The 72,089-nt window shown below is 36.7% G+C and overlaps 2 protein-coding genes across 3 annotated transcripts; both read right to left on the bottom strand.

Annotated features, from left to right (window-relative positions):
- Positions 1-19,385: 19,385 nt before the first annotated feature.
- Positions 19,386-30,378, bottom strand: LOC131147293 (GDSL esterase/lipase 7-like). Its single transcript, XM_058097051.1, has 5 exons — positions 30,093-30,378; positions 29,105-29,226; positions 21,223-21,471; positions 19,837-20,095; positions 19,386-19,754 (listed from the first exon to the last, which is right to left on the bottom strand). Exons 1-5 carry the CDS (start codon positions 30,376-30,378, stop codon positions 19,540-19,542), a joined length of 1,131 nt encoding a protein of 376 aa, XP_057953034.1. The 3' UTR covers positions 19,386-19,539.
- Positions 30,379-57,437: 27,059 nt separating this feature from the next.
- Positions 57,438-66,695, bottom strand: LOC131167274 (protein SRG1-like). Of its 2 annotated transcripts, none has more exons than XM_058126012.1 (4): positions 66,309-66,695; positions 65,362-65,609; positions 64,905-65,229; positions 57,438-57,793 (listed from the first exon to the last, which is right to left on the bottom strand). In XM_058126012.1, the coding sequence occupies exons 1-4, from the start codon at positions 66,558-66,560 to the stop codon at positions 57,530-57,532; spliced, it is 1,089 nt and encodes a 362-aa protein (XP_057981995.1). In that variant the 5' UTR covers positions 66,561-66,695; the 3' UTR covers positions 57,438-57,529. The 2 variants fall into 2 exon arrangements, with proteins under 2 accessions (XP_057981995.1, XP_057982003.1); XM_058126020.1 differs by lacking the exon at positions 66,309-66,695 and adding an exon at positions 65,887-65,995.
- Positions 66,696-72,089: the final 5,394 nt, after the last annotated feature.

The following is a 72,089-nucleotide window of genomic DNA, read 5'->3' on the forward strand; positions in this document are numbered from 1 at the left end:
CTATTAAATACTCTGTAGGCTTTACTATTCATTGCATACCCTAGACAGATCCCTTCATCGGATTTTGAGTCAAATTTGGCTAAGTGATCTCTATCATTTAGAATGAAGCATTTGCATCCAAAAACCTTGAAGTGTGAGATGTTAGGTTTTCTACCCTTCCAAATCTGATATAGAGTTTTGCATATTTTGGATCTAATAAAGACACGGTTACTAACATTGCATGATGTACTAACGGCTTCTGCCCAAAAATATTTTGGAAGTTTATGTTCATTGACCATTGTCCTGGCCATTTCTTAGAGTGTTCAGTTCTTTCTTTCAACTACTCCATTTTCCTGTGGAGTTTTAGGGGCAGAGAAATTGTGTGAATAACCATTTTCTTTACAAAAATCTTCTAGTTCTTGGTTTCTAAATTCTCTTTCCCTATCACTCCTAATATGAACAATGGGCATACCTTTTTCATTTTGTACTTTACAACAAATGAAAGCCCGCATGTGTCCCTTTTGTTAGCTAAAATGATAACCCAGGAAAATCTAGAGAAGTCATCAACAATAACAAATGCATACAATTTTCCAGATATGCTTGCAACATCATTTTTCCCAAAATAGATCAAGTTGAATTAGCTCTAATGGTCTTGATGTGGAAATTACTTTCTTAGTTTTAAACGATTATTTATTTTGTTTTCCATATTGGCAAGGGTCACATACTTTGTCTTTGACATAGTTATCCTTAGGTAAGCCACTTACTAACTCTTTAGAAGATAGATTATGCAAAACGTCCATGCTAGCGTGACCTGACCTCCTATGCCATAGCCAATTAAACTCACTTGTTATCACCAGACATTTTACATCATAGGAATCTATATCATTAAACTCAATGGTGTATACGTTTGATTCCCGCTTGCCCACCAATATAGTATTTCGATGTACATTAGTTATTGAACATTGTGAGGATTGAAATAAAACATTTAGTCCTTTATCACATAACAGACTAATACTTAACAAATTATGCTTAAGTGTATCTACAAGAGCAACATTTTCAATAAAGAGAGAGGAGATACCTATTTTACCTTTACCTATGATTCTTCCCTTGGCGTTGTCTCTGAATGTCACAAGCCCTTCTTTCTTGTAGATAAGTGAGAGAAATTTGCTGGCGACCCCCGTCATATGCCTTAAGCACCCGCTATCAAGAATCTACTTGTTTTTCATCATGGAGGTCTTCAAGCAAACTTGTAGAGAGAATTAGGTGATTCGTCTTGGTACCCAATTTACCTTGGGTCTTATGGGGTTAGTGTTCTTGACCACCCATACATATTTCTTTCCTTTTCCTATGTTTCCTCTAAAAGGACAAGTGAAGCATACATGACCCTTCCTCTCACAATATAGGAAAGTTTCATTTGCATGAAAAAGGTTTGGTTTGGGTGCTGGGTTTTTGCTTGGTAATGAATTTCTTTTGGCATAGAGGTTTGTAAAACCGATAGATTTGGATGATGAAAAGCCATAGCCTAAACCTTTTTTAAAAATCCCAAATCTTCGAGCCCCAAGTAATTTGTCAAAATTTTCTTTTCCATTTGTAAACTTGTAAATGATATTGCTCTGGTCTTCAATTTTCTTTTCAAAGACAAGTTTTTCTCAACACTTTCTTCAATTTGGTTTTTCAAACTTTCAATTTTCATTTGGAAAAGCTCATGATCAATCCATGAACTTTTATTGAGTTCTTCAAATTTTTTTTAATTAGAGATGCATTTTCTTCCTTTAAAGTAGAGCAAAAACATACTTCCTTTCTCTTGCATTTTGAATGAGTTTCTTCAAGATGTTTATTTCATCTTTTAGTGACAATTAATTCATTATAGACTTTTCTACAAGTATCTTCTAATTCATCATATGAGGAAGTATATTCATCGTTGAAAATTACCTCATCTTTCTCTTCCACCATGAAGCAAAAGTTGGCGACTTCTTCTTCGTTTTCTTCATCAGTAGAAAGTCCATCAAGCTCGTCCCATTTGGTTGCATTCATGGATTTGAATTCATTCTTATCTCCTTGACGATTCTTCCCTTTTTTTTTGAATAGGGGGCATTCGGCCATCCGATGACTGGGCTTCTTACAGTTATAGCACGTTATACTCGATTCTCCCTTATTCTTTTGTTTACCCTTCTTGTTTAGCAAGAAACTTCTGATTCTCTTCGTGACGAGGGTAACTTCTTCCTCATTGTCACACTCTTCTTCTTCTTCGATAATTTCCTTCTTGCTTGTTGTCTTTAGAGCTATGTCCATTGTATTTTTGGGCTTTTCTACTTTAGTTGAGGCGTCCTTCTTCTTGATCTCATAGGTCGTGAGAGACCCAATGAGCTCATCAAGAGTGACCTTAGAAAGGTCTTTTTCTTCTTAAATCACTGTAGACTTTGCATGCCACGAATTTGGTAATGAACGAAGAACTTTCTGCACATTATCTTCCATAGAATATTCTCTACCAAGTGTTTTTAATCCATTCGTTATACGTGTAAAACATGTAAACATGGAAGTGATCGACTCACCTTCCTCCATTTTAAACATTTCATATTCTTTGACTAACATATAATTTTTTGATTTCTTCACCTAAGTTGTACCTTCATATGTTATCTAGAGCTTTTCTCATATTTCCTTTGTCATGTTGCATCCACACATTCGGTTGTATTCTTCATTATTCACAGCACAATAAAGAAAGTTTTTCGTTGTGAAATTTAGTTGTGCTAGCTTCCCATCGGCTTCTAGGAGTTTCCCAATTGGTATGTCCTGACCTTGGTCGTGCTTGGATATGTAGTCTCCTTCGGTGATTACGTTCCACATTCTGTAGTCGTATGATGAAGATAGACATACACTCTTTCCATGCCAGATAGTTGACAACACAGAACTTGGGTGGATAGTCAACGGATTGTCCTTGGGCAATCATATCCGCCATTTAATCTTTGCACTTGAATGTTACTCCAAAGGTCTAGGACTGACGCTTTAATACCAATTGTAGGCCTGGATGTGCATCTAGAAGGGGTGAATAGACATTCTTCACACTTTTCACGGATATGAAAATTTTCTACAATCACAAAATTTTCTTGGTAAAATGCAAGAGTATTATACCACAGTTTATATTTAAGGAAAATAATAACAAGCAAGCAATATGAAAGAGGCAGCATAAGAAAAGCTTAACATGGCAATATTAATGTGGTTCGGCACCAAGCCTACGTTCACACCTTGAGACCAACTCAAGGAATCCTCAAATCCACTAAGCAACCCTCCTTCACTGGCGAAGAAGCCTTTACAATCTAGCTACTCACCAAGAGCTACAACAAAGTACTCCCCAAGAGTCACCTTACAAAGATTCACAAAAAACCCTTCAACACAATGAGTTTAATGCAATGAGATACAATCACAAAATGGCCCTTCTTGAGAAGATAGTACAAACCAACATCTCACACTACTCTCTCTTTGCAAATGATGTGTAAACAAAAGTAAGGAGCAAGAGAGCTTGAGAGCACAAATGAAACCCTAGAATGAATGCTCAATGGATGTTCTCAACAATCAAAGTTCTTAACTAGTTTGAAATAAATGCACAATACTCATTTTAAAGGCCAACGAGACGAGCAATGCACCGGAGATCCATTGGGCATTAATGGACACAAGACAATTTCAAAACTAGCCATTAATATGCATTTAATGTTGTCTGTGGCCTGACATTCGTCGACGAGTTCATACCTTCATCAACGAGTCTTATGCATTCCTTCATCGACGAGATTATGTGTTCATCAACAAAACCTCTGTTCTGAATTTAGGTAGGCCTTGGTTTCTTATTGTCGACGAGTCCCCTGTGTACGTCGACGAACCACCTTTACATCTTTGTCACCGAATCCCCTGTATTCGTCGACAAACTTGGTCTAAAATTTTAGGTGGTCTTGATATCTTTTTGTTGACGAGTCCCCTGTGTACGTCGACGAAATCCCTTCTTACGTTCGTTGACGAATCCCCTATATTCGTCGACGAACCCTTTACTTGTATTGATTTGAATACATTCAGAAGTTGGTTTTCATTCCAGTAAAGGTTCCATCTCGTCCAAAATTAAGTTTTACCAATTTTAAGATGTCTTGGTTTGATAAAACATGTTTGAAAGTCATTTTGTCATTTTATGAAGTTTAAGTTACTTGACATGCATGTGTGAACTCGAAGTCATGTTTTAACATGCTATGAACTATATGCATGTATTATTTTCTCATATCTTGCAAGATACTCTTGAAACATATCATATGCACAAGAGTTACAATATTAATCTCATATGCACAACCCAACACATATATGTAGAAACTATAAATGCTTTCCTTGAATAGTTGAGTTCTGGATAAGCCATATATTGGACTCTGCTGATGGTCATTTGCCTGTTTGATTCATATTTGACCCTTATGCTTTTCATGGAATTTTCCTATATATTTGAACTGAGATTGAGGAAAAATGTTAGTGAACTCAAAGAACTACTAATGGGTTATTGTCCTCAAAACAAGCTGGAATGAAAGCCCTTAGCCACAAGGGCTAACAGTTCATTTTAAGAACTTAGGTATCCAATTTAGGCATACAAGGTCTGAACTGAGTGGGGTCAATCCAGACATGTATGTCACATTGAGTTGGACATTTTGGAGCTAACGGTGCCTAAAAAGACCTCCTTGGTTGAAAATTATACACTTAGAGCCAAACTCAGTAAACTTAGTTCATTTTAAGCACCAAAGTGTCCAATTCGGGCACACGATGCCCAAACTGAGTGGGGTCAATCCTAACATTTCTGTCACATTAACGTGGAGGTGTCAAAGCTGATAGTGCCCAAAAGTTCCTCCTTGGAAAATTTTTCCCACTTAGAAGTAAAGTTAGAATACACACTTAGTAAACTTAATTCATTTTAAGCACGCAAGTGTCCAATTTCAAGCATACAAGGTCCAAATTGAATGGGGTCAGTTTTGACACGTCCGTCACATTGACTTGGACGTGCTAAAGTTGATGGTGCCTAAAAACTCCTCAATTTTTTATCTTTCAATCTAGAAAACCTATTAAGCTTCATTAGCAGGTTTATTGTTGAGAGTATCCTAGTGATTTTAACTTGTATAAATCTTCTCTTTGTGAAAGTTTCATTATTGTATGAAAATCTACAATGTTTTGTTTGTAAACGATCGATTCGGGTGTGAATCAGTTACAAGCAAGAGGGTGTTATTGCTTGGGAAGTGCTCCACCTACTAAAAAGAGAGAGGTGTTCCACCTACTGAAAGGAGAGAGGTGCTTCACCTATTAAATAGAGAGAGTTAGTAAAATCCTCATTGCGGGTTGCTTGATGCAAGGATGTAGGCACGTTGCTGAACCCTGTAAAATATCTCAATGTCATTCTTATCCATTATCTCTTTATTTTTTTCACAAATATATATTGATCTTTATATGTTCTGAATGATTTAGTTTGATTTGGGAATGCTGTGAATGAGTTAGTTTGATTTGGGAATGTTGTGAATGAATTAATTTGATTTGTGCATGTCTTGGATATTTTAAATTGTAATAACCCAGGCTATTAATCAAGTGCTCATCGACGAACACAGGGGATTTGTCAATGAGAATACAAGAGGGTCTCGTCGATGAGAAGATATCGAGAGGGGGTTTTTAGATGTTTGAAATTCATCGATGAGGGGTTTATGTTCGTCGACGAACTTTCTTTATGGACTCGTTGACGAGATGACGTGTCTCGTCGACGAATCGGGGTTATAAATAGCTAAAACTTGGATTTTTCAGCAGAAAATTTGCGCAAGAAGATCCTCTCTCTCTCTCTAAAATGACCCTCTCCCCTTCTCTCTTTGATCTCGGCTTTGTTTCTCACCGAATCGATGATCTGAGGTCACCACGATGCTTCGGGGAAAGTTTTCTGCAAATCTACCAGAGTGGATCATTGGTGGAAGTGGTTTGAAATTCATCCAAATCTCAAGGTAAAACACTTTATTTAGTATTCACCTTCCCTATAGTTATAAGAAATGTAGTATATGAAGAAATACTGATATTTTATTCCGTGAGATGTTGTTTTCAGGGCGTTGAGTGGGGAACCCTGCGGGTGTGGGACCAGATACAAAAAAGGGGACTTTTTAGAAATTAGGTAAGGGAAATATGCTATGCTAGAAGTTTAGCAAAGTTATCAGACACTATATGCATATATATATATATATATATATATATATATCAGTTTATTACCCAGTTTTACAAAATATGAGTTTTAATGTTTGTGTGGCCTGAGTATATATATCAGTTTATTACCCACTTTTACAGAATATGAGTTTTAATGTTTGTGTGGACTGAGTAGATACTTACTTAATATAGAAATTATATAACTTTTTCCCAACATATCATGATTTACAGTATATACAGATATAAACAGATATACAAAGATATTTATCAGACAAGTATTAATGATTTTATTCAGATTAGTATATTATAGTTTCTATTCAGATCAGTATAGTACATTTTTATTTAGATCAGTATATTATAGTAATTACAGAATGTCATGTTTCTTAATACCATAACACTCAGATTATATAGATTGTACAGACGAATTATACAGTCAGATTATGCAAACAGATTATATAGTTAGATATACAGTTATAGCAATCAGACGCTACAGTTATGATATTCAGATATATAGTATTTCCAGTACAGAATTATAGTGTTGTGGTTATTTTGGAAACATGATGAAAACAATAAGATAATTAATGTAGCATATATATACAATATAAGATCCCTAGGAAAATATTATAGACAGATACAGATATTAGAGTACGGTACCATTGCTATTTATAGAATAGAGTGCAACCACATATCTCAGATACTATGTGGGTACCGTCAACCACGCCCGGAGTGGATGCAACTGCCCAAAATCTGGGTTGAGGGGGCCTAGTTTGACGAGGTAGCAGTCTAGTTGCGTGCCTAGGAGAGGATGCAATTTGGCCAGACTGAGGAAGGGTAGAGTACAGTGACTTACCTAGTGGGCCAACCCGATTTAAGTCGTACCTATGGGCCGCACAACCCTGTTATGAGGGGTCAAATCATTACATACTGATTTTCAGGGAAAAAGCACAGTTTTGTATACATATATAGTTTTTTACAGCATTTGATAATATAGTATGATATTAGAAGTATGAAAAGTAGAAATATTCAGATGATCAAATATATTTTAAACTCCGACAAATGTAAGATATATTTTTACTAATTTATCAACTTATACGGTTTCAGATGTTATTATAATAGTTATGCTGCTTGGTCACCACACACTAGTAATAACATATTTCCACTTAATAAGCATCGTCTCGTCTCACCCCATTACTTTAACATTTTTTAGGTGATTCAGCTAAGCAAGCTTATCAGGCTCGCAGATAGAGTGACCCCTTGGTTGCCCTACCTATAGGGTAAGTGTGTATAGAGCATTGTGTTTTGGGGTGGATGGTACTAGTGAGACATTTAAAAATGTAATTATGGTTTGATAACACTAGATTTTTGTATTGTATGTATATATATGGTTGTATGACTTATGTTTCCACTACATAGGTGTGTCTATAATGTACAGGAATACCTTAGTGCCCATCCAAGGCCTGAGATGTTATAGCAGGAATATCATAATAGTTTATGTGTTTTATTTAAGAAAAAAAAATGGTGTAATTTTTGGGTCATTACAGTTTGGTATCAGCGCCTAAGTTGCTAGGTTCTATAGACTCTAGAGTACAATGGAAAACAATACCAAGACTTAGAAATGGAGTCTTATGAAAAGTGGCATAGGGTATAAGTGGAAGTAATGTTGGGAAATTAGGATTAGAATTTAGGGTTTTATTCTGTGGTTTGGGAGTAGAGTTTCGGGGTGGTTTCTGTGATTTTCCTAGAGTGACGATTCCAGGAAAACCATAGTAAACTATCGATGATTTCTATTTTCATACGGTAGGACTCGGCCTTAAATTAGTAATGAGAGATTAGGGGGATTTTAGTTAGTATAGTATTGTAGGATTCAGATACTTAAAATAAGTTGGCAATATTGCAGGATGGACCCAGGAGGTAGTAGCGCGCACGCTAGTAGTGATGATGAAGCTGGGCCTTCTAGTGCAGGCGGCGGGGATTTAGATGCTGTGGTATGCAACATGGATTAGCAAGTTATGGTTGACATTGCTCAAAGCTCCAGGGAGCAAGGAGGTCCATCTCCAGTTCAGGGGTGTATGATAGAGAAATTTATGTAGATGAACCCGCTTATACATAGGAACGGCTGATCCTGCAGTTGCAGAAAGTTGGATGTAGGAGGTAGAGAATATTTTGGCGGTGCTTCACTGCACCGATGAACAGAGGGTCCTTTACGCTACGTATAGGCTGATAGGGGAGACCGAGAGATGGTGAACAGCCACCAGACTATTGGAGGAGGAGAGAATAATTCCAGTGTCAATGACCTGAGAGCGATTCAGGGATGCATTCTTTGATAGATATTATCCCACCTCAGTCAGAGAGGCTCGGGTACACGAGTTTCTGAGCTTGTCCCGGATCGTTAACAGTCCAGAAGTCCACGGCGAATTTATTAAACTATCGCGTTTCTATCCTTATATTGTTCCAAATGAAGTTAAGAAAGCTAGAATGTTCGAGGGAAATTTGAGGCGTGATATTTACAGACAGGTGGTAGTATTGAGGATACAGGATTTTTCAAAATTGGTTGATCTGGCCATAATAGTAGAGGAGAGTTTGTTGAGAGAGACTAAGATACAAAGCCAGAAGAAGAGGACCGCAACCTCGAGCTTTTAGGTGGGGTCCAGTCGAGGACTGTGGAAAGGAGGTAGATCTGGTGGGGGACAGAGGCAGATGGTAGAGCACGGTGGATTTCAAGGTAGATCTAGGGGAGTGCCGACTGGGGGATAATGTTTTCTATAATTATGGGAGACCCGGCCATATGGCTCAATCATGCCAGATGCCATCAAATTATGCATCAGCTCCTAGACCATTTTAGGGTGGATACTAGGCGCCCCGAGGAAGTCAGCAGAGGAACACTGCATCGGAGAGGGTCTATGCATTGATGCTGGGTGACGTTGAGACGGCCGGAGATGTGGTCACAGGTACTCTTATTGCTTTACCATATAAAGTTATTGTTTTGTTTGGTACAGGTGCCAACCATTCTTTTATATCGGTGAGGTATGTCAGGGTAACTGGGGTATAGAACGGCTATTAGATGTAGAGCTGTCTGTGGATACACCGACAAGATGTGTGGTAAGATGTAAGAAGGTGCTTCAGAATTTCCCAATAAGTATTTAGGAGATACTACTACCAGCTGATTTCGTGATCCTAGACATGCAGGGGTTTGATATAATACTGGGTATGGATTGGCTAGCAATTAACCACGCCAGCATAGATTGCCATAAAAAAAAAAAAAAAAAAAGTTGCTTTTAGACCCTCGGGTGAGCAAGAATATAGATTTGTGGGTTCACACGTACGTGCCTCGCCATAGTCTGTGTCAGCTATTCAGGTGAGGAGACTGCTATAGGATGATTGCCAGGGGTGTGTTGCATACATAAAGGAAATGCCAAAAGAAGAACTAAAACAAACTGATATACCAGCAGTGAGAGAATTTCCAGATATTTTTTCGGAGGAATTGCCTAGTTTACCACCAAACTTAGAGATTGAGTTTATTGTAGATCTATTGTCGGGGTCAGCACTAGTATCTAAAGCACCAAACCTTATGGCTCCAGCCGAATTGAATGATATGAAAGACCAGTTACAGGAATTATTGGACAATGGATTTATTAGACCCAGCATTTCGCCCTGGGGTGCACCAGTTCTACTTGTGAAGAAGAAAGACGGGACCATGAGATTGTGTATCGATTATAGGGAGATAAACAAATTAATAGTATAGAATAATACCCTCTTCCTAGGATCGATGATTTGTTTGATCAGATCCAGGGGACATAGGTTTATTCTAAAATTGATATGCGGTTGGGTTATCATCGGGTGAAATTTTGAGCAGAAGATATTTCGAAAACATCATTCTGAACCAAATATGGGCATTACGAGTTTTGGTGATGCCATTCCGGTTGACTAACGCACCAGCAGTATTTATGGATTTAATAAATCGGGTATTCCATCAGTATTTGGACCAATTTGTAGTGGTATTCATTGATGATATACTGGTCTACTCGAGAAGTTTTAAAGAGCACGAGCATCATTTGAGGCTGGTGTTGCAGATATTGAGGGAAAGAAAACTATACGCAAAATTCAAGAAATGTGAGTTCACGTTAAGGCAGGTATCTTTTCTCGGCCATATAATCTTTGAGGCGGGTGTATCATTTGATCCGAGTAAAATAAAGGCAGTGGTGATTTAGGAAAGGCCAGGAAATGTCCAAGAGGTCATAAGTTTTCTGGGGTTGGTAGGCTACTACTGACGCTTTGTAAATGGTTTCTCCAGATTATCGAGTCCATTAACACGATTTATGAGAAAAAATGTGAAGTTTGATTAAACCGATGATTTTGAGCAGAGTTTTCAGGAGTTAAAGCGGCGGTTGGTTTCAGCTTTGCTACTAGCTATTCCGTCAGGGGAGGATGAATTTGTGATATATAGTGAAGCATCATTGAAGGGTCTTGGATGTGTGTTCATGCAGCATAGTAGGGTTATTGCATATGCTTCTAGATAGCTTAAGGAATATGAGAAAAACTATCTTGTGCATGATTTGGAATTAGCTGCAGTGGTGTACACTCTCAAGATCTTGAAGCATTATCTATATGGAGGGTGGTACGAAATCCTCACTGATCACAAAAGTTTAAAGTATTTCTTTACCCATAAAGAGCTAAAAATGAGGCAAAGAAAGTGGTTGGAACTCATTAAAGACTATGACTGCACTATTAGTTACCACCCAAGGAAGGCGAATATGGTAGCAGATGCTCTGAGCAAGAAATTAGTGGGACCAGCACTGGTAGCTATGGAAGTTCAACATCCGATCCAGATGGATCTAAAGAGACTTGGCATAGAGTTGGTAAAGGGTAATCCTCAGACTTTGATCGCCATTTTGGTTGTGCAGCTAACACTATATGAAAAGATTAAGGTCGCCGAGGGTGATGACGCAGAATTAGCAGAGGTTATGGCTAGAGTGCGGGAAGGTCAGGGAGAGGAGTTCAATATCTCTGATGATGGAGTTCTGAGGTTTCGCACCAGATTATGTGTACCTATAGGTGGTGATATTAGAAGAATGATTTTAGAAGAGGCTCACAAATCACTATACACTATCCATCCTGGCAATACTAAAATGTATATGGATTTGCGAGAATATTTTTGGTGGAGTGGAATGAAAAGGGAAATTGCCGAATTTGTACAGCAGTGTTTGACGTGCCAGAAGGTTAAGGCTGAGCACCAGAGACCAGTAGGGTAACTTCAACCATTGTTCATTTCAGAGTGGAAATGGGATTACGTCTCTATGGATTTCATTATTGGGTTTCCACTAGTGCGACAGGGACTAAATGCAATTTGGGTGGTTGTTGATTGTCCGATGAAGACAATTTATTTCATCCCTATTAAGGTTGGTTATTCTATGGACAGATTGGAAAAAATATATGTTTAGGAAATAGTTCGCGTTCATGGGGTACCAGTATCTATAGTCTCAAATTGAGATCCCCGGTTTACCTCACGATTTTAGAAAAGTTTTCAGGAGGCTATGGGTACATAGTTAGCTTTCAGCACTACTTTTCACCCCCCAAACGGATGGTCAGACTGAGAGGACAATCCAGACATTGGAAGATATGCTTCGGGCGTGCATGTTAGATTTTGGGGGTAGTTGGACCCACTTTATACCGCTAGTTGAGTTTGCTTACAATAACAGTTATCAGGCTAGCATCGGCATGGCACCTTATGAAGCACTATATGGTAGAAGGTATTGTTCTCCTCTTTTCTGGGATGAAGTAGGCGCAGCAAGCGTATGATAAAGTCTGATTGATTAAATAAAAAATCAGTACCGTGCAGAGTTGGCAGAAAAGCTACGTAGACACACGCCGTCGGGGATTAGAGTTTGATATGAACGATTGGGTATTCTTGAAGGTAGCTCCTCTGAGAGGGGTTATGAGATTTGGGAAGAAGGCCAAGCTAAGCCTTAGGTTTATTAGCCCTTTTGAGATACTAGAAAAGGTGGGTTTAGTTGCCTATAAGCTAGCTTTGCTGCTAGCTTTGTTTAGAATTCATGATGTGTTTCATATTGCTATGCTAAGGAAATACGTCTCAGACCCATCCCACATTATCAGCTATGCAGAAATAGAACTTAAAGATTTATTAGCTTATGAAGAAGCACCCGTACATATCTTGGACAGGAAGACACAAAAATTGTGCACCAAAGAAATTCAGCTAGTAAAAGTCTTGTGGAAAAATCATACAATAGAAGAAGCTTCGTGGGACCTTGAAGAAGAAATTAAGCAAAAATACCCACACTTGTTTAATGAATTATAGTGTTGTTCAGTGTGATGCCCCGAACTCACCAAGTGGGGCCCGTGTGCCACGTGTTCCAATCACCTGTATCTGATACCATAATTAACATGCACGCAGCGGAACATAAATAAATAACCTCAAATAAATACTAGAGTTCTATATAACAACCCAAAAACGAACAATACAACATCTAGATATCCATATCCATAACTAGTATTTAAAACATAACCAGTACAAATATATCTGTATATATATAGACCAGTATCTCACAATACCCCAAAAAGAGACCACCAATAATAATCCCAGCCTAGACCTTCAAACCCTATCTTCAGAAGAACCTGAAAAGTTGTTAATCCACTAGGGCGAGACACTTCTCAGTAAGGGTAGAATAAATTATAGTAATGTGTGATAAATGAGTTTTAATATTTATATATCAAAATAAACTGCTTCTCAAATAACATTAATAACAACTGAGAAAACATATCAATAATAACATCACTGACATCTAATACATACATCCAATATGCACAAGTGCATAATTTTATGTAGGCGAAAGTTCCCGACGATAGGGAAGATTACCCGCTCATACAAGTAGCTTCCCTCTACTCTGGTACTAAAAACTACCTACCAGAGCACTCACCTTACTCAGTAAGCCCTTAGGTGGAAAATTACCTCGTTCTCAGTATACACATGTTTATTATTTTAAAGGCGAAGGTTTCTGAGGATTGGGATGTCTACCCGCCCATACAAGTAGCATCCGTTTGCACTGATACCAAGAAATTACCTAACAGAGCACTCGCCTTTCTCAGCAAGCCTCCGGTGGTATGTTTACCTCGTCGCATGCACACACATGCATTCACAATATGCTATATCATTATTATTATGTTTTAATTAAAATCACATGCATAACACATCCACATAGGAATCATACAACTTATACTTCGTCTTCTAATGTCCTTAGTACATGGCCCACACAGAGCAACTAATACATATCAGTACATGACCCGCAAGCACCTACGTACTTCTTATCTACACGTGGACCACACAGGCACCACTACCCACACAGGTTACATAACATGGCCCATACAGGCGCCACCATCCACACAGGATACATAACATAGCCCACACAAGCGCCATTATCCACACAGGATATAACATAGCCCACATAGGCACCACTCCAACTTCCGCGACATGTGGCCCACACAAGCACCACTATTCACTAGTATCCAATCCCCATGACCTACCCTTCGTACATCAATAGAACAAGCTCCTCAACCTACCAATGTCCTACCCCATGTAAATGACAATATAATGAACTCCTCGACATGCCAACGTCATGTCATGATTTATATCTAGGCAATATAACAGCCTCCTCATACCAACATTATATTGAGATACATACGAATAACCACATCAGTTAGTTCACACAAACGCACCAAGGCATTACCACACAGGTATCCAACAGATCAATACATTCCCACACAGTAGTCCAACAGATTAATACATTTCCACATGTAAATCCAAATACTACAGTAATTCATATTCAATTTATTAGGAAAAATTATTCTCATGTCACATGAATTTAATATCATATGCAATTATCTCAAATATAAACCTTAAACAAAATCATCATTTTCTAGTACTCAGACGATTCTAAAAATCATACAGATAAATAATAAATTTCATATGCTCGTAAATGACATGGTTCGCCTTAATAAAATACTGATATAATTTTATTCCACCTTACCTGATTTCCTGAACCACGCTTGCAGGGTTCCTATAATTATACCCGCAGCGCTCACCAGAACCCTAATTCAATCAAATCAACTCCTATAAAATATTATTTTAACCTTTCCTAATTTACAATAATTAAGTAACAATTAATTTCTAAATAACCCATTTATCCTAGTTTTGGGGCTACGCCTACAACGATCCCACGAGAAATCCGCTCTGCTAGCCTTGTAGAAAATCATTCTTGGATTCTCGTGGTGGTGTCTGATCGCCCATTTGGCTTAAAATTTCAGAAAAATTGAGGCAAGAATGAGAATTTGCCTTACCCCATGAGATATGCCTACGTTGCTCTTACGACAAATCCACTTCAGTAGATATGTCAGTAGCAGAGAATGGAGTCCAGTGTTATTTTCGGATTTTCAATTGGGCGAGAATCCGCTGCGAAATCGTAGAGAGAGGAATGGAGAGCGTGAGGGGTTTTTTTTTTTTTTTTTCTTTCCCTTTCCTTGCTGTTCTGCGCGTGAAGCTTTTTTTTTTTTTTCCTTCTTTTCCACTTCCTGTTTGCTCCAGGAAGCGTAAGCACTAAGTTTTTTATTTTTATTTTATTTTATTTTTTGGTCGTTACAGTCAGTGTGCTTAGATGGTCATTTGCCTGTTTGATTCATATTTGACCCTTATGCCTTTCTTGGAATTTTCCTATATATTTGAACTAAGATTGAGGAAAAATGTTAGTAAACTTAAAGAACTACTAATGGGTTATTGTCCTCAAAACAAGTTGGAATGAAAGCCCTTTGCTAGTAAGGCTAACATTTCATCTTAAGCACTTAGGTATCCAATTTAGGCATATGAGGTCTGAACTGAGTGGGTAAGTCTAGACACATCCGTCACATTGAGATGGACGTATTGGAGCTAACAGTGCCTAAAGACACCTCTTTGGTTGAAAATTATATGCTTAGAGGCAAACTTAGTAAACTTAGTCCATTTTAAGCACCAAAGTGTTCAATTCAGGCATACGAGGCTCAAACTGAGTGGGGTCAATCCCGACATGTCCATCACATTGACCTAGACGTGCCAAAGTCGACAGTGCCCAAAAATTCCTCCTTGGGAGATTTTTCCCTCTTAGAAGTAAAGTTAGAATACAAACTTAGTACACTTAGTTCATTTTAAGCACGCAAGTGTCCAATTCAGGCATACAAGGTCCAAACTGAGTGGGATTAGTCTCAACACGTTCGTCACATTGACCTGGACGTTCTAAAGCTGATGGTGCTAAAAAACTCCTCGATTTTTTATCTTTCAATCCAGAAAACCTATTAAGCTTAATTAGCAGGTTTATTGTTGAGAGTATCCTAGTGATTTTAACTTGTATAAGTCTGCTCTTTGTGAGAGTTTCTATATTGTATGAAATATGCAGTGTTTTGTTTGTAAACGACCGATTCGGGTGTGAATCGGTTACAAGCAAGAGGGTGTTCTTGCTTGAGAGGTGCTCCACCTACTAAAAGGAAATAGGTGTTCCACCTACAGAAAAGAGAGAGGTACTTCACCTATTGAATAGAGAGAGTTAGTAAAATCCTCATAGTGGGTTGCTTGATGCAAGGATATAGGAACGTTGCCGAACCTTGTAAAAATTTTCAGTGTCATTTTTATCCCTTATCTCTTTATTTTTTTTTTCACAAATATATATTGATCTTTATCTGTTGTGAATGATTTAGTTTGATTTGGGAATGCTGTGAATGAATTAATTTGATTTGTGCATGTCTTGGATGATTTAAATTGTAATAACCTAGGAAATTAATTAGGGCCTCGTCGACGACTACAGGGGATTCATCGACGAGAATACAAGAGGGTCTCATCGACAAAAAACCGTCTTGTCAACGAGAAGATATCAAAAGGGGGTTTTTAGTAGTCTGAAATTCTTCAACGAGGGGTTTATGTTCGTCGACGAACTTTCTTCATGGACTCGTCGACGAGATGACGTGTCTTGTCAACGAATTCGGGGGTATAAATATCTAAAACCCAGATTTTTTAGCAGAAAATTTGGGCAATAAGATCCTCTCTCTCTCTCTCTCTCTCTAAAATGACCTTCTCCCTTTCTATCTTCGATCCCGACTCCAATTCTCACCAGATCGACAATCTGACATCACCACGACGCTCTTGGGAAAGTTCTCTGCAAATCTACTACAGTGGATCGTTGGTGGAAGTGGTTTGAAATTCATCCCAATCTAAGGGTAAGGCATTTTATTTAGTATTTGTTTTTCCCATAGTTATAAGAAATGTAGTATACGAAGAAATACTAATGTTTTATTCTGAGAGATGTTATTTTCAGGGTGTTAAGTGGGGAACACTGCGGGTGTGGGACCAAATACAGAAAAGGGGGCTTTTCAGAAATTAGGCAAAGGAAGTATGTTATGCTAGGAGTTTTGGAAAAGTTATCAGAAATTCTATGCATATCTATATATATCAGTTTATTACCCAGTTTTACAAAATATGAGTTTTAATATTTGTGTGACCTGAGTAGATACTTACCTGATATAGAAATTATATAGCTTTTTCCCAGCATATCATGATTTACAATATAGACAGATATAGACAGATATACAAAGATATTTATCAGACAAGTATTACAGATTTTATTCAAATTAGTATATTACAGTTTCTATTCAGATCAGTATAGTACATTTTTATTTAGATGAGTATATTACAGTAATTACAGAATGTCATATTTCCTAGTATCATAACACTCAGATTTTACAGATTATAGAGACAGATTATGCAGTCAGATATACAATTATAGCAATTAGAGGCTACGGTTATGATATTCAGATATACATTATTTCCAATGTAGAATTATAGTGTTATGGTTATTTTGGAAACATGATGAAAATAATAAGATAATTATAGTAGCATATATATATATATATATATATATATATATATATATAGTATCAGATCTCTGAGAAAATATTACGGACAGATACAGATATCAGAGCACGGTACGGTTGCTATTTATATAACAGAGAGCAACCGCATATCTCAGATATTGTGTGGATACCGTCAACCGCACCCAGAGTAGATGCAGCTCCCCAGTTTCTGGGTTGAGGGGGCCTGGTTTGATGAGGTAGTAGTCCATTTCCGTGCCTAGGAGAGGATGCAGTTTGACCGGACTGAGGAAGGGTAGAGTACAATGACTTACCTGGTGGGCTAACCAGAGTTAAGTCCTGCCTATGGGCTGCACAATCCTGTCATGAGGGTCAAATCATGATGTACAGATTTCTAGGGAAAAAGCACAGGTATGTATACGTATACAGTTTTACAACATTTGATAATATAGTATGATATTAGAAGTATGAAAAGTAGAAAAATTCATATGATACAATATATTTTAAACTGCAACGAATGTAAGATATATTTTTACTGATTTATCAGCTTATACAGTTTTAGATGTTATTATAATAGTTATGCTTCATGGTCGCCACACACTAGTAACAACATATTTTCACTTACTGAGCGTCATCTCACCTCATTACTTTAACATTTTTTAGGTGAGCCAGTTAGGCGAGCAAATCGGGCTCACAGATAGAGTGACCCATTGGTTGCCCTGCCTATAGGGTAAGTGTGTATAAAGCGTTGTGTTTTGGGATGGATGGTACTAGTGAGAGATGTAAAAATGTAATTATGGTTTGATAACACTGGATTCTTCTATTGTATGTATACATATGGTTGTATGACTTATTTTTCCGCTGCATAGGTGTGTCTATTATGTACCTCAGTGCCCATCCGAGGCCTGAGATGTTATAGCAGAAATATCAGAATAGTTTATGTGTTTTATTTAAGAAAAAAAAAATGTTGTAATTTTTGGGTCGTTACATAAATAGTATTGTGATCAAACTCTACTGTAGCTACACATTCAAACTTGATTTAATTTACTGGGATTGCTTGGTATGGTTGATTAATTATTTAAATACAAGAATAAATATTTGTGTGATTGAACATATTGTTAGTGACATTAAGCTGCCAATAGTATTGTTAATATTTAAATTTGGTTTCATACTTGGGATTGCTGATTGGTATAGTTGTCCACTGAATAGATTTTCGTTGTGATAAAAATATTTAGAGTACGTGGTAAATAAGTTTTTAAAATTAATTAAGTTTTCACACAAACATTATAAAATACCCAAGTCAGCTCCCCCCTTTTGGGATTACACCTTCACTTTCACACTCTTCAGGAACTCCACCCAAGCCTTTTCTAGATGGCTTGATAGAAAAATTCTAAAGTGGAAATTTTACTGAGCTACCCCACCAACAAACCTTTCTGTGACTTACTATTCGACAGACATGTCAAGGCCAAGGAGTTCAATAAAGTCAGGGAATTGTTCAAATTGACATATAATGTCAATATCAGGAGGGGGAGAAAATATTTGTGTTGCTATACTCTCAATACATCTCAGAACTTCATGGTGTACGTCAAGGCTCTACAATCGTCTTGCTAGCACGAATAATTGTAATTACGTTAAAATCCCATACATCCAGTTGTGGAATTCTTTTATTCTATCAAAGGCAACCATTTTCTGCAAGCTAGCAACAAATAATAAAATTCTTCCATTGAATAATCTGCAAAAAAAAAAAAAAAAAAAGTGGTTTGATGTTGGCCCCTAGGTGTGTTAACTTCTTTGCAAGAAGGAAAGTGAAACGTGGATCACATTTTCCTGCACTATCATTTTAGCAAGCAGATTTGGGCTTTTGTGTGGCAAGGAACGTGTAATCACATGGTTATGGTGAATACGTTGAAATCAATGTTCTTGGCATGGAATTGTTCAAAGCTCAAAGGGCTTTTTAGAAAGATGAAAGCAGCTATTTCGACAGCCATTTGTTGGGAAATTTGGAAGGAAAGGAACGGAATAATCTTTAAGGAAGCTACTCCACTACTACAAAGGTGTAAGATAAGTGTTTATCAAATTTTTATCTTTGGACTAGACCCAATTCAGTGTTGTGTCACCGGGACTAGGATGAGTTTTTCTCCATTTTCCAAAATTTTGGAGGGTGATTAAATTCATCCCTTTCCTGTTCTACTGTAATTTTCCTTCGAGGGGGAAGATCAAAGCCTCCTGCTTCTTGCTCCCTTAATATAAATTTATCTTCTTTATTTCTTAAAAAAAATAATAATAATAATAATACAAGCGGGAGAGGACATGATCCACCCTTGATCAAGATAATTAATTAAATTTCATAAATAAATAAAAAAAATAGACGCTTAATTATATCAACAAATGGAACAGAACTTCGAGGGGATGTAATTGAAGTAAACGGTCTCACGCATGTATGCATGCGTGCATGCACAGATTGATTTCAAATATCTAAAGGCGAACGAGGTTGTGAAGGTTCATGGGACGGCAGACTGAGTCATTGGTGATGCACTGGGCGGCGAGCAGGGAATAGGCAGCCTCCGTAAGATGAAAAGCATCCCAAAAGAAGTGTTGGCCTGCGTCTGGACACGGCGGTAGCTCCGGAATGCACGAAGCTGTCCCATTCAACCACGTCGTGCAGCATGCGTTCTCCGCATCTGCTAACCCTACATCCAGATCCAAACGTACAGCACTGGAAATTAATTCCAACAAACATACATGAACAGAGATTATAAAGAAGGAAATTACCGTAAAGGGAAGGATTTTGGATGGCATGGTGGGCGAGGGCATTGACGCGGCCCAGAACGAAGGTGGAGGGCTTGAAGGAGGAGGTGAAGTTTTGGAGCATGGGAGAAAGCATGGCGTTGAAATATGAAACCAGCTGGTTGGATTTAGCCACGCATTCACGGTTAGCATCGTATCTTATGTCCTTTCTGATGGATGGGATGCACCCGATTGGCCCAATCTCAAACATTACTATCTTTCTCGCTCCTAACGTCAGTAACTTCTGCTCCATGCATGAGGATAATTAAACAAATAAATAAAGAATAAGCATTGGCAGTACTTGAAGGGCTAATTAAATTAGGTGGGTGCCTGCACTTGACTACCTTCCTCCAATGCAACAGTGTGTGTAGATATGGAGTCCATCCCCGCAAAACCCTTTTGTCTTCTCTTTATTGTTGAAGTGACTGATAGTTAATGATGGGTACTAATAACTACTACTTAAAAGTTTATATTGAGTCCAAATTACTCTACGTAAGGTAATCTATTTCTCATCTTATATTCTTTCTGATCATATAGTTCAAAAATAAGACCTCCAAAAATCCCAAACTTTAATTAATTTTGGGATGACCCCAAAAAAGCATCGATAGATTTGTATTCTAAACTCTTAATATTAATAGAACTTTGATTAATTAGTCAATTTGATTTAGATTTTGTTTAAATTTTTATGAAAAAGCTAAAGTTTGTTTTGTTGTGGAAGACAAGTTTCATTTTTTATTTAATTTTTTCAAAAAAATTTACAAAAACACAGTTAGTCAAATTTTAATTTTTAAAACATTTGTATAAAACAAATGAACTAAAAGAAAAAAACAATTTTGACACTATTTTCTTTCAGAAACTACTTAATTTTTCATTTGAATTTTTCGAATAATTACAGAAAATGCTGGCTTATTTTATAATTTTCTAAATTTATATAGATAAGTTAGAAAACATCCTTTCATTATTATTCGAGATTTCTTCCTCTAACTTTACTTGTGTGAGCGTGGAATTCGAATTTTGAACTTTAATTTTTTGTGCATTTATGTATAGAGCTTGCTATAAATCGACTCAACCCCAAATTCAAGTCCCAAAATATATATTCTAAACATTACCTTATATAAATTTTGTAGAATTAGAAAAGAAATTGTGTTTTTGTGATTATTTTGAACTATAGGAATGTAAAATGATTTAAACATTTTAATAAACTCTTTATTTTGTATCTTTTTAATTCGAATTTTAATTTTTTTTAAATAATTTTTAAAAATAAATATATTTTTCACAACTAAACGGAGGACGATTAGTGCTCGAGTGTGAAGATACGAAACAAATAACACAAATTTTTAAACGGGGGGAGAGATTACTCATTAGTATTACCTCAAAAGACTGAGCGAGTTTATCAATGAGGAGTCGAGCAAATGCCTGAGGAGAGTACCGCTTACTTGTGTCATAAAAATAAGGCTTGAGATAATTGTTCAAATAGTCATTACTGCCCACCAAGACTACAAATATAGACTTTGACAAATATGTTGCGAGCGCTTGTGGGCTTTTAAATTTAATAGGCAATTCCATTTCAGCTGTCATTTGAAACAATTTAATTTGTTCCTTCAAATTTAAACATTTACCCTGCAAAATTTAACACATCGCATTACAGTATGAAGTAAGATGGCGTTTGGTAATTACAATTAAGTTTAGGAATCGAAATTAAAATGGTTCATTCTCATTCTTAACATAATATTATTTTGATTCTCACTCCGTATAAGAATTGGATTCTCCCTTTTAGTTACATTTTAATTCTTGGCTCTTACCCTGAAATTAAATTCTAATTCCTAGAAACACAATTATATGTACGGTAGCTTATATTAATATAATGTATTATATATTACATAAATTTTAGAAATAATATTGATATTATGATATCATTATTAATATTTAAAATATCATAATATATTTTAATATAAATATTAAGTCATCATTATTTATATTTTTACTATGCATAATAATGTTACAACTTGTGACGTGACTATTGATTTATTATATTATAATTTTTAATATTAAAAATTAATAAATAAAATAAAATGTTTGTTATCACCAATTATAAATGTATAATAATACAATTTAATAATGATATAGAATAGAAAAATATATTATACTATTGTATATTATGTATACGCAGGCACATATATATTATAATATTATATTATGTACAATATACATGGTATATACTCCATAAATATAAAAAATAAAATTAATGTAATACTATATGTAACATGATAAAAGATAATAGAATGGTATTATATTATAAGATAAATCTTTCATATTGTTAAAATTATCAACTGATCAAAGAAGTTAAACTAATCTATTTTTTTAAGTGATTTAATTGACAATGAATCGCACTAAAAACATACAAAAGGGTACTACTTAAATATTGTTTGTATTATATGTGTTTCAATATAATGTTTAGCTCCATGCTAAAATGATATATTGTTAAAACTTTGTATTTTACAAAATATTCTATTGACCGAGGAACTTGTTATAACCGGAGGAGTCCGTAGATGTCCTTCATATATATAGGTGAACACCAACTTGACCCAAAAGTTGATAAAAAACACCACTAAGAGTCAATCCTAAATCTTAAAAACACGGCCTCATTATTATCCTACTCAAATATAATATATATTATGCAAATTTTAAAAGTATATTAATATTATGATTTCATCAAAAATAAAATATATAATAATGTATTTTAATATTTATTATAACTTATAAAAATTAAGAAAATAGTGGTACGATTATTGATTTATTATATTATCATTTATAATATTAAAATAAAATAAAATATTTATTATTGTCATTGATTATAATATATAATAATAAAATTTAGAATGATATAATATTAAAAAATATATACTACTAACGTAGCAAATATGCAAGAGGAATCAGACATTTTCTTTCTGATTCTAGTGAATTTCAATTTTAGTTTTAATTTTGATTCAAGCTTTTAACCAAATGTTACCTAGATTATTGATTAAAAATTTTTAATTTTTAATTTCTATTGGCTGTTACATTTAATTTGAAAATAATATTAATTATATAATTTGATAGTATTACATGTATGAAAATCAAGTTTATAAAATTATTATTTATTTAAATTTAATGATTTAACACATAAGAGCATATGTAACACGGTTCTCTATTTGTATCTATATATACACAAAGTCCCGCTAGCCGTTGGATCAAGCCCCTCCCCATCTTCAATGTAGAGGGTCAGCCCAATCACGAGTCAGCAGGGCTCTCTCTCTCTCTCTCTCTCTCTCTGTCTCTCTCTCTCTCACGCACACACATTTAAGTTAAAATATACAAGTTATGAATATTTATGCTTCCATTGATATGTTTTTTAAAAAATATATATATATTTTAAATTTAAAATTTATTTACTAAACTTTAGAATAAATTCAATATGTTGTGCTTTAAAATTAGAATTCAAAGTATTAAATGGCATTTAGTTTACAATGTTAGTTCGTCACAATTTTATTTTTATTATAAAGATGCAAATTTTAGAACTGTTTTATATTACATATCCAAATTCTGTTGAAATAGTAAACTTGATGGTGGACGGTGGCAGCAATGGTTGACGATGGCTGCCGACCAGCCGCTTCTGTTGAACGACGGTCACCATCCTCACCTACCAGCAGCTTATGTTAATTATTGTGTTTTAGTATCTACTATAAATAGTTGTGTGTGTGCAATGTAAAGTGTGGTGTGTTGAGAGTATAAAACCAGTGAGCGTGAAAGAGAGTTCTGATTTGAAGTTCTCTATATTTTTTTAGATTGAAATACATTGTTATTGTGCATTTATTGTCATTGAGTTTCAGTCACAACTAGTGACTAAGCGTTCCTCTCCACCCATCAGTGGCATCAAAGCATTCAGGTACGCCAAAATTCGCCAAACAAAGGCAAATTAAGAAAAAAAATTCAATTTTCTCCCAGATTTGAATTTGCTCAAAATCCAAAATTGAGCCTACCATTGTGAAATTCGACTCGAGAAGATTCCAACGGTAAAAACCACGTCTCAAACAGACTTCGAGAAACTCCGTACGTGCTCACACGCTCCTCAGACAGTTTCAGCTCCTTTCCCACATGCCAACGAAGACTCCGGCACCGGCGACACGCGCCCCACGCGCTCCGCACGCGTCTTCCTCGCCCACTTGGTGAGATCCAACCCGGCCAACAACCCGCGACCCAGATCCGTGAGCCGCAACCAAGATCCGTTCCTAAGACTCGACCCGCGTCCCAATCGCCGACACGCGACACGCGCAGACGCTGCCACGTGGACTAACGGTAAGCCTTAATGCCGTTAAACAGCCGTTAAGTTAAACCGGCCAATATAAAAAACCACACGAAAATTCCTGTAACAAGTTCAATGACTTTTGGACCGGTTCTTTGCAACCCAAAACCGGTTCCTAAGGTTTTTCGACCTTACGAACACATTGGTAGCATCAGATTTTCCAAAATCAGTCCTCATCTCTCTGTTTTTATATATTAAATTCGATGGCTAACGGTACTACACAAGCAATTATTCCAAAATTGACCTAGGAGAATTATGACAACTGGTCTATTCAAATGAGAACCCTTCTAAGTGCTCAAGATGTCATGGACATATCGTTCAAGATGAGTACAGAGAAAGCCTATCAAAGGAAGTCGAAACAACTATGTCAGATGCTCCAAGAACGACCTTGTGAGCCAATCGAAAGAAGGATTGCAAGGCGAAGTCCATAATCTACCAAGGCCTTGATGAGGCCACATTCGAAATCATCGCCTCTGCCAAGACATCCAAAGAAGTTTGGGACTCTCTCCATCGAACACACAAAGGTGCAGACAAAGTGAAAAAGATTCGTCTTCAAACATTGCGAGGTGAGTTCGAATTCTAAAAATGAAATCTATTGAATCTATTGCTGATTACTATACATGAGTTATGATAGTATCAAATCAATTGAGAAGAAATGGAGAGACTCTCAATGACGAGAGAATTTGTGAGAAAATTTTGTGATCTCTAGATCCAAAATATGATTATATAGTTGTGACCCTAGAAGAAACAAAAGATTTGGAAATAATGTCCGTAGAAGAACTTGTGGGCTCACTCCAAACCCATGAGCAGAAAGTCAACATAAGGAGTGATGATAAAGCACTAGAGCAAGCCCTCCAAACGAAGTTATCTCTCACTACAGATAAATACGACAAAGGGGGGACGTCACAACAAGGAAGAGGACGAGGCTGAGGATCTCGCGGAAGAAATTTTGGAAACTTTGACTCTAGAGGAGATGGCAGAGGGGGAAGAGGTCCCACTAGAGGAGGACAAAATCAACATAACTATGTCCCACGAGGCAGAGGACAAGGAAGAAAAGGAGGATACAATAACTGCTCAAATGTAGACAAAAGAAACATTCAATGCTACAACTGCCACAAGTACGGTAACTACAGCAATGAGTGTTGGGGGCGACAACAAGAAAAGGTAAGCGAGGAGGCCAACCTTGCTGAAAATTGAACATGTAGATGGAGAGTCGTTGATGCTGATGGCACACAATCATATGACTGGCAAAAAGAACCTATTCTTTGAACTTGATGAGAAAGTTCAGGAGGAGATCTCTTTTGGCGATAAATCTAAAATCCCAGTCTGAGGGAGATGAGATTTTTTTTATCAAACAAAAGTCCGAAGATCATGCTTACATCTCCAACGTCTATTACGTGCTAGATATGAAGACTAACATACTTCGTCTCAGATAGCTCATGGAAAGAGGTTACTGAATTAGCCTTAGTTATAAACAGAAGGCGATTATAGACACTTGAGGAAAGCCTGTTACTCGAGTTCAAATGGCAAAGAATCGAATATTTCCGCTTGTTATCCAACATGATAGGCCAAGGTGTTTGAGCACTATCATCAGAGACAAAGACTGGCTATGGCATCTAAGGTATAGGCATCTAAATTTTGAAAGTTTGAAACAATTGAGAAGCAATAAGATAGTGAAAGGCTTACCCAACATCCATCACCCAAATGTGATATGTGAAAGTTGTATTCTGAGCAAGCAACATAGAAACAGCTTTGGAAAACAAGCTGACTGGAGATCTACCATGCCGCTCCAACTAGTACACATAAGACGTGTGTGGTCCACTAAGATCATTTCGAATGAACAGAATCAATACTTCCTAACCTTAATCGATGACTACAGCAGGAAGACCTAGGTCTACTTCCTAAAAAGCAAGTCAGAGGTGTTCGATAAGTTCAAAGAATTCAAAGCTCTTGTGGAGAAACAGAGAGGCTATTGCATCAAGTCACTCTGGTCAAACCAAGGATGAGAGTACAAAGACGAAACTTTCCTGGAATTCCTTAGGCAACAAGGGATTCAAACACAGTTCACACTGACCTACACTCCCCAGTTGAATGGTGTAGCTGAAAGGAAGAACCACACAATCCTTAACATGGCTAGGAGCATGTTAAAGGATAAGAATGTGCCCAAGAGTTTTTGGGCAGAAGCAGTGTCATGTGCAGTTTATCTACTCAATCGGTGTCCTACAAATAGTCTTGATACAAAGACATCATATGAAGCCTGGAGTACTCACAAGCCCATTGTAAGTCATCTTAGGGTGTTTGGCTCCATAGCCTACGCCAAGATCCCAGAAGCAAGAAGGACAAAACTAGATGATAAAGGAGAGAAGTGTATCCTTGTAGGATACGATGATAGCACCATGGGATATTGACTCCATAATCCCATCAACAAGAAACTATTTCACAGTCGGGATGTCATTTTTAAAGAAAATGAATCCTAGAAATGGGACCAGGCTGAATGTTCAAAAGATGCGGAATTGACACTTGAAGGAGAATAACCTACACAGACAAGAGAAGTGGCTATCGAGCCACAAGTTCCCGAGCTGCAGACACCTCCACATGGTTCATCACAAAGGAATGAAGCTCCATCCCATCACCAATAGAGCGTGAAATCTTAGACATGAGACCTAGAGGAGCTCGAACTCTAGCTGACCTGTATGAAACTACAGAACCAATAGAAGAGTATGTTACTTTATATTTTCTATTGTTGACCAGCGACCCGATTAGCTTTGAGGAAGCTAATGAAGAAGAAAAATGGAGAAAAGTGATGGATGATGAGATTCAATCCATCGAGAAGAATAAGACTAAGGAGTTGACAAATCTCTCTAAGGGCCGCAAAACCATTGGTATGAAATGAGTCTACAAGACTAAGAAGAATGCTCAAGGAGAAGTTCAGAGATACAAAGCAAGACTTGTCGCTAAAGGCTACAAGCATAAAGAAGGGATTGATTATGGAGAAATCTTTGCCCCGGTTGCTAGACTTGAAACCATCAGATTACTAATTTCACTTTCAGCACAAAATGGATGAAAGATTTACCAGTTGGATGTGAAATCAACATTTCTGAATGGTTTTCTAGAAGAAGAGATTTATATCGATCAACCACTTGGATATATATAGAAAGGCAAAGAAGATAAAGTGTACAAGTTGAAGAAAGTACTCTATGGCTTGAAGCAGGCACCTCATGTGTAGAACATGAGGATTGATGACTACTTCTAGAAAAATGGATTTGAGAAGTGTCTCTATAAGCATACACTATACATGAAGATGGAGACAGATGGAAGCATGCTAATTGTCTGCCTATATGTTGATGACCTGATCTTCACCGGCAACAATCCAAAGATGTTTGCCGCTTTTAAGAGGAGCATGGTCAAAGAATTCGAAATGACGGATATTGGCCAGATGGCTCATTTCCTTGGCATAGAAGTCGTGCAAATCGAGAAGGGAATCTTCATCTTCCAGAGCCACTATGCAAAAGAAGTACTGAAGAAGTTTGGGATGGACAAATGCAATCCCGTGACAACTCCAGTTGAAACTGGATTGGAATTGAGAAAGAATGAGGAAGGAGATGTTGACCCCACATATTTCAATAGTCTGGTTAGAAGTTTGAGGTATTTGATGTGCACCAGACCAGATATACTCTATGGAGTTGGGCTTGTCAGTAGGTACATGGAGACTCCTGACCAGTCCCACCTGAATGCAGCGAAAAGGATACTTCGATATGTCAAGGGTACCATCACCGATGGTATGTTCTATTCATTAAGAGGTGAATGCAAACTTATCGACTATTCAGATAGCGATTGGGGAAGAGATCTTGATGAAAGAAAAAAGAACGACAAGATTCACATTTTTCATGGGAGATACATCGTTTACATGGTCTTCAAAGAAGCAACTTATCGTAACTTTGTCATCATGTGAAACTGAGTATGTTGCTACCAACTCAGCTGTTTGTCATGGTATATGGATTAGGAATGTACTGAAGTATCTGGGATTTCTTCAAGATAACCCCATAGAAGTCTACATTGACAACCGATCAGCGATTGCACTTGCAAAAAATCTAGTTTACCATGAAAGAAGCAAATATATTGATACTTGATACCATTTTATCATTGAGCATGTCAAGAATAAAGAAGTGAAATTGATATCTTGCAGAACATATGATCAGATTGTTGACATTTTCACGAAACCACTCTGGCATGATATTTTTGCGAGACTGAAGACAATGCTCGGAATGACAAAGTTAGGAGAGTCAAGTTTAAGGGGGGGATGTTGAAATAGTAAACTTGACGATGGATGGTGGCAACAATGGTTGACAACGGTTGCCGACCAACCGCTTCTGTTGAACGTCGATCACCAACCTCACCTGCCAGCAGCTTAGGTTGATTATTTTGTTTTAGTATCTACTATAAATAGTTGTGTGTGTGCAATGTAAAATGTAGTGTGTTGAGAGTGTAAAACCAGTGAGCGTGAGAGAGAGTTCTAATTTGAAGTTCTCTGTATTTTTTTAGATTGAAATATATTGTTATTGTGCATTTATTCTCACTGAGTTTCATTCACAACCAGTGACTGAGCATTCCTCTTCACCCATAAAATTCAAATCTAAGACCTCTCCAAGCATACTATAAGTAAACTAATTCATGCACAAAATTTCTCGACGAACACCAAATTGACTTCATGATTTATAAAATAAAAAATGTAATTTTGTATGATTATGGTTTAGTCATTCTTTTAAATATTTTGCATTATTTTCAAAAGATAATGATAGTTTTTATCCTCAAAATAATTTGTGTTACACACAATCGTAATTAAGAAGTTAAAAAATCCAAATTAATTAACGCAGAGATGCAAATTAGGGTGGATAATTTTCAACAACTCACCAGATAGTTTCCACTTTCAGGAAGAATCCCACATGATCCAGATGCATAATTCACGCCTGCCAATGGTGTTGATTTCTGAATACTCAAGTATGGTGGAGAAAGTGGCAGTCCAAGAAATTCAGCTTCATCCACAATAATAATGGCAAAATGTGAATATTTAGAAACAATTCTTTTAATATCCAAAGTTTTTAGAAAAAGAAATATATATTACAAGAAGGAACTACGACGCTGATGATGATAATTATATGGATGTGTGAAAAATAAACACAAGAAACTGTTTTTGTTAGATTACTACTTTACCTAAAAGCTTAAACTGTTACGTTGTGAGCCAACAATGTATATCAAGATTTAACACTCCCTTGCACGTGCAGCCTGACAGCACGTGAAGAGATATACACATGATAAATAACACACATAATAGGAAATGCAATAATTTTTTTAAAATTGTGAGCAACAAGAACTTAAGACCTGCAGTTTGATATCATGTTAAATTAACACTTTACTTAAAAGTTTAAACTGTTAGGTTGTGAGCTAATAATGTATATCAAACTTTAATAATTTACGTCCCTTGTGTGTGAGCAGGAAATTTAAAGATTAAGGTTGAATTGGTGTGAATTTAGTAAAGTTTTATACAATTTCATACCATATATGTTCTTACTAGAAATAATTATAGTGGCTTTCCCCTTCATTACTTTGTCCATATATATTTGATAATTCGAGAATTTCAGTCATCAATGCACGGCTTTGGACATTATGGTGCGACACTAAGTCAGGGGATTAAAGCCAACCGCACATTGACACGCCCCTGATAATTCACCGGAGTAAATTCTCAAGAGAGAATCGAACTCGTGACTTGATTAGGATTACCAAAATTATAAATCATCTTTACCACTTGAACCAATTCAGCTGGACCATTACTTAGCCTACACTTGCAGGCATGGAAATATATGTATGTATTATGATATACGCATGAAACAAGGGTACGCACCAATAAAATCAGGGACAGTTCTGCCATTGGTGAACCTGCCGGTGAATCCGTTGACGAAGTTGGCGCCATAAGGCAGATAATCGGCCTTGGCCACGGTGGGTAAAAAATTGTTGTTGCCGCTGTCCGCCAGCGAATCCCCGAACACGTATAATGCTGGCGCAAGCGGATGATTAAGAGAGTAGCCACTGAAAAGTTCCGCTGCTCCCTCACTGCTACAACCACGTATCCACGTACAGAATACAGTGAAAAGGAAGAAGAAGAAGAATATTGCAGAAATGTTCATCATGGTCGACTCTGAAATATTCTTCCTTGTCTTTAGCTATTTGCTTACGAATTTCGATCCACAAACATCGGACAGAGAGGTTTTCTGTATAATTTGGAGGGAGAGGAATATATATAGGAGAGTGAGCCAATAATGATCACTTCGCTATTTGCATGAAGGAGTGCTTCAAAGGTGGCGGAGATGGTAGTGGCTGGGATTGATGCACGTATGTGAGGACTTCGATCCATTCCCATTTTGTCGGGAATCTTACACGTTATTCAAGTGCGGACCAACTTCTATAGTAAACCTCTTTGACCAAAACTACTCTTCAATTTTTCTTCTTATAATTAGTCGAGATGGCTTCATTCCTAATATCTACATTCTTTTTCTCTCATTTTGTGTTTTGCATTTAAAATTTTTTTTTTCTTTTAAGAATTCTTCTATGTGTGCCCAAATCCCATCCCAACAACACCCCCAATAAATAAATAAATAAATAAATAAATGGCATTTGAGTCACAGATGGTCTAATTCTTTTTTTTTTTTTTTTTGGTTCATTCAAGATCTAAATCACTACAAAAATGAAGCCTTTTAATGACAGTTTTAAACCGTCACTAATAATAGCAAGTCGTCACTAATATTTATATTAGTGACGATTTAGTGACGCTTACGTTGTGGTGACTATAATGACGGTCTCAATTGACTATTAGTAATAGTTTAGTGACACTTATGAGGTAGAGACTATAACAATGGTCTCAACTGACTATTAGTGACGGATATTGATCATCACTAAAGGCATACTATTAGTGACGGTTTTAAAACCGTCGCTAAAGACATACTATTAGTGTCAATTTTAAAACTGTCACTAAAGACTTACTATTAGTGACAGTTTTAGAACTGTTACTAAAGATATAGTACTAGTGACGATTTCAAATCATCACTGAAGGCATACTATTAGTGTTGGTTTTAGAATGGGTAGACCATCGCGCGACCATCAAAGTAGTATGGAGCGATCTTGTCAACTTTGTGTGATATTGACCATCGATTTTCAAAATAGGTTGGCCATCGCATGACCATCGCTCCAATTGGGTGCGACCTGGTTGAGAGCCTATTTTCCACATTAAGTTGGGGATCGACTAGCCGTAACCTGGTACGGCCTAGTCGAGGGTGTGAAAACAATTTAAATTTCCTTTTCTCTCGCGAAGCCCTAAAACCCTAAACCCTTCGCACCCTCGTCGCACCACCTTGCACCTTTGTCACCCTCAACCCCATACCACCTCTAACAATCATCCGCCAGCCACCAATGCCTTTCCCACCTCTAGTGACCATCACTGGCCATCCTCCTCCCTCCCTGGCCATGTGTCTCTCCCTGCGTAGGAACCCCAACCCGAAAAATAAAATAAATAATAAATAAATATAATAATAAATATCTTGGAGGAAATATTTTTAGATATTTATATACTAAATATCTTAGAGGAGATATTTTTAGATATTTTTTTAGATATTTATATATAAATATCTTGGAGGAGATATTTTAGTTACTTAAGAGTTAAATTATGTATTTTTTATATATAACTCTCTCTCTCTAGAACCCACGCCCACTCTCTCTCTCTCTCTCTCTCTCTCTCTCTCTCTCTCTCTCTCTCTTTGATCTTTTGCCAATCGTTGCCCGATTCAACAATCGGAAGTTACCACGAGGATCAAGGAGTGAATATCTACAAGTCTAGCGGAATAGATTCTCGAACTCGGGAAAAAGTTAGGGTTTAGTTTTCGACGTGTTGGGTTATTTTTCAGGAAATAGGTAAGGGAATTTGTTTACATCAGTTATTTTAGAAAACTAAACCGGTATAACTATAGCTTATGTTTATATGTACGTAATGACTATTCATTTCGAAAATTCTACCGGGTAAAATGGTCGTTTTTACGATTTTACAGTTTTGGTAAAAACTAGGGTTCTGGCGTATGATCTCCAAACTTCTAAAAACTCCTTTATTTGCATTAAACTTAAAGTAGGAGATGCTTGAAACCCTTGTTTGCTGTTTAAATGATATTTTATGAACCATTTTACTATATTTTGTATACTTAACGAAATGAGTGTGGCATATGATATGAAATAGGAATGTATTGAAATGAAAAACATGTTTATGAAATATGGGAACTGGAGTTCCAAATGATTATCAGGAAATACAGAAAAAAGATGTTGGTTGGATATTGAACGCTATGTATGCAATGGTCAAATCAAAAGTGTGTGTGCTAGTTTATACCACAAAATGAATGTATGAAAGAATGTATGAATGAGTTTGTGAAAAATATCGGAACCGCCTTAGAAAACTTGTTACTAATAAAGCTTTAGATAAGCTTATTATCAGAAAGCTTTAAAAAGCTCGTTATTATCAGTAAGCGCGGTACCGTTGCTAGAATATGAGGTACAATACAACCACATGACAACTTCTTTGGTGTGGGTATCGAGATAGTCGATTGGTACGAAGGGGCACTGGTCGACTTAAGGGCTAGGGGTGTGATGGCAAAATCGAACTGGAGAGAACATGATGCCTGACAATGCCTGCACGAACAGGGCTAGATCAAGGCTTTATTATCGCACAACCCTTGCCATGGGGGCAATAGATGGCTTAGTTATGATGTTTTAAAGCTGGGATGAGCTCTATATACATATACATGATTTGAAAACTAAAATGGGCAAAGTCATAGGGTTGAGTACCAAGCGGAGGGATTAAGTGTATGGGCCTGTACGCTATCCTAACCTCGAGAACTCTCGCATGTAATGATGCTGAATTATCTTTTGCACGAATTAAATATATATATATATATCTCCTATATTACAGAATTGAGAATGTTTTAAATATGTAATTGCTTCTACTAAAATAAATTCATGTTGTCACACACTGATGTAATATGATCTACTTTACTGAGAAGTGTCTCACCCCAATATATAACCTTTTTGGGTCCTATAGGAAACGGGTCCTTGATTTCCAATGGCACTTTGGAGCATAGTGTTATTTTAGTTTATGTAAGTTTTGTATATGTACTAGATTTTTGGCCAGGATGTCTTTTGGGGATTGTAATAGAAAATTATGTTTTAGTACGTATGAATGTATGTAAGAAACAGTTAGATACTCTGGTAGTCTATCAGAAGATGTATGAACTTTTTATGCTTTCTGTTGTGCATGAGAATATAGATCAGTATGATATACCCATATATCCCTAATTAGGGTGGGTAGTTTGCGTTTATTATCAGATATTTGCATGCTATGTATGTTAGTAGCACTCCGGGGCCACCTAAAGGGTCAAGGCGTTACAGTTGGTATCAGAGCCATAGCCAGTCGGAAGTGTGATAAGATTCACACTGCTTGGTTATGAAAATGCTCTGAACTTAGGTTGTTAGGTTCTATAGACTAGACTTTACCAGAATATAGGACAAGAATAAGATCTTCAATTTTTTCTTTTTAGACCTAGAGACAGAAATTCATTGACAGACTTCTATTTTTTTCTGGGTCAATCGGCGGTTCGGAAAATCACAGCAATCCATCGACAGTTTTGTTTCCAAGTGGAGAGGCAGAACTTGAGTTAGAATGAGAATGTTGAGTTAGTAAAGTATGTCAATATTAAGAATGTTAATTCAGGGAACTGAGTTTTATAGTATTGTAGTTATAGCAGAGAGGTAGGGTATTAAGATTCTAAACAATCTTCTCAATTGTTTCTTTAGGATGGAGTCAAGGCAAAATACTGCCAGGGTTGGAGGCAGTAGTAGTGAGGAGACTAGCCATGAGGCCGACAGTGACTCCACAGGTGTACTACAAGACTTCACGCAGAAGCTTATGGCTGAGGTGGTGTGAACAAATAGGGGGTAGGACCGTCCCACAGTTGAGTTGGGATGCTCCATCGATCAGTTTACCCAACTGAAGCCTCCTGCCTTTGTAAGAAATGTTGACTCGATCTAAGCAGAGAATTGGATTCGGGAGATTGAGAAGATCCTAGATGTCTTGAACTGCATGGAGAAGCAAAAGGTGGCCTTTGCAACGTTTAAGTTGACAGGCGAGGTAGAGAGATGGTGGGAATCAGTAAAGATGCTAGAGGAGCATCGACCAATATTAGTGGCGATGTCATGGGGCCATTTTAGAGAGATATTCTTTGAGCGGTACTTCCTAGCCATGGTACAAAATAAAAAGATAAAGGAATTCATGACTCTGACGCAGGGGCAGCTGACAGTTCAGCAGTATGCTACCAGGTTCTAAGAGTTGTCACGATTTGCTTCATTTATTATACCTGACGAGGCAATGAAGGCCTAGAAGTTTTTGAGGGGCTTAAAGAAGGAGATATGGAAACAGATAGCAATCTTGCAGGCTCAAACTTTGCTACTCTGGTAGACAAAACCACTGTAGTAGAAAAGAGCCTGCAGGAGGACACAGCGGTCCAAATCTCAAAAAAGAGGCCAGCGCCTCCTAGTTCTTTTTCAAGTGCGAGGCAGAGCACTTGGGAAAAACCTAGTAGTGGCTAAGGCCGAAGGCGAGAGACTGGTGGTGGTACATCTCATAGTACCTCATCATTCCCAACTTGCCCTTTTTGTGGCAAGCATCATCCAGGGAAGTGTTTGTTGGGTTTAGGCACTTGCTTTCAATGTGGTAAGACATGGCATTTGGTGCGTGATTGTAGCATGCCAAGGAGCAACACAGCCCTATAGCAGCCTATAGAGGAGGTCCTCAGGTACAGCGTGGTGGTTATCAGAGGGGTAAATCCCATGCATGGGTGTATTCCCTAACTCTGGGCGACGCATAGAATGTCGGGGATGTAGTCACAAGTATTATTTACATATTTTTGAATAAAGTTGTCATATTATTTGATTTAGGAGCGATGCATTCCTTTAATTCCTAGAGATTTATCAAACTATGTGGCTTAGATGTGCAGCAGTTAGATGATGATTTAGCAATGGCTACACCATTAGGGTCAATAGTCATCTGTAGTAAGGTGACTCGAGATTTTCCCATAGAGATTCAGGGGAGAGTTTTACTAGTCAGCCTTATTATGTTTTGAAAAGTAAGGTATAGTCCCAAAAGGAAGGGTGAATTGGATTTTAAAACTTTCTTTTAATTCCTATGAGAACTTCTTCTCGATTAATTAATTTTAGACTTGTTTGTTTAATTTACCAATCACACAAGAACTTAGTTTCTTTTGTACAATCAACAACACAACTATGTAAACATCAAAGCAACCAAATCAATCATTCACAATTTGAAAACAAACAACCAAATGATTTTCCAAGCACAAGTTACCTGCAGCACAATTTAGATTGATGGAAATTTGCAAGATTCAACACTCTTTGAAATATAAACACAAACTACTCAATATCAAATTTTAAACCATTCAATCATAATATAGCTTTTGTTGTCAACCTTGTTTATAAACTTGAATTAAGTCCTACAATGAATGATAATTTGTGTTTGCTGATGTGAAGCCTTGTATTAATTGATTTGCTTAATATGATATGTAATATAAAATCCAACACAATATTCACACTCTTCCTAATATTCAAAATTCAAATAAACTCTCAGTTAATTTATCTTTGGGATGTTAACCAAGTAACATACTCCCGTATGGTTTCTGCAAGATATGGTTTAACCAACGTACTCCATTTTGGTTTCCGCAACCCAAATCAAAATTAAACTTTAAGTTTACTTGATTTCTAAATATACGTAGTATATATGATTTCCAATTTAAACCATCCGCGCAATTTAAATATGCTGAAAATAAAGAGTAAGGGAAAGAGAGAGTGAGATCGGGATTTTTACGAGGTTTGGCTTATACCCAGCCTACGTTCTTGCCTTTGGCGAACCACCAAAGGATTCACTAAACCTGTTCCTTTGACGAGCGGAACAATACCTTTACAACACTCCTTGGTTAAGGCTAGAGCCTGCCTTCTCCAAACGATATCCCTTCATACGGTCACTCCTCAACTAGGCTAAAGCCCGCCTCTCTAAGCAATATCCTCTTGCTTAGCCAATGATCCAAACAATCCTTGGAATCGTCAATCTACAAGAAATACAAACAAAATATGTGTACAAAGAATTTGCTCCTTAAAGAGCTGATTAGTACAACAATTTAGAACTATAATATACTTCAAAGTAAATAACAATATGAAATTTTAACTTGAAGCTCAATGAAGTATATCATCGATTTAGTTCTTTTAATGATTGAAAGATTTAGAATTTGTATCACAATTTCGATGGAAGAAGATCAGCAAAAACTTAGTTGAATTCGTGCAAGTTGAGAATAAGAGAGAGCCTTGAGAATTTGAGAGCAATTGAGAGAGATTTTGAATTTTTGCTAAATTGAATTCTTGGTGCCTTGATTCAATTATATTTGAGGCTTATTTATAAACTTTAAAAAGTACGTTACTTGATCCCTCCCCAAGTGACTTGAAGTATTCCTTAAGTTTTCACAAAGTTTGAGCCCCAAGCAACCACATTTAAAAAATTTGACTATTATGAAAAATTCAAAACAGCCGCGTGACAAAAGACTGTCCATTTTTGACAGTCGTTTGTCAAGTTAAACCAAAGGGACAGTAAGGTGGCAGTTGGATATTCAAACACAAAAAAATGCCTCAAAGTGCACTGGCAGTCGGTTGTCCAGTTTTTGACGGTCGTCTGTCAGGCTGTTAGTTTCGAGCACCCTTCAGTTGTTTGATCATAACTTTTTCTATGTAACTCAAAATTTGATGATCTTGGTGTCAAATGAAATATAAGAAAAAATACTAAAACTATCATGTTGAACAAATTTTAAAATAAGGATTTTTTTTATGGAGAAAATGTACATAAATGTGGATGTAGAAAAATTGACAGCATTTGAGAAATCCTCTTTTTGGTTCTTTTAATTCCAAAAATGATTATAACCTTTTTGAAACAATTTTTGACCTTATAACAATATTTTCCAAGTATGTTAATGTAACAGCCTAGGAAATTTTAAAATAAATTAAAGTAATAAGGAAAATAGAAAGGAAAGAAAGAATAAATTTGAAAAGGGTGGCATCAAACATTCGTCGACAAATAGACCGGTCTCATCGACGAATGTTCTTCTTAGCTCATTGACGAATCAACGTGTCTCATCGATGAGGAATTATCGAGAGGGGTTCTTTGCCTAATTGAAAATCATCGACGAGTTGGCTATCTCGTCGACGAACTGTGTATTAGGACTCATTGACGAATTGATGTGTCTCGTCTACGAATCTCTATGTATAAATAGTGGAATTCTTTCATTCCAACGTGAAAATTTTGCATGTTCCCCTTCTCTCTCTAGAAATTTTGGCCTTTCCACCTTCTCTTTTCAATTTCGGGCCGGATTTCACTCGGTTCGACGATCAGAAGCTACCACGAGACTCCTAGGAAGATTCTTTGCAATATAGGCAAAGTAGATCTTTGATTTGAGTAGTTTGGGAAACATCCCAAAACCAAGGTAAATAAGTTATTTTGGAATTTCTTTAGTAAATATGGTCATTTGGAGCTTAGGAAGTATTATAAGGGTGTCTTGCTAAGGTTTAAGGAATTTGGAATTTTTAATTTTCAGGGTCTCATTTTGTTGATCTTGGGTCGAATTTCGAGGAGCAAGTAAGGGGAAATATTTTATAATTTCTTTGTCATAGTTTTTAAATGACTAGTTTCGAGTATGAATTTTTATATACATACAGGTATAATTTTCTAAACCTTACTGGTATTGAAAATAGTGTTTTTAGGTAGACAAATTATATTGGGAAAAATCGTGTGGTTGAAACCATCTTTGATAATTAAATGATTGTGATTAATGTGGAATGAGGAATTATTGAGACTGCAAATTTTATTTGGCTGTGAAGTCTGTCTAGTTGAATATACTGATTGTTTGCGGATACTGATGTGATGCATATTGTGGTAGAATTATGGATATGTTGATTTGGAATGTGGTTCATGTAAATTACGATATAGCATTGGCAATGGTATGAGAAGGTCATTGTATCGTACCTGGTATAACCGTCATATAACATTGGCAATGGTATGAGGAGGTCATTATATGGATGTTTATATTGGGAGGTAAACATTGGCAGTGGTATGAGAAGGTTGTTTACCTATTTAATATGAATAAAGTGGTTGTTTTATAACCTGTGTGGTTTGTTTTATCCTATGTGGACTGTATAATCTGCGTGATTTGATTAGTCCTGTGTGGACCAGTCCTATGTGGACATTTATACTGTGCATTGATTAGTCCTGTGTGAACCAGTCCTGTGTGGACATATGTGTTGTGTGGATCCTGAATTGATTAATTATGATGTGGGTGTATTTGTGAAATTCTATGAAGTGATTGTGTTAACTGTGTACGAATTTTAATTAATTAAGTATTTTGGGTAAAGTAAATTACTCCACCCGAGAGCTTGCCGAGGAAGGTGAGTATTCTGGTAATTATTTTTGGATACCAGAGTAAAGGGAAGCCACTTGTATAGGCGGGTAATCTTTCCCATTCTCGGTGTCTTTACCTGGATACATAACCCGAGGGCTTACTGAGAAAGGCGAGTGCCCTGGTGTTAGCATTAAAGTAGAGGGAACCTACTTGTATGGGCGGGTAGATTCCCTATTCTCGGAAATTAACAATAAAATATGGATGGTTGCGAATATGCGAATGGATGATAATGACGTTGATCTTGTGTGATTATGGGCATAAAATTTGGATTACTTGTGGACTGTATGTACACTTAAGAAGGATATTTTAAATTATATTATAAACACTTCGGCCACACACTATTATAAAATATTTCTTCCTTATGTTAAATCTTTTCAGGTTACCCAGGTGATTGAGCTTAGGTAGCTTCAATGCAAGGTAGTTTTGTGAATGAGACTTAAACAGTTATGTTTTAGTTTTTATGCATTATAAATTTTCTATCAGGTTTTGTATTATAGAGAACGTAGATGTGTGAAATGAGTGTGATGATGTATAATTATAGAACTCTGGTATATTATGTTTAAGATTGCTTCATTATTATCTGTTGCGTTAATGGTATCAGAAACGCATGTCAGTCTCTTAACACTTCGGGCCCCACGTGGCGGGTCCGGGGTGTTACAGTTAAAAGGTATCTAAGTCCAATAAATTAACTTAAGAGTTTCATACATCCATATTGAAATTCTTTGAAGTACTTACATGACATTTCCTATAGACTCTTTCAAATTTTCAATTCTTGAATTCCTTGAGGTTTTTATGCTTACTTCATCTTTCCTTGAGCTTTCCATGTTGATTACTTAGGCTTTCATTCTTGAAGTTTTTTCTTTAATATCAATGCTCTCATGATCTTCAAGTTTTAATCCATGCCTCAAGCACAATATAATGATCCTTCTTTGAAGTACAAGCTTTCATGAATTGTTTAACCTTGCATTCATCATTGAGTTCGGAAAATACATCACTTAAACAAAGCATGTTAAGTTCTACTTGTTTGTTAACATCAAAACAAGATGTTAAGTTTTGTAAGGCCAACATGTTTGATATGCATGGCTTCGATATCATTATGGGTATGGACTGACTATCATCCAGTTATGCCAATATCAATTGTCATAGGAAAGGGGTAATATTTAGGCCTTCCAGAGAGCAGGAATTCAAGTTCGTAAGATCGTGTGTGCATTTTACACCACGGATCCTCTCAGCTATCTAGGCTAGTAGATTACTCCGAAAGGGATGCCAGGGGTACTTGCCATGTGTGAAAGAAACATCGAAAGAACTTAAGCTGGAGAAGATTCCTATAGTAAGTGAGTTCCCAAATGTATTCCAAGAGGACTTATCGGGCTTACCTCTAGATCGCGAGGTGGAGTTTGTATAGAGTTAATTTGAGGTACAACGCCAATATCAAAAGCTCCGTATCGTATGACTCTAGCAAAACTAAGAGAACTGAAGGAGCAGCTACAAAAGCTACTAGATAAAGGATACATTCGACCGAGTGTTTCACCCTGGGGAGCACCAATACCGTTTGTCAAGAAGAAGTATGGGTCAATGAGGATGTGCATCGACTACACAGAGATTAACAAGGTGACAATAAAGAATGGATCCATGTTACCCATGATTGATGATCTATTTGACCAGCTATAGGGCACACAAATCTTCTCTAAGATCGATCTGTGATCTGGGTATCACTAGTTGAAGGTGAAAGCGGAAGACATACCAAAGATAGCTTTTCGAACCCGGTATAGCCACTACAAATTCTTGGTCATGCCATTTGGTTTCACAAATGCACCTGCAGAATTTATGAAACTAATGAATAGGGTGTTTTGATGATTATTTAGACCAGTTCATCGTGATATTCATTGATGACATCTTAGTTTATTCTAGGAGTTATGTAGAACATGAAATTCACTTGAGGATAGTACTGCAAGTACTCAGAGAGAAGAAGCTATTTGCTAAACTGAAAGAATGTTAGTTTTGGCTATAACAGATTGTATTTCTAGGACATGTAGTGTCCAAGGAAGGAAAATCAGTGGACCCTATCAAGATAGAGGCGGTAGTTGACTGAGCGAGACCGAGGAATGTGCAGGAGATTTGGAGTTTCTTGGATCTGGCCTGGTATTATAGTTGGTTTGTCTAGGGCTTTTCCAAACTATCAAGTCCTCTGACATAGCTTACAAGAAAGAACATCATATTTGAGTGGACTGGGGAGTGTGAACAGAGTTTTCAAGGGTTGAAACAATGTTTAGTCATAGCTCCAGTATTAACCATTCCGTTAAGGATGGATGATTATATGATTTACAGTGATGCATCCCAGAAGGGACTTGGGTGTGTTTTGATGTAAGGGGGAAAGGTTATAGCTTATGCTTCTCGTCAACTCAAAAAGTACAAGAAGAATGACCCTACGCATGATTTAGAGCTAGCAGCTATTCCGTTAAGGATGGATAATTATATGATTTACAGTGATGCATCCCAGAAGGGACTTGGGTGTGTTTTGATGTAAGGGGGATAGGTTATAGCTTATGCTTCTCGTCAACTCAAAAAGTACAAGAAGAATGACCCTACGCATGATTTAGAGCTAGCAGCTATTGTATTTGCACTAAATATCTGGAGGCACTTCCTATACGGTGAAAGGTGCAAGATTTATACGGATCACAAGAGCCTCAAATACTTCTTCACCCAGAAGGAGTTGAACATAAGGCAACACAGATGGCTAGAACTGATTAAGGACTATGACTGCACCATTAGTTACCACCTAAGAAAAGATAATGTGGTAGATGATGCTTTGAGTCGGAAGTTAGTGGACACGTTGGTCTTAGCAGTTGTTATGCGGCCTCAAATTATGATGGATCTAGAGAGTCTAGTAGTGGAGTTGGTGGACAAGGATCCAAAGGCGTTCATTGCCAATTTAGTTGTTTGGGTAGCCTTGTAGGAAAGAATTAGAGCTGCTCAGAAGGAAGACATGAAGTTGATAGAGGTTATGGAAGGGGTTCAGGAGGGTTTAAATCCGGATTTCAGTATCTCAGGTGATGGGATATTGAGATTTCACAGCAGGGTTTGCGTACCGAATGATGCCGAGATTAAGCAAGTCATTCTAGAGAAGGCACATCGTTCGCTCTATACTGTACATCCAAGAAGTATGAAGATATACAAGGATCTAAGGGAATCTTTCATGTGGTCTAACATGGAAAGAGAGATTGTCCGTTTTGTAGAGTAGTGTTTGATATGTCAACAAGTTAAGGCAAAGCACCAGAGGCCAAGAGGACCCCTTCAGCCACTTGACATTCCTAAGTGGAAGTGGGAGCATATCTCGATGGATTTTTTAACGATGTTACCTGTGGTGGTGCATAAATAGAATTCTATATGGATTGTAGTAGATCGACTGACAAAGACTGCACATTTTATTCCCATCAGAGTAAACTATTCTCTGAATAGGATGGCAGAGCTATACATGTAGGAGATAGTACGATTCCATGGCATCCCAGTTTCTATCGTTTCAGGAAGAGTTTTCAAGATGCCTTGGGATCGCAACTCACATTCATACATCATTTCACCCGTAGACAGATGGATAATCTGAGAGGACTATTCAGACTTTTGAGGATATGTTGCGGGCTTGCATACTAGATTTTGGGGACAGTTGGATACGGCGTCTACCGCTCGAGGAGTTTTCGTATAATAATAGCTACCAGACCAGTATAGAGATGACACCATATGAGGCATTGTATGGTCGTCGGTGTCGATCTCTGTTGTATTGGGACGAAATAGGTGAGTGGCAGATTTTAAGACTTGAATTGATTTAGCAGGCCTCTTCAAAGGTCAAGCTGATTAGGGAGAGGATCAGGGCAGCATAGAGTTGGCAGAATAGTTATGCAGATACTCGCCAACAAGTGCTAGAGTTTGAAATCGAAGATATGGTATTCTTGAGGATTGCTTCTATGAAGGTAGTGATGAGGTTAAAAAAGAGAGGCAAGTTGAGTCCTTGGTACATTGGGCCATTTGAGATCCTAGAAAGGATTAGTCCAGTGGCTTATGGCATTAAACCCAACATTGTCTAGAGTTCATAATGTTTTCCATGTATTAGTGCTAAGGAAGTATATAGCAAATCCTACGCACATGATCAGCTATGAACCCTTAGAGTTAGGGGATGTTTTGACTTACGAGGAGGTACCAATCCAAATTCGAGATCAGAAGGTGCGGAAGCGGTGTTGGAAAGAAATACTGTTAGTGAGGGTATTGTGGCGTAATCATGCGATCAAGGAGGTTTCATGGGAACTAGAAACAAAAATACGCCAGAAGTATCCATAGCTTTTCAGTGATGATCAGGGTTAGACAGACCGGTACGATTGATTAGGTAAGAGTTAGTTATATGCATGTCAGGTAAGGTAAGTATGTTTAGTTGTCAGTTGTGCATGAGTTTATGTATGGATGGTCTCTAGGAGTTTTATGTATAGTATTGTTAACTACCGAGTCATTATGTTGTAACCACGGTATTCCTCTGCCATAAGTAAAACAAATAATAAATTTGGGATGGGGCTTTTATGTGGGTAGCCGCCGACTCTTCTTAGGGTTGGAACAATATCAGATAAGTTGATGGGTTAGGAAACGGTTAGCAAACTTCAAGGACAAAATTTTTATAAGGAGGGGAGATTGTAGGAACCCGAACTCAGAAAATAAAATAAAATAATAAATAAATAAATAAATATAATAATAAATATCTTGGAGAATATATTTTTAGATATATATATATATATATATATATAATAAATATCTTGGAGGAGATATTTTTAGATATTTTTTTAGATATATATATATATATATATATCTTGGAGGAGATACTTTAGTTACTTAAGAGCTAAGTTATGTATTTTTTATAAATAACTCTCTCTCTCTCTCTCTCTCTCTCTCTCGCTTCGATCTTTCGCCAATTGTTGCTCGGTTCAATGATCAAAAGTTACCACGAGGATCAAGGAGTGAATATCTACAAGTCTAGTGGAGCGGATTCTCGAACTCAGGAAAAAGTTACGGTTTAGTTTTCGAGCGTCTCGGGTTAATTTTCAGGAAATAGGTAAGGGGATTTGTTTACATCAATTATTTTAGAAAACTAAACCGATAGAACTATAGCTTATGTTTATATGTACGTAATGACTATTCATTTGGAAAATTCTACTGAGTAAAATTGTCATTTTTATGATTTTATGATTTTGGTAAAAACTAAGGTTTTAGCGTATGATCTCCAAACTTTTCAAAACTCCTTTATTTGCATTACACTTAAAGTAAAAGATGTTTGAAACCCTTGTTTGTAGTTTAAATGATATTTTATGAACCATTTTACTATGTATTGTATATTTAACCAAATGAGTGTGGCATATGATATGAAATAGGAATGTATTGAAATGAAAAGCATGTTTATTAAATATGGGAATTGGAGTTCCAAATGATTATCAGGAAATACAGAAAAGAGATGTCAGTTAGATACCGAGCGCTATGTATGCAAGGGTTAAACCGAGAGTGTGTGTGCCAGTTTATACCACAGAATGAATATACGAAAGAATGTATGAAAACCGAAGTAAGTTGATTATCTTGGAGTTTAACAATTTATTTAGGTTATTGGGAGCCTAGGAAATGTTTTATGGAAATTTTGTTGAAATTCTGTTGAATGTTCTGGGGAAATGGAAATTGTAGGTTTTTGTACTAGAAATGCCACAAGCTCAAGATCAAACTAAGTGGGCATCTCAGTAAGACAGGTAAGGGGAATAAGTTATAGCATTTATTTTTATGAAATACTGGTTGAAATATATGTGAAATGAATTATGATATTTTCCCTGAAATTATTATTATGATGATATGAATAATAGATGAGAAATTGTGTGGCATATGATTTTATGAAAATTATGAAATGTATTGACTAAAATGTGATTTGAAATGGGAAATCTGGGAAAATGATATGATGATGAATATCCCCGAGGAAGTGAAATGAAATGTGGAAATGTTATACGGTTTTCCAAAAAATATTAAAAAGGGATAAATGTATATACGAAAATGATTTTATGGGAACAATGGAAATAAGAAACACTTATAGATGTGAATATTGAGAAATGTAGAATATAGGAAATATGGAAATGATTTTCTATGAAATGAGAAAAAAAATGACATACTGATATGTGTATACTAGAAATGATGAAATATATGAAATGTGATATATTCCCATATTTGCTTATATATTATTATAAGAAGAATTGTGAAATTGAAATGCTGAGAATGAAACAGTAGAAAATGAGAAATCTACTGGGAATATTGTTTTATAAATATTGAATGAAAATACTAGATATGTGAATTTTAATATATGAATATGGAAATATTGCAACGTGAAATTCTGCAATATGTATAATAAAATATGGGAATTGATTTGTGAATGATGAAGTGTGAATACTGGAAATGAAATGTGAATACTTGAATTGTGAACATTACAACGTAACAACTGCAATGATTGTATGTATTGATATGGGAAACATTGATATGAGAAAAGTGAAATAGTAGAAATGAAAACCTTGATGGATGGATATGTAAACTCCGGCAATGGGTTATGATATCGAGCATGGTATCGATGCTAGCAATTGAAATGGGTAACCACATGGACTCGTGAAGCGTGTGGCATGGCAATGCGAATGGGCTAAAGTAGAGTTTTTTATTGCCCCCTAGATTCTGGACCACGGTATGGGGCATGTCGTTCGTTACTACAGACAGGTATATGGTATTATTTGATCTAACTTGATTGGCCAACCGCGGTTAGATCTAGCCTTTGGGCCACCTAACTTTGACCATAGGGGGAAGCATGGTGTGAAGAAAAATTCTTAAGGCAGCCATGGGTTACAGACACAACATGTTATGGTTATAGAGGATACCCATGGGTTGGATAACAAACTAGAAATGGCCATGAGTTACAGACACAATATGGAAAGGTTACTGAGGATACTCATGGGCCGAATAAATGAGAAAAGAATGATATAATGGAAATAAACTGAAATGAAAGAAATATGAGAAAAATAAATGAAGCTAGGAAATAGGATATAAAGTTTATAACAATTGTGTTTTATATTTATATAGCCATTTGCACATATCAGATATCATATCAGTTGAATAATGTTTTGATTGAATATATATATACATTAATGTAATCGCACTCATACTGTCACACACTATCAATAACTTATTCCGTCTTACTAAGATATGTCTTACCCAAATATTAAATATTTCAGGAAACCGTGATCGAGTTGGTAATAGAGCTCTCAGATAGAGTGGAGCAAGGACTCTAATATACAGGGTGAGTGTTTGATCGAGGGATGGATATTTCCCCTAGAGTTTTGTTATTTTGGGGTGTTTTTTGATATATATATATATATATATATATATATATATATATAGTTGGATGGATTATACTCTAGTATGTATATTCGCTGTGGCATATGTATATATTGTCTTCTGCTGATAAGTATTTGAAATATAATGTGACCAGCATACTGATACCCAATGCGGGTCAGGTGATATGTATGGTATCGAGGTGTTGACGTGTCAAATGAATATGATGTAAAAAAAAATGGTATGAAAAATTAGGGTGTCACAGTTTGGTATCAGAGCCTAGGTTGCTAGGTTTTGTAGACTTTATTAAACAACGGAATAGAATACCAGAGTAAAGGAATTGATTTTGAGGAAAATAGGAGGTGGGTAGATTGAAATGTGTGTCAGACATTGTGAAGGATGAGGTGCGTATTTAGGGTTCTATCTTGTGGCCTAGAGACAAGAGTACCGAGGTTGTTTCTATATTTTTCCTGGGGTGACGATTTCAGGAAAACCATGGATACTATCGTTGGGTCTTGTTTCTAAATGGTAGGACTTAATCTTAAATGGGGATTGAGGATGTGGAGATAAAGGGTCATAGAAGAGTAATTTATGAGTTATAGCAGTGTATTGGTTGTATGATAGTAATTGTATACTGGGACTAGTTGCTCCCTTTTCTAGATAGACCCCGGGACTAACAACGTAAATACTGAAAGTAGTTGTAACGAGAGGGCTTCCAATGTAGGTGGCAGTGACCTTGAATAGGTGTTGTGTAGTGCAAGCTAGCAGGTCATAGTTGGGATTGTGTGGAACTATGGGGGACAGAACTGCCTACTAGCTTATCCGAGCTGCACTGTAGAGCAATTTATCCACATGAATCCCTCGACTTTTATAGGGAGAGCTGATCAAATCATTACAAAGGAATGGATCCAAGAGATGGAAGATATATTAGCAAGTCTCCGTTGTGTAGATGAGTAGAAAGTTATGTATGCTGTTTTGAAAATGACTGGGGAGGCCAAGTATTGGTGGATGTTAGTAAAGCTACTTGAAGAATAAAGGCTAGAACCAGCAACCCTGACATGGAACCATTTTAAAGAAATTTTCTATGATCAATACATTTACTCTTCTACTAGAAATGTCCCGGCAGAAGAGTTTATGAACCTGAACCAAAAGAAGAGATATATGCCTCCTGAATTTCAGGCAGGTACTAGTCAGGGGACTTAGAGAAGACATGGTGGCAGTGTAGGACAGGGCCAGGGAAAAAGGTCTGTGCCTCCCGATTTCAGGTAGGGTCCAGTCGAGGATCGTGGAGGAGATATGATAGCATAGGGGGACAACGACAAGGAGGAGGAGAATGAGCAGTACAAGGTAGACACATGCCTCCTCCTTGTCCCAGATATTACAGGAGACACTTGGGAGAGTGTCAAGTGAGAAGGTTGTCTGTTATCTGTGCTATCGGTCTGGACATATTTTGAGAAACTGTCAGACACCTTCAGTGATAGCGACTGCTCCTCGACCATATAGAGGAGGCTATCAGGCACCTCGAGGTGGACAACAAATGAATACTGCTCTAGTGCAAGTTTATGCATTGACGCCGGGAGATACTGAGACGGTAGGAGACATGCTAATAGGTAGTAAAGTTATAATTTTAGTTAAAGTTATTGTTTTATGTGATTTAGAAGCAATGTGTTTGTTTATATCTTGGGAATATATTAGATTGTGTAAGATGGAAACTTAATTGTTAGACATCAAATTATTTGTAGTCACACCAATAGGAACAATGGTAAAATGTAGAAGGGTGTTTAAGGATTGTCCAGTGGATATTCAGGGAAGGATATTGTCTACTAGTCTTGTAGTGCTTTATAGGCACTAGTTTATTTTGATCTTGGCAATGGACTGGCTAGCTATCAGTTAGCCCAGTATTAACTGTTATCAGAAAGAGATAGTGTTCAGACCTCCAAGAGAACAAGAGTATAGATTTGTGGGGTCATGTGTGCGCGCCTCACCACAGTTGTTATCTGCCATTCAGGCGAGGAGGTTGTTGTCAGAGGGTTGTCAGAGATTTGTGGCTTATGTGAAGGAAGTATTAGAAGGGGAGTTGAGGGTTGAGGATATCCCGGTAGTGAGGGATTCTCTTGATATTTCCTGAGCATTTTTCGTGTGGTGATCCAAAAATAAATATAAATAAATAAATAAATCAATCAATAAAAAATAAAATAAAATTTAAAACTAAGTTAAATTGAATTAAATAATTAATTAAGTAATGTTAATCATTAATTAAATTATATATATAAGATAACCCTCCTTAAGCTTAGAAGCTTTAGGAAAGGAGTTGATTTAAAAATTAAAAAAAATAGAAACTCTATTTCACGCCTCCCCACATGTATTTTCTTATGCGCGTCGCAGCCGCTCCATCCCCGTCCCTCTCTCTCTCAATTTCTCGACGGGTTTGCAACGGATCGGGAAACGGAAGGTGTCGTTGGATTCCTGATTACATTGCCGATATTTCTATTGGAACACATTTGTCGTGGGAGTGGCGTAAGCACCATTCTTGGGGTAAGGCCATTTTTCTTAATTTCTTAATTTTCCTTCAAATCTACTGTTAAATTGACGCTCAGGCACCACCACGTGGTCCTAGTCGCAATTGTCGTCATTTTGACGTGGGTAAATTTTCAATCGGGGTTTTCTAGACCTCACTCCAAAGCGAGAGTGGGATTTGAAAAATTTGGTAATTTGGCTATATTTAAGGGTATATTTATTTATTTAGAATTTATGGGTTTAGGAAATATTAAAATAATATTTTATTCAAGATTAATTACATGGAACTAGAATTTTTTATTCAGGGTCCGGGTGAGCGCCGCAAGTATTTTTTCGGAGTCCCTATCGGCGTAGTTCAAGAAACCAGGTAAGGGGAAAAATATATATTAAACCAGAACTTTTATGAATTTAATGAAAAATAAATTCTGTTATATATACATGTATATGTCTCGATATGAGTTTAAAATGTCAACCATTTAAATTATGTTTTTCCGAGTTTAGGACTATTTATTAGATACGTATATGCAAAAATGAACTGACAAAAGTGGAAAAAATATTTTCAAAATAAATATGTAAGAATTGAAATGTATTTTCAGCTTATAAATGTTAAATGTGGGTTGGCCTATTTTACTGGAATATGTATGAGTTTTACTGTTAAATTGTGTGGCATGAAATTCTGTGCAAATATATGTTAAATGTATGAGATACAGGCAAAGTAAGTAAAGCATTGAAAATAAAATATGAAATGGACTATATTGCTTGTGTATGTTAAATGTAACCATGTAAACATAAGACAACTGAAAGACAGCCATGTTAGTAGATCTAGCACGTTTCTACGTAAACTAACTGATTCCAGCTAAAAAGAGTTGTAGACTGATGGCTAAAGATCAGCTGTAGTGCGAAGAAATGAAATGAAAACGTTATGTAATGAAATGACAATGAAGTGGCAATGGAATGAAATGAGAAATGTGAACGATGAAAATGGGAAAGAGTCACTTAAAGTGAAATGCAATGTAATATTTAGGTTATGAATATGAACAAGTGTGTATGATTGAATAATGATAGAAAGAATGATGTATTATGATATTAGAAGTATTTATATACATAGAAAATGTTATGATTTGGGCGGGGCGTACTCTTCACCTAAAGGCTTGCTGAAAAAGGCGAATGTTCTAGTAACTTCAGATATGGCAGTAGCTGCATAACATACTAGGGCAGAGGGAACCTACTTGTATGGGTGGGTAGGTTTCCCTATCCTTAGGGCCTTTGTCGGTAAATTATTGTTGAATGTGTGAGTACGAGATCAAGTTAACACTTGAGGGCTTACAGAGCAAGGTGAGTGCCCTAGTATGCTTTAGTTGTGACCTCAGGGTTGCCTAAGTATCAAAGCAGAGGGGTGCTACTTGTATAGGTAGGTAATCACCTCTATCCTTGGGTAATCTCGTGGATAAACATTTGCATGTGATTGTTTAGATTTAGAGAATGATTTTAGAGTTTATGAAAATGCTTTACACATGTTATTAAAATGATATTTATATACCTCGTGTTAGCCACACGCTATGTTTAATATGTATGTTTCTTCCCTTACTGAGATGTGTCTCACCCAAATATGACTTCATCTTTTTCAGGATTTCTTCGAGATCGAGCTTTGAGAGCTCGAGGTTTTTATAGCATTATTGGGAATTAGGAAAAGAAAAGGGTATATTTCTATGTTAATTTTGGAGAATGTAAATATTTAAGTTTTATGTCTTTATGTTTTAATGCTGTTGAGTAAGGAATGATTGTGAAAATATTGAATTGTTTTGGGAGTCATGTTGATTTATGGAAATGTAGGTGATGGATGATTTATTATAGATTATAGTTAGAATTAGTCAACTCTGGTACTATGTTATATAGAGATTATGTTCATATTTTTTGCTGTGTATATTATGAACTATGAACTATCAGGATTTTATTCGGTATAACACACTAGACTCGGGTTTAAGGGTTCGGGGTGTTACATGCCGACACTACCTCCTGAACGTGAGGTAGAATTTGCTATTGATCTAGTTTTGAGGACAGTGCCGATTTCGAAGGTGCCATACATAATGGCACCAGCAAAGCTGGAAAAAAAATGAAAGAACAGTTTCAGAAATTGTTAGATAAGGGGTTTGTCGGGCCCAACGCGTCACCTTAGGAAGCACTAGTATTGTTTATGAGGAAGGAAGATGGGTCTATGAGAGTGTGCATCGACTACATATTTTCATATTTCCACATAAGTCAGCCAAAATCGTGGGGACCATGTAATCCTAAAATTAAGATGCCCATAAAAATGTGAGATACTAAGTGGGCAACAATTTGACTTCTATGTTCAGTGGAAATTCTTTATTCCCTAGGAAGTTATGCCATCACCATAAGCTGAAAACAAACTTGAGAATAAGATGTCATGGGCATCACATTGTCAAGTAACCTGAAGGATCCTGTGAATGAAATAACACCTAATAGAATCATCTTTATCAACTTACTTAGAAGAAAAATCATAATGATACTTTGACCTTTAGCAATTTGCTATCCAGAAAGAAACCAACATGCTAAGACCCGGAGCTTTATTTTTTTGCTCTATCCTATGCGAATCTTACTTGGCAATGGGATACCAATTTAACCGCTTAGGCCTCGGCTCGATTGGGATTTGATTTGTGTACAGATGTGGAGCCTTCTGTTGTTGTCTATAATTGATTGTGGCTTTTGAAGCCATCCTTAGAATCTAATTTTTCTACCATTAGCAACTCTCTGGTACAAATAAACGTCGCCCTTCCTTCGTGGTCCATTCCATACAAGATTTGTGCTGCCAAACAATATTCGATCACTGATCATAGCTGACTAAACAACTTCATTAGTATTGTATTTTGTACCAAAAACTAAGACACATGTTTATTACATATTTAGCCAGTCACTGGAGCAAGATCAGGGTTGGTTTGAGTTAGTATACCAGGACTTAGACTTGCCATAATTGCAATCCTTGTTTTTCATTGAGGATACTTTCCAACAATATTTTGATATTCAATGTGTGTCACCATAGGTTAGAAGTTGAGTCTTAAAAACTATTTGAAGCAAGGAAAAAAATATAAGAACTAATTTGGTAGAAAAATGATACTTTATCTTGATTTAAAAGTGTAAGTCTATGCATTAGATTGGCATGGAAAAGGAATTGGTTGATTAAAATTCCATGGAATGTTTGGAATTTCATATAATTTTTACTCAAATGAATTATAAAGTTATGATGAGAGTTTTGAAGTGTTTTTATATATTTGATCTGACAAACAAATGATTATATATCCTGATCTGAGATGTCTAAGTAGGTATGGTCCTTGATGAGTATGAATCATCATTGTAAGTTCTTGCTTAAAGATGAGGCTAACCATTGAGGGTTAACTATTTATTATACACCTAGTTAATTGTTTTTAAAAGAAAATAGTATTCAGAGATCCAAATGGAGTGAGGGTTTTCTTTCTAACTAATAAGCTCTCACACTTGACATCTTGAGTGCTTGGGAAGGGATAGAATTTGGGCACATGTTTGGGGTTGTAGCAGTGATGGAAGAAACATATGAGTTAACGAATCCCAAACTTATTTACCCATAGGTGATGAATTTTTAGATATTCTTTCCAGATGACTTATCAAGGCTACCTTCTAGACAAGATTGAATTTAATATTGATTTGGTGCTAGGAGAGGAGCCAATGTCAATTGCTTCCTATAGAATGACATCAACTGAACTAAGGCAACTTAAGGTGCAACTAGAAGATTTCCTTAACAAGGAATCCATTCGACCTAGTATATCATTATAAGTTGCAACCGTGTTATTCACTAAGAGACATAGTGGGGCCTTGAAGTCATGCATTAATCATTGGAAGTTGAATCACGTTACATTAGGAATTGGTATTGACTTCCAGGGATTGGAGATTATTGGAATAATTGATAAATCCTAAAGTTTTTGAAGATTGATTTGCAATTAAATTATCACTAATTAAGAATTGGAAATTGTACACCCCAAAGACAGAATTGAGTACACAATAAGATCACTATAAGTTTCTGGTGTAACCAAATTGAGTACACAATAAGATCACTATAAGTTTCTGGTGTTACCAATCGAGAGTTATCAAGGCACCTTACATTTTCATAGATATAATGAATCAAGTCATTCAACCATACTTGGATCAGTGCATTGTAATTTTTATGGATGATTTTTGGGGTATTCAAAGACTCGAGAAAAGCATGAACAACATTTGTGATTAATTTTATAAACACTATGAGAGCATCAGTTACATGCTAAATAGGAAATGTGAATTCCGGACAACTAATACAGAAATTTTGGGTCATATCATAAACGAAGGATAGTTATCTATTGATTATTCTAAGGTTATGTTGGTGTTAGATCTTTGGAAGACTGGAGATGAAAATTGAAGTTGTTAAGTATTGGTGCTAAAGCAAGGTGTATTAGGACAAGATATATGATCCAATGATTTATGTTTGTTACTAGTTCTAATAGAGTTATTTACAAGATTAACTTAAAACTTGTTAGGTTAATAATGAATTTTACTTGGGATTATATTCAACAAATTTTGAGGACAAAATTTTTGTAAGGGGAGAATGTAACAACCCCAAAAATATTAAGAGGTAATGATTTCAAATAATAATAATAATAATTAAAAAGTTAAATAAATAATTAATTAAATTAATATTATTATTAATTAAATAATATAATATAATATTATAATATATATATATATAAGTAATCAATCCTTCATGATGCTTCCCATTCTCTCTCACTCCTTCGTTTCTCTCCTCTCTCCTTATTTTCTCGGCACATATTCGGCTGAACGGAAAACGAAAAGTATTGTTGGGTTCCTATCTCCACCACCGATATTCCTACTAGAGCGGATTTGTTATGGGAGCGGCGTAAGCATATCTCCTAGGGTAAGCTCAATTCTCACTTTTACTTCAATTTCTCGTAAATCTTAAGTCTAATTGACGATCAGACATCAGCACGAGAATCAAGGGATGATTCTCTACAAGTCTAACAAAGCTGATTTCTCGTGTGGTCATAGTAGGCATAACCCCAAAATTAGGCTAAGGGCGTTATTAAGGGCCTAATTATTATTTAATTATTGTAGATTTGGAAATGTTAAATATTGGGCATTCTAAGGTTGAATTAGGGTTATTGAATTTAGGGTTCAGGTAAGCGCTGCGGGTATAATTTCAGAACCCTGTGGGCATAGTTTAGGAAAGCCGAGGCAAGTTAATTATCTTGAAATTTAACAATTTATTTAGGTTATTGGGAGCCTAGGAAATGTTTTATGGATATTATGTTAGAATTCTGTTGAATGTTCTGGGGAAATAAAAATTGTAGGTTTTTGTACTAGAAATGCCATGGGCTCAGGATTGAATTGTGTGGGCATCTCAGTAAGACAGGTAAGGGGAATAACTTATACCAGGTATTTTTATGAAATACTGGTTGAAATATATGTGAAATGGATTATGGTATTTTCCCTGAAATTATTATTATGATGATATGAATAATAGATGAGAAATTGTGTGGCATATAATTTTATGAAATTTATTGTGTAAAATGTGATTTGAAATGGGAAATCTGTAAAAATGATATGATGATGAATATCCCTAAGGAAATGAAATGAAATGTGGAAATGTTATATGATTTTCTAGAAAATATTGAAAAGGGATAAATGTATATACGGAAATGATTTTATGGGAACAGTGGAAATAAGAAACATTGATATATGTGGATATTGAGAAATGTAGAATATGGGAAATATGGAAATGATTTTCTATGAAATGGGAAAAAAATAAAATATTGATATGTGCATGTTGGAAATGATGAAATATATGAAATGTGATATATTCCTATATTTGCTTATATATTATTATGAGAAGAATTGTGAAATTGAAATGCTGAGAATGAAACAATAGAAAATGAGAAATCTACTAGGAATATTGCTTTATGAATATTGAATGAAAATACTGGATATGTGAATTTTAATATATGAATATAGAAATATTGCAACATAAAATTCTGCAATATGAATAATAAAATATGAGAATTGATTTGTGAGTGATGAAGTGTGAATACTGAAAATGAAATGTGAATATTGGAAATGAAATGTGAATATTGGAATTGTGAACATTGCAACGTAACAACTGCAATGATTATATGTATTGATATGGGAAACGTTGACATGAGAAAAGTGAAATAGTGGAAATGAAAACCCTGATGGATGGATATGTAAACCCCAACGATGGGTTATGATATCGAGCACGATACCGATGCTAGCGATTGAAAAGGGCAACCACACGGACTCGTGGAGTGTGTGACGTGGCAGTGTGAATGGGCCAAAGTAGAGTTGTTTATTGCCCCCTGGATTCCAGACCAGGGTATGTGGCAAGTCATTCGTTACTACAAACAGGTATATAGTATTATTTGATCTAACCGGGTCGGCCAACCACGGTTAGATCCAGCCTTTGGGCCGCCTAACCTTGACCATGGGGGGAAGCATGGTATGAAGAAAAATTCTCAAGGCAGCCATGGGGTACAGACATGACATGCTATGGTTACAGAGGATATCCATGGGCTCGATAGCAGACTGGAAATGACCATGAGTTATAGACACGATATGGAAAGGTTACTGAGGATGCTCATAAGCCGAATAAATGAGAAAAGAATGATATAATGGAAATAAACTGAAATGAAAGAAAGATGAGAAAAGTAAATGAAACTAAGAAATGGGATATAAAGTTTATAACAGTTGTGTTTTATATTTATATAACTATTTGCACATATCAGATATCATATCAATTGAATAATGTTTTGACCGAATATATATATATATATATATATATATATATATATAAGTGTGTGTGTGTTGATATAATCACACTCATATTGTCACACACTGTCAATAACTTATTCCGTTTTACTGAGATGTATCTAACCCAAGTATTAAATATTTTAGGAAACCGAGATCGAGTTGGTGATAGAGCTCCCAGATAGAGTGGAGCGGGGATCTTAATATATAGGGTGAGTGTTTAATCTAGGGATGGATATTTCCTCTAGAGTTTTGTTATTTTGGGGTGTTTGTTGATGTACGTATTTTTGGATGGATTATACTCTGGTATGTATATTTGTTGTGGCGTATGTATATATTGTCTTCCGCTGATAAGTATTTGAAATATAATGTGACTGGTATACCGATGCCCAATGCGGGTCAAGTGATATATATGATATCGGGGTGTTGACGTGTCCAATAAATATGATGTAAAAAAAATGGTATGAAAAATCGGGGCGTCAAAAAACATGTGGAAATGGATCGATATTTTATCAAGGAAAACCTAGAAGGAAAAATAATACAATTTCCATTTGTGAAATCCGAAGACCAACTAGAAGACATATTCACGAAGGTGGTATCAAGTAAAGAGTTTCACAACTCACTCAACAAGTTGTTCATCAGAAACTTGTGTGTATCAACTTGAGGGGGAGTGTTGGCGTGAGCTGTTAGAAACAAACTTAGGAAAAATATAGCTATAGATGTAAATATAGAATCATTCTCTTTACTGTGATATTTATATTACCAAAAATAGGATAACAAGTTTTCCTATCTATTGTTATTCTCTCAATGTAAATATATATATATATATATATATATATATATATATATATAGAGGAGAATAAATAAAAAAGATAGCAGAGTTGACAATAAATTCTGCTTTGAGCAATCTATCTCCTTAGATTGAATTTGTATTGAAGATGTTGTCACTCCCACTACCAAAGAAGCTCATAATGTTATTAACTGCAAGTGAACTCTATGGTGCGAAGCTGAAGAGGCCATAGTTCACACATGGCTTAGCAAAAAGGTGAAGATGAAAAGGCTCTGTCCTTGAAAAAAAAAATGGAGCACAACTGAAACATAGTTTAATTCTTATGGGTGAAAAATATGTTTTTGGCATTACCTTTTATCTTATTACACAAAACCAAAAATTTTCAAGACTTATAGAAATGTCCAAAAAATAAAAATATAGAAAATACTAAAAAAAATTATCTTTTGAAATTAAAAAAAAAAAATGGTAGAAAATTTCCCAAAGTTATATTCACCTTTTTGAATGGTACTCAATTCCCTCCAGGTTAACCTTTCTCATTAAGTTTTTCCTTTGCTGTTAGGGTTTGTCACTAGGAAACCCTATTCCCCCACTATCCTTTTTACTATTTTTGTTTTCATCTTGTTTTTCTTTTTTAAAATTTCTCTCATTTCCTTTCTCCCTCCCTTCTTCAACCTATTTTTAAGAAACCTTACATCATATCACCTTAGAAAATTTATGACATCAACGTCTTTCTAAGATAAGAGGTCCATAAATGCACTCTTGAATCTATACCGTGTTAAACATACCAGTAAACTATAGCTGCAACACCGTTGGTGAAATTTGGGAAATCAAGGAAGCAAAGATTCTCTAGGAAAAAGACAAGCCAAAAATCATGTATATTTTATATTATAATCCACTTTGTGTTCTAGGATGATCATCATACTAGAATTAGAGAAAAATATGATCAAGAAGATGACTAGTTTATCTAAGCCATTTAGTTTGAAACTTTGGATGAAGTCATAACTTACCAACTCCAATATTACTTTAGTTCAACAAAACAAGTAAATGATTATAATTCATTTATAATCTACTTCCTAACAATAGAATCCCTTGTACTCTGTGATCATAAAGCATGAAATCAGTCATTTTAATTATTTTAGTATCATTATTTTCCTCATATGATCAATTAAAAGTTTACATTCTTACACGACCTAACAATTAATCTTTGTCTTCAATATTTCGTATTCGCATGGCATCAAGATAAGATTTTCCAGCAATTTGACGAGCAAAGAGGCCGCTGTAGTAATCACGAACTCTCACTCTCTTAAACAACAATGGTGTTTGATTAGTAACCAAGCTAGGTGTTGGTCCTATTTCACCGTCAATTCTTGCAGTATGGAAGGTTGCTATGGAGATCCGTTCTTTTGTAGAATTTACCCTTGCTCGATGCTCAATGCTATGATATTCTCCATTGGTCACAATCTATTTCACATACAAACACTAGTATCATAAATAATTCATAAATCTGTAGTTTAGGAAGGAAATGGGCTAAAAGCACAATTCAAATCGATTCAAACCCAAGGCATATCAAATCACATACAAGAATCGATAGAGTTATTTTTCATGCAAGTTGATATGAATCAGCAAATGAGTCACGTCCTAGCAGAAAACATTTTTCTTTTCACAAAAGCACATTTACAATATGTATGATTGTTCTGTCTCAAAAGACGAGAAAATCACAATGCGTGGCCTTCTCTTCAAGGATTTTAAGCAAACTTGGGCATAACACTTCACAAAATCCAAAGGATAGTTTTTTATTAGTATTTTAAATAGTTTTCCTTATTTTTTAGCCCTTGGAGATAGCATTATAAAGTATGATTTTTAAATGCTATAAAAAGTAGTTTTTAAGTAATTTTTCTTGCTCATTTCCAATATTTCATATTTTATCTTGTCCAATGTTTTGTATGATGCAATGAAATAGAAAAAAAATCATTATTTAAAATGAATCTATATTTTTGAAAAATATTTTTTTTTTAATTTTTTTTCTGTGTTCGTGTGCGAACGTGTGTGCATGTGTATAAATATGTGTGTGCATGCACATCACTTGGAATTGAATTTGAAGATTCTTATCAAGCCTTGCAATTCGATCCGATGCCCGATTCCTGAAATTAGGGCTTTTATTCATGATAATCCTAATTTGACAATTATGATCTAGAGAAGATGAAGAGAAACAATCCTGCGGCTGGAATGCCAAAATTCAATGTGGATGCATCCAAAGAAATAATAATAATAATAATAATAGATAAGAAAAAAAAAAAAAAAGAGGGAGTCTGTTATTTGTGTTCTCACAGTTTGGTGACAAGTGGGAAGAGAATTGACTATTGCATTAAGTTGGTTAAACAAAGAAGGCAGGCCATGGAAGCATAGATGCATTCAACAAAATTGTTTACCTTTGCTGGGTAATAAGCAGCAGGTAATAGGTAAGGTCAGCTGAAATGGGGATAGGCAGGGAAACATCCTTTTCAGTGTGGCCATATGTTGAGGTGGAAATGGAATTTTAAATCTACAATCTGATTGAAGGAAAGGAAATGAAAGAAAAAAAAAAATTGAAAGTTTATTTTTCATTATGTTTTCTCTTTTTGTTAAATACTGTTAAAAAAATGTAGTTTTGTTAATTGGTTAAAAACTTAAAAAATCAAATGTTAATGGTATCTAAAATAAATTTTTTTTTATTGATTTGTTATATATGTCATATTTTTATTTTTTTTTCAATAATTAAATATAAAAAAGTAATTTTTTTTTTCATATTTTTCTTTTCAAATGGGTTTAGGGAGAAAGCGGATTGACCAGGTTGGGCTATGAGTGAGCATGGATAAAAAAGAAAATACTCAATGATGACACGGGCTCATGTGACATAACACTAGTGGGTGCAAGAGTATGGATCCCACACCTACACAATTGCACCTGCTCATCATATAACATTGATTTTTGGGGAGGATAGATGGTCATTGATGGAGTAGGGTAGGTAAGATCAATTTTTGTAGAGGTGGTTTTGACTATTTTATGATGTTGGGATGTGACTCATATTCTGAGTGGAACGCATGTACCGGGGAAAGTACCATGAAGCAAGGGACCAAAAGAGAGTTGTAGAGTGCAGCCATTGAAGGCAAGTCATCGACGGTTTGGGGTGTAACCATCAATGATTTCAGGTAGTAGCTGCGAGATATTTCTTTCTACTCCAAACTATTGATAGTTTCAGTTGGTGCAAGTAACGGATTTTCAAATCTAAGATCAGTAGATTAATCTAATCGGAGGAATTTCCTCTGGGGGATTGCTACAGAAGTGTTTTAGATCAACTAAAGTTCTTCTGTACCCATTATATTATTATATGAACATTATTATGTAACCCTAGAAGGGATTTAAATTTCAAGTAAGTTTCAAAGCTTGTAAGCTTCACTATTCATAGTGAAAACAGCCGCTACTCCCGTAGACGTAGGCAAATTGTCGAACAATGTAAATTCTTGTATTTTGATTTTTGCTTTCATTGATTCTCATTATTGAGTGATTGCCAGGTTCGTATAGTTCATCATCGAGTGTTTTCTTGCTTGTTCCATTAATTGTTTCAAAGAAAGTTTGTGTGAGGTCTTTCGTTGCGCACGCTCAGCACCGACAATTGGTTTCTGATGGCTGATTGATGAGAACAACAATCGGTATCATACCCGGGTGACTGTTGTCATGTTGCACATCAATTGGTCTTAGAGTGCCAATTGTGCACGTCAATTGGTATCAGAGCGCCAATTGTGCACAACAATTGGTATCAAAGCTATTAGTTCTCAATGGCTGGGATTTCTTCTGCGAGGTTTAAGGTTGGTAAGTTTAATGGAACAGGAAACTTCAAGTTGTGGCAGAGGAGGGTGAAGGACTTGTTGGTGTAGCAAGGGATGGCGAAGGGTCTATACGGAAAGAAGTTGGAAAGCATGGACAACGCAAGTTGGAAGGAGCTAGAATCGAAAACTGTGTCCACTATCAAATTATGTCTAGCAAATGATGTGTTGTATCACATCATGGATGACGACTCGCTGGTAATGGTTTGGTTGAAGCTGAAGCACCTGTACATGTCCAAGTCATTGACAAACAAGCTTTATCTTAAGCAAAAAATTATATTGGCTTAAGATGGTGAAGGGTTCAGATTTGACTCAGCACATCAACACATTTAATTAGATCATTAGTGATCTGGGGCGAGTTGATGTAAAGTTCGAGGAGGAGGACAAAGCGTTGATGCTGCTGAATTCCCTACCTATGTCTCCTACATTCAAGAATCTGGTTACGATACTGACTTGTGGAAAGAAACCCTAGAGTTGGAGGACATCACGAGTGCATTGTTGGGGTTCCATCAAAGGAAGAAGGCTAGCGATGAGGGTTCACATGGTAAAGGGCTCGTGGCGAAGGGTAATCAAGATCGTGGGAGAGGCAAGTCGTGGAGTAGATTGAGTGGCAATAAAACTCACTTTAGGAGGAGGGAGGACATCCGCTATTTTAAGTGCAGGAAACTAGAGCACAGAAAATCAGAATGTTAGGAGTGGGAGAAAGGGAAGGCAAAGGCTCGAGAGGGTTCGTCAAGATCTGCAAATATTGTGGAATAAGGGGACTCGGGGAGCAGTGATTGTGAGATGTTTTATATTTCATCAGATTCCAAATGCCTCATGGGTTCTTGGTTCATAGACTCGGGATGTTCTTTTTCACATGACGCCCAACAAAGTTTAGTTCACCACTTACAGATTCGTGATTCCTGGTTCCGTTCTGATGGAAAACAATGTGGTCTGCAAAGTTTTTGGAATGGGGGATATTAGGATCAATATGTATAATGGTGTGGTAAGAACGTTGTGTGGGTTAAGGCATGTACCCAATCTACGGAAGAACGTGATATCATTGGGTGCTTTGGATTGTAATAGGTATAATTACAAGTCCAAAGGCGGGACGATGATGGTGTGTGATGGCGTATTGATGGTGATGAAGGGACAAAGGATAGCAGGGAATCTCTATACACTACAGGGTAATATAGTTGTAAGTGGAGTTGCAAGTGAGAGTTTTGAGTCAGATAATACCTTTTTGTGTAACATAACCACACACAAAAAGATGGGTATTCTTAGCTACATTGGTTTGGATGTTTAGATATTGGTGAGGGCAGCATCATGGATTAGACATGGGTATTTCATAAGATTATCACGAAAGGTTTAGGGGTATCTTATGCGGAAAGAGTTGGAGATGTTTTCTAGGGGTAACTTGCGGCTAACGTGGAGTACCAAATTAGGATAGAGTTCCTAAAGTCAGATATTGGTTCTGAGTACACTGGTGTTCAAGGAGTTTTGTGAGCAGGGCATAGTGTATATAGGGCTTGCAAGAGATTTCTTGTGGAAGTCAACGAGTATGACATGTTTCTCGGTTAATCGATTGTCAAAGGTATCACTTGATAGGAGATTTGCAGGAGAGGCTTGGACTAGTTATGTGGTAGACTTTGGAGGTCAAGCTATGCACGTTCCTAGTGAGGTGGGATCTAGACTTGGTGTTATGTCCGGACAGTACATCTTTCTGGTATATAAGAAAGATGAGTTCAAGTTAAGTGATCCAATGGCAAACACGGTGGCAATTGGTGGAGACATGGTTTTAGGTGTTAAACCATGGGACAATGTACTCAGGTAGATGATAAGAAACAGGTTTTAGAAAGCTGCAATAGCAGCAATGCACATGTTGTGCATGTGGAGTTGGAGACTTGGGGCAGGAATGCAGGGAGTTCTAACTCAAGAGACTTGCAGTATCATAAGATAAACTGGAGTAGAAAGGAGATTGTGATGCAAGTGGAGTTACAGACTCAGGGCAAAAATGCAAGGAGTTCAAACTCGAGAGACTAGCAAGATCGCAATGGACTCAAAGGCACTATCAGGCCATCGTCCAAGTGTGATCTGATGTCTTATGCAACCATTACTACCATCAAGAATCCTACTACCTTTCAAGAGGTGGTGTACGGTTAGGAGAATGGTAGATGGACAGGTGCCATGATGGAGGAGATGAAGGTACTGTATAAGAATTAGACATGGGATTGACAGTGCTCCCAAAAAGGGGGAGGGAGGTAGGATGCAAGTGGGCAATAATTCTATTGTTTTGTGTGAGTGACATACCGATTGCTGGGAAGGTTCCGACTGAGGTAAATCAATTAGGGACTCTGTTGAGAAAGGAAATTGACATGAAGGTTTTAGGTGCTGCCAAGCATATTCTTGGGTTGGAGATTCGCAAGAGTAAATATACAGTGAGGTTGGGATTATCTAGGGATGACTTTGTAGTCATAACTGCGGGGAGATTGGTGTTATCTTAGGGTGGCTATATGGAAAAAACTACTTGGAGATTGTGGTTATCTCAGGGTGGTTTTGGGGATCAAGTGCTGGTAAGGTTTAGCATGATTAATGCTAAACTGGTCACCAATACACCGTTGGTGAATCTAAGTAAACAGTCTACCGCTTAGTACTTGAGGACGAACGGTGATGTTTGGGTCATGTCAAAGGTTTCCTACACTAGTGTAGTTGGGTACTTCGGCGAGCAATAAAGAGTTTCGTCAGTTGTAAGGTTCGCTAATGGAGACTACACAAGGGGCTTGGACGGCAAAAGGCTTACAATGGGGTATATTGTGGGAAGGCCTAAGTGTTGGAAGTCTAGGGTAAAGTCTCAAGGTGCGCTGGTTACAACTGGATCGAAGTTTTTGCTAGAGGCTGAGGCTGCCAAGGTAGAATTGTGGTTTAGTTGATCATTCAAGGAGCTGGGTATTCAACTAGGTTTAATTCCTATTACCACGGTCAAGTTCAAGCATGGCTTGGACTTCGTTTACGTCTCCAAGTGTTAGAGGGGAGGCAGGTCCCAATCTACTTGCTCGGGTGGAGCAGCGGGGGGATTATGCTTTTGGATTTCTCCTAAGTGGTGAATATTTGCCAAGGTGGAGATTGTTGAGGATGTCGCTCATATTCTAAGTAGAACGCATGTATCAGGGAAAGCATTGTGAAGTAAGGGACCAAAAGAGAGTTGTAGGTTCCAGCCATTAAAGGCAAACCGTCAACGATTCGGGGTGTAACCATTGGAAGTTTCAGGCAGCAGCTACGCAGTATTTCTTTCTACTTTAAACCGTTGATGGCTTCAATCGGCGCAAGTAACGGATTTTCGATTCCAGGATCAGTAGATTGGGCTAATCAGAGGGATTTCTTCCAACGGATTGCTAGAGATGTGTTTTAGATCAACTATAGGTCTTGTGTACGCATTAGATCATTATATAAACATTATTATATAACTGTAGAAGGGATTTAAGCTTCAAGTAAACTTCAAGGCTTGTAAGCTTCATTGTTCATAGTGAAAATAGCCACTGCTCCCGTGGACATAGGCAAATTGTCAAACCACGTAAATTCTTGTGCTCTGATCGTTGCTTTCATTGATTCTCACTTTTGAGTGATTGGTAGGTTCGTATAGTTCATCCTCGAGTGCTTGCTTACTTGTTCCATTAATTGTTTCAAGTAGAGTTTGTGTGAGGTCTTTCGTTGCACACACTCGGTGCCGACAATTAATTTCTAAGGGTTGATTATTGAGAAGAATAATCGCTATGTGATTGTTGATGTGTTGCACATCAATTGGTATCAGAGCGCCAATTGTGCACAATAAATGAAGTACATGTCTTGAGTTTTCCACAATACCAAACTTTGATTTGAAGTTTAAAATTTGGTGCAGTTGGACGACATAACTTAATAATACTTCCCTTGGAGTAAGTTTGACTTGTTCATGGAGAGGTACCTAGGAGTGTTTTAGAGAGACCTAAGAGCGGTTTCAGTATGTGATCAGGATCTACTTTTTGGATATCCTGGTGCAGGGTGTTGGGAGCTTTTATTCTTTAGAGGAGTAGTTATGTAATCATAGGGAATAAGCGGTGGCGGTGGTTGTAAAGGACATACATGCTGGTTGTCTACTGTGTTGCAAACACATGGTCCTTATCCTAGCATAGTACATCCAAGCTAGGATTGCCCCTGTATTATGTTGGCTGTCGGTTTGCTTTGCGATCCATTTGTTTGTGCTAGAAGGTCCTATAGCTGTTGTTCATTATTCGATGGGCTGTATTTTGATATTTGGTGAGACCTTAGTAGATGCAGAAGGCTTTTTTTTCTTCTTCTTTTTTGTTTGGGGGTGGAGGGAATTGCTCAGATTTTATTTGCTAAATTGCCACCAAGGGATGTGTTTTGGGGAATTATGTGAATTGGTTCTTTGGGTTGTAGGTGGTTTTTTCAGGTTTTCTCATGTTGTTATTTACTTGGGGACTACGCCTGGTTGTCTGTTGTTGGGAGGGGTGATTTTTGTGCTTGAGGGGTATCTCTGGTTGTATATATTTTTCCTGAGAAGAGACATTTTTCCCCAACCTTACCTTGTAAAGTGTTTTTGTAATCAGCAATATCCACTTTGCAAATGAAAAAAAAAAAAACCCTGTAGTCTAGGATAGCATTGTAGTTAATAGTAGTTATTTCAAATTTGAAAGGCAAGCGTCCTTTAGGTCTAATCCAAATTAAATTACCTCTAAGATATCTCCAATGTTGACGACGAAGGCGCCTGGGAGGGGATTAAGAGGAACCCACATTCCATCTTTCCTTATCTGAAGACCTTCTACTTCATTTACCTGCAGGAGAATGGTCAGACCAACTGCATCCGAATGGGGGCTAATTCCGTTGACTTGCTCCGGTTGAGGACATCGTGGGTAATAGTTCATTCTCATTGATTGTTCTCCGTCTTCGAACAACTCTTTCATTTCCTCGGGTTCCATCTTTAGAGCTTTTGCCATCTGTGCCAAGATAAACATGGCCAGACTTTTCAGTTCCAATGAGTAAAGTTCCAATGTCTCCCTGCATAAAAAACATGGACTGGTTAGAATGAGAAACAACCAATGAGTTTACTCAAGTACACAAACAACCAAAACATGCACACATACATCACAGACGCAGAGAGAGAGAGAGAGAGAGAGAGAGAGAGATGACCTAAATGGCAGAGGAAGCTTGGGAAATAAATGGGGCTTCCTTATGTGGATTGGGAAGGTCTTAATGTAGAACATGTCACCCCAATCAGGCTTCTGCTCCTCCGATTCAGCAATAGCTTGTCCAAATCCCTCTAAATCTCCTGGTTTCTGCCGAAACTTCTTTTTCTCTTCCATTGGGAGGTTGAAGAAGTCGAGGATTTGTGTCTTTATTTTCTCCATCAGTGAAGAATTTACTCCATGGTTTACCAACTGTGACAAATTTATCATGCTTAGAGACAAAACAATGTCATTGCAAAGGAAATATAGTCTAATCATGTTTTTGCAAAACAGGGCATTACGATATGAAATAATAATGTCTTTGCAAACTACCTAAGAGTCTAAGAGACCATGATTTTGCAATTTGGCAAAGTGCAAATTATTGAATCATGTTTATTATTTACTTGCTTCATCCTTTAGATTTATGCTACATAACCTAACAACTCATCAGATGAAATGAATATCAAGTCAAATTCCTGGAGTGATTAACCTGTGTTGGTCCAGAGATTGCTTGCATCAAAACTCTAGTTATAACTAAAACTTTCGTAGGATAAGGGATTTGAAAGGGAAATATAGAGCAAAGCTGCAGTCAACCAGGAAGAAAGAGAAAAAAAAAAATCATTTCCTCATTTGACAAAGATGAGGTTGAACAAACTGATGGCAATTCTCCCATGACCAATTCCGCCTCGAATGCAACAGAGCTTAAAGACTGGCCCCATAAAAAACTTAGCTTTCATTTTAATTTTTTCAATTCTCCTTAAAAATATCTTGCCCATAGATGATGACGGAACACCAATAATATGATTACAATGAATATATGGTAATAAAGATAGTACTTTTGTTCCTTTAATTTTACTGTTGGTTAAGATATGCCTAAGATTTCAGTATTCTTAATAGATACATAAGTACAACCTGGAAGAAACCCCATTCTTTGCAGGCAAAGTGGAGCCTGGCCAATTCAGAAGCCATGGATTCTTCAGATAACAAGCCTTGCAGGTTGATGATTGGGACATCATGGGCAGCTTCGGATACTATCGCTTGATCCTTCTCGCAACGTATGTGTCGGGATGGATCAGTGATTCTCGACTCCTTACCCAACTCCTGGACACAAGGCACAGGAAGGGAACCCGTATTCACCCGCACACGGGATTCAGCTGACTCCATACTTTCGTAGGGATGCAGCTCTTGCTGATCCTCCTTTATTTTGCTCACTGTTGATTTGGGATAAATTTGGTAGAGAAAAGGTCAAGCTGTCATGAAGAGTTTTTTGGATTGTTTTGATTGAATATGTAATTTAATGATGAGAAATATTTTATGGATTCATTTGACCGGTGCCTAAAATAAACAATGATGTGTTTGGGAAAAATATTATATATCAACTAATTCCCACAAGTAAATCAATGGAGTAATGGAAATAATAAAAAATTGAGACATAAGAAATTTAACGTGGTTCCCTCAAATGTTGAGGTACGTCCACGGGACACGGCGGTCCAAATCCACTATCACCAAATATGTTATACAAAGTGGAAACAAAAAGCATAAGCCTTACAAATACACAAGAGTGTATAAACAAATGTAGTAAGATGGAAATGTCTCACCAAATATTTTGAATAAAGCTCCAAAAAACCAACCAAAAGACCACAATAAAAGAAATTCCAATATGCTGTAAATAATATGCAATTGGAGACACACGAAGAAGAAGCAGCAGTAGCTTACTGCAATGAAGAAGATGACCAGCATTGGTGCGTGGGCCTGCTGCAGGTGCTGGCTGCAAGCGCTTGCGTGAGGAGCTGTGTGGTGTTTCCGTCAATAAAAAAACAGAGAGAGTGGAAAGGGCTACTGGTTGTGAAGACTATTTGCTGTTGCAAGACAAGATGGTAAAAAAGGAGATGAAGGGGCAACCTCAATTACTGCGCGTGAGGCTTGGTGTTGAATGCTGCTTCCTTGAGAAGCCAACAACCATTAAAAAAATTCTTTCCAATTGTTGGGCCCCACAAGGAGGGACACCCAACAAATCTCCCCCTCCGGACTTATGGGGACGACTCTACCAATCCGGCCAAAACTCTGCACTTCACATGCTTGTCTCTTGACAATGTTTTAGTCATCATATCCGAACCATTATCATCAGTGTGAATTTTGTCAAGCTGCAATAATTTCTTATCCAACACATCCCGAATCCAATGATATCTAACATCAATATATTTTGACTTTGAATGGAAGATAGAATTCTTACTCAAATGAATTGCACTTTGACTATCACAATAAAGAACATACCTTTCTTGTTTCATGCCCAACTCTTTTAAGAATCTCTTCAACCAAAGTAATTCTTTGCAAGCTTCCGTAATGGCAATAAACTCGGCTTCCGTAGTAGATAGAGCAACACATTTATGTAATTTAGATTGTCATGCCACAGCTCCCCCTGCAAAAATCATCAAATAACCCGAAGTGGATTTTCTAGAATCAACATTACCGGCCATGTCGGCATCCGTGAATCCATGGAGCGTAAATTTACCATTACCAAAGCACAAGCACGCCTTTGAAGTGCCTCTAAGGTATCGGAGAATCCATTTTACCGCTAACCAATGTTCCTTTCCTGGATTAGAGAGAAACCAACTAACAACTCCAACAGCATAAGCTAAATCCAATCTTATGCAAACCATTGCATACATTAAGGAACCAACGGCCGAAGCATAAGGAATTTTCTTCATCTCTTCCTTACCTTTCTCACTTGTAGGACTTTGTTTTGAACTAAACTTGAAATGACTAGCAAGTGGGTAACCAACGGGTTTTGCTTTATCCATATTGAACTTCTCAAGCACTTTTTCAATGTAACTTTCTTGAGACAACCAAATTTGCCCTTTTTCACGATCACGAACAATTCTCATGCCAAGAATTTGTTTTGCTGGTTCCAAGTCTTTCATAGCAAAAGACTTGCTCAACTCCAACTTCAATTTGTCAATCTTGGAGAAATTCTGTCCTACAACGAGCATATCATCAACATAGAGTAAGAGAATAATATAAGTGTCATCTGAAAATTTTTTCAGAAACACATAATCATCCGAAGAGGTTTTTGAGTAACCATGATCAATCATGAAAGAATAAAATTTCTTGTACCATCTCCGTGGTGCTTACTTCAACCCATACAAACTTTTCTTTAATTTGCACACTAAATTCTCTTTCCCTTTTTGTTTGAAGCCTTTTGGTGGTTCCATGTAAATTTCATTTTCCAAGTCACCATGTAAGAAAGCGGTTTTCACATCTTGTTGCTCAACTTCTAAATTCAAGTATGCTGCCATGCCAAGAACAACCCAAATAGATGACATCTTTACAACCAGTGAGAATATTTCATCAAAGTCAATTCCCTTTTTCTAACCAAAGCCTTTTAACACAAGCCTAGCCTTGTACCGAAGATTCTTTCCATCATTTTTCAGCCTAAACACCCATTTATTTTTCAAAGCTTTCTTTCCAGGAAGAAGTTTAACCAAATCATAAATGTGATTGTCAACTATGGAATTCATTTCTTCTTGCATAGCCTTCACCCATTCAACTTTATTTTCATGGTTCATGGCTTCTTGATAGCTTTCGAGTTCCCCTTGATCCGTTAGAGTAACATAGTCACTTGATGGATATTTAGATGAAGGTCTTGGCTCTCTTAAAGACCTTCTCAATTGAGCTTACTCTTGAACTTGTTGCTCCCCTTCATTTTCATCTTCAACATCATTAGAAATTTCATCATTTCCAACATCTGCAAGAGGTGGAAGAACATCTTCCATATTTTCATCATGTGCTAAAGGTGGAGAAGGTAAGTCTAAGTCAACAAAATCATTCCCATTAGATTGTGGTTGCTCAACCGTGCCAAAATCTTCAATTGTTTGATCTTCAAAAAATATAACATCTTGACTTCTAACAATTTTCTTGTCAACCGGATCCCACAATCTGTATCCAAATTCATCATGCCCTTAGACAAGAAAGATACATTGCATTGTCTTGTCATCAAGTTTGGATCTTTCATCTTTTGGAATGTGAACAAATGCATGACAACCAAACACTTTCAAGTGATCATAAGTAACATCCTTACCTTTCCAAATTTTTTCAGGAACTTCACCAAGTAAAGGAGTTGAAGGGGACAAATTAATCAAGTCCACCGCTGTCCTCATTGCCTCACCCCAAAATGAATTTGGCAACTTCGCATGAGAGAGCATACATCTCATTCTCTCCAGTATAGTGCGGTTCATCCTTTCAGCAATACCATTTTGTTGAGAGGTTTTCTTAACGGTCTTTTGATGTCTAATTCCTTGGCTGTAACAATATGCATCAAATGGGCCAATGTACTCTCCACCATTATCCGAGCACACACATTTGACCTTCTTTCCAGTCTCCCTTTCAACTTTAACCTGAAAATGCTTAAACACATCTAAGACTTGATCTTTAGTCTTCAAAGTGTAAGGCCAAATTTTTCTTGAACAATCATTAATAAAGGTAACAAAATAAAGTGCACCACCATGAGATTTAACTTTCAAAGGACCACATACATCTGAATGTATCAAATCTAAAACATTAGATTTTTTAGTAACAAACTTTGCACAAAAAGGAGTTCTATGTTGCTTACCGGCCAAACAATGAACACAAGCTTTAAGAGACGTACCTTTCATCCCGGGTAGGAGCTTCTTTTGAACAAAAACTGCATTCCTTTTTCACTCATGTGCCCAAGCCGCTTATGCCACAAATCGGTGGAAGAGTGACTTTCAATTGCATTCACAACACTATTACCAATTTTACCTTGCATCATATAAAGTGTACCGATTTTCTTGCCTTTAGCCACCACCAAATTACCCTTTGTGAGCTTCCATTTTCCATCACCAAAATGATTCACAAACCTTTCATCATCAAGCTTTCCAATAGATATCAAATTTAGTCGAATATCGGGTACATGTCTCACATCTTTAAGCACCAACTTGCATCCCAAATTTGTTTCCAAACAAACATTTCCAATGCCAACAATTTTTTATAGACCTTCATTTCCCATCTGAACAACTCCATAATTTCCTTTAGAATAAGAAATGAAGAAATCTCCCCGAGAAGTGACGTGGAATGATGCACCGGAATCAATAACTCAATCAGTCTCTTGACTTGTCAAATTAATGCCGCTTTCATCACAAACAACCATGAGATTACCATCAGATGCAACTGAAGTTGGGTCTTCATGCTTTTTCTTAAAATTTTTCTCTTTGTTTTTGACTCACTTGAAAATGAGAAGCTCGGAAGCTATCCCAAGTATAGGAGTTCTGTCGTGTAATATTAAGCCCAAGGGCTAGATCGTCTCCTCAGGGAATGCGTTTTAATCTCAAATTTTACGTTCTCCCAATCGAAATTAAAAAGGTACTGAACTCAGTTCAGATTCGAGGTTTTCAAAATTGTTCAATTTCACTTTTGATAAATTAATGACACGTAATTTTAAACTCTAAACTAACATGCACTAAATAAAAGAAAACAAGAATAGATACCCTACGTCTACTTAAGGAAACATTGGGACACGCGTTAATAAAAACTGGAAACCTAGAACATGGAACTAAAACATGCAAGAATGGAAACTCAATTAGACACAAATGCACACACTAAAATCGAACCTTTAACAAGACTACAAAATTTAAATCAAGCATCATATTTTAAACGCAAACACCAACTCAACGAGAATTTAAAACACGCAAACAATGACGAAATATGATAAAAACATAACCTTTAATCAAACCGAGAATTTAAATTAAGGGAAAGATAAAAAAAACAAACAATTTAAAATTTTTAAGTCTACTAACAGCAAGATAAGAAAAAATTAAACTTCAATAAAAAAATTAAAGCCCCTTAACACATACTCAAATCCCAAATTTCAAATAAACTTAAACAAATAAAAAAACACATCATTCATTGCAACTAAAAAGAAGAGAAAAGAAAAGGAGAGAGAGAGAGAGAGAGAGAGAGAGAGAGAGAGAGAGAGCGAGCAAAGAAAAGGCCCTAGCTGTGCTACTGTGTGTGGCTTGGACAGCAGGAAGGAGTTGTGTTTTGTGGAGCTGCTAACTGCTGCTGTGTTTCTGGTGCGAATGAAGACTGCTGTGCTCTGTTCAGAGGAGAGGCTGCTGCGGTTGGAGGAGTGAAAGGAGTTGTGCAGAGGAAGTTCAGCGGGAAAACAGAGGAGGAAAAAAAAATGGAAAGGAGAGGAAGAAACGAGAAGGAGGAAGATAGAGAGAGAGATGAAAAGAGAGACAAGACAGAAAAAGATTAAAGAAGAAGAAGAAGAAGAAGACAAAGAAGAAGAGGAGAAAGAGAGAATGGGGAGAAGAGGATAGTCGGCTAGGGGCAGCGCCCAACCCAGAGAAAGGGAAAAAAAAAATATATATATATATATATATATATATATATATATATAAATAGAAGAGGTTTGAAGCCCTATGACCCGCTGGAGCTAAACCGACCCAATTGGATCTGGCCCATTTGGAAAGAGCTGACCCAAATGAGAGATTTGACCCGAATTGCTATATTTTTTTCATTTTTTTCATTCTATGTTCATCGCAAATCTGACTCTTATGGAGCCCGTATCTCATAAAACTCAAAACACTAAAGTTGTAGATAATCCTTTTGTCTTTCTCCAAAAATTTGAATCGTCTCGATCGGAGCTCAAAAGGAAAAGTTATGCATGAA

Source organism: Malania oleifera, chromosome 1 (genome assembly GCF_029873635.1).
Source record: "Malania oleifera isolate guangnan ecotype guangnan chromosome 1, ASM2987363v1, whole genome shotgun sequence".
Classification (NCBI taxonomy): domain Eukaryota; kingdom Viridiplantae; phylum Streptophyta; class Magnoliopsida; order Santalales; family Ximeniaceae; genus Malania; species Malania oleifera.

Coding starts and splice junctions, on each gene's coding strand:
- LOC131147293 (XM_058097051.1), bottom strand. CDS start 30,378: ATGATGAACATTTCTGCAATATTCTTCTTCTTCTTCCTTTTCACTGTA. Junction 29,227..30,092: donor AACTGTCCCTGATTTTATTG/GTGCGTACCCTT, acceptor TTGTGGATGAAG/CTGAATTTCTTGGACTGCCA. Junction 20,096..21,222: donor AACTCGCTCAGTCTTTTGAG/GTAATACTAATG, acceptor TGCATGGAGCAG/AAGTTACTGACGTTAGGAGC.
- LOC131167274 (XM_058126012.1), bottom strand. CDS start 66,560: ATGGAGTCAGCTGAATCCCGTGTGCGGGTGAATACGGGTTCCCTTCCT. Junction 65,610..66,308: donor AAGAATGGGGTTTCTTCCAG/GTTGTACTTATG, acceptor AATTTGTCACAG/TTGGTAAACCATGGAGTAAA. Junction 65,230..65,361: donor AAGCTTCCTCTGCCATTTAG/GTCATCTCTCTC, acceptor TTTTTTATGCAG/GGAGACATTGGAACTTTACT.